Source organism: Solanum dulcamara, chromosome 7 (genome assembly GCF_947179165.1).
Source record: "Solanum dulcamara chromosome 7, daSolDulc1.2, whole genome shotgun sequence".
In the NCBI taxonomy this organism is placed as follows: domain Eukaryota; kingdom Viridiplantae; phylum Streptophyta; class Magnoliopsida; order Solanales; family Solanaceae; genus Solanum; species Solanum dulcamara.
In genome coordinates this window covers 26,413,943-26,486,031 of record NC_077243.1, presented here as the reverse complement: position 1 = coordinate 26,486,031, position 72,089 = coordinate 26,413,943, and the positions used below count along the sequence as shown (strand labels likewise).

The following is a 72,089-nucleotide window of genomic DNA, read 5'->3' as shown; positions in this document are numbered from 1 at the left end:
AATCCAACTCTGGATGCTTCATAATAGATAACAAAACCATCCGTTCCCTCAGGTAGGGATAGCACTGGAGCAGTAGTCACCTTTGTTTTCAACTCTTAAAAATTCTCCTCACAAGAATTTGACCATTAGAACTTGACCTTCTTTTGAGTTAGCTTAGTCAATGGTGAAGATATGGATGAGAACCCTTTAACAAATCTACGGTAGTAGCCGGCTAAATCCAAGAAACTTCTTATGTCAGTCGGGGTTGTAGGCCTTGGCCATTTCATAACAACTTCAATCTTCTATGAGTCAACTCAGATACTATCTCTAAAAATAATATGGCTTAAGAATGCCACAGATGCTAGCCAGAACTCACAGTTGGAAAACTTAGCATGTAACTTCTTTTCCTTGAGATTTTGGAGGACAATCTTGAGATGGTTAACATGCTCCTCTTCATTCCTCAAATAGATCAGTATGTCATTAATAAATACAATCACAAACATATCTAGATACTGCTTGAACACTCTATTCATGAGGTCCATAAATGCTGCAGGAGCGTTAGTCAAACCAAAAGACATGACTAGAAACTCATAGTGACCATACTTGGTACTAAAGGCTATCTTTAGGATGTCACACTCTATTACTTCAGCCAATGATAGCTTGATCTGAGATCTATCTTGGAGAAATAAGTGGCACCCTGAAGTTGGTCAAAAAGATCATCAATCCTCGGAAGGTAATACTTATTCTTTATAGTAACCTTGTCCAGCTGATGATAATCAATGAACATTCTCAACGATCCATCTTTCTTTCACACAAATAGGACAGGAGCGCTCTAAGGTGAGATACTTGGCCTAATAAACCCCTTATCTAAGAGATCTTTAAGTTTCTCTTTCAACTCTGTCAACTCGGTAGGAGCCATTCTATATGGAAGAGTAGAGATAGGTTGCATATCGAGAAGGACATCAATCCTAAAATCTATCTCTCTATCAGGAGGGATTCTGAGCAGATCCTCAAGAAATACTTCTTGGAAATCATTTATAATCGGAATTGACTCAAGAGTAGGGGACTCAACACTATCATCCTTGAATCTAAAGATGTGATAAATACACCCTTTAGAGATCAACTTCCTGGATCTAAGGTAGGAGATAAATTTACCCTTTGGCATGGAAAGACTACCTTTCCAGTCTAAGACAAGCTCATTTGGGAAACTGAACTTAACCCCCCAAGTCCTATAATCGACATAGGCATAAAAAGTATAAAGCCAGTCCATGCCAAGAATTATGTTAAAATCAACCATGTCTAACTCAACTAAGTCATCCATGGTATCCTTGAGATAGATTGACACGATACAATCTTTATAGACCCTCTCCGCTAAGATAGACTCACCAACAAGAGTGGACACACTGAAGGGCTCAAGTACACACTCAGGAATTCTGTCAAATTTATTTTCCACATAAGGGATCACAAATGACAAAGAGGCACCTGGATCAAGAAAAATATAATAATCAAAAGAGAATACTCGTAGCACACCGGTGACAACATCTGGCAAGTTCTCCTGATCCTAGTGATTAGCCATAGCATATAGGCAGTTTGGACCTCCGCTTATGCTTGTAGTAGCACCCTTTTAGTTACCCAGGCTTGGTGGTGCCATAGAAGAAGATTGAGTTATGTCTCCCAACATCAGGCAATCCTTCTAGAAATGAACCTCCTTACCACAGTTATAGCAACCCTTGATACCCCCTTTGCACTCTTCAAAATGAAGTCTACCATATTTTCTGTAGGGTGGCTTCTCCTTCAGTCCCTGGGCCACACTCCTTTAGGATTGGGAACCCTGAGCTCTGGAATTTTGGTGACTCTGGGATTTATGATCATACATGTGGTTAGGGGTAGGTACACTTGTTGTCGATGTAGTGTAGCTAGATGATTTTTTCTGAAAGAAGGACCTGTTGTCCTTGTCTCATCTCATTCTCATGCCCAGCTTATTTGTCTTTCTTGCTTAAGTGCTCTTTTGTATCATTCCACTTATTCTTCTTAACCTGCTGAGCATAGACTATGAGCCTGGAAATGTCCATGCCCAAAATTAGTAATGATAACTTACACTCTTTCTTCACATGTCTGCCCAAGTCGTAGACAAACTTCTTTATCTTAGACCCCATATCTGGGATCATCTATGGAACATATATGGACAGTTGGATGAACTTCAAACCATACTCCTTTATTGTTAGCCCTTTTTTTTCCAGATTCACGAACTCCTATACCTTTGCTTCCCTCAACTCTCTGGTAAAGAAGTGATCAAGGAAAGTTCTCTTGAACTCATCCCAAACTGTAGGCTCAACATTCTTACCTCTACCTTTCTCCCACTAGTTGTACCATATTTTTGCCATGTTCTTGAGCTGATAAGATACCAACTCAACCCCCTCAATCTTCATAGCATTATCTTTTTTAGAAGCTTTCACATCTCATTGATGAAATTCTGGGGTCTTTCTCAACCTTAGAACCCGTGAAGACTGACGAATTCATTCTCAAAAAATCATGAATCCTCATGGAAGAAGACAGATCTTAAGAACTAGATCTAGGAGATGGATAACTCTGGCTACGGTTTCAAGCAACTACCAACTGAGTAAGCATATCAATCGATCCTTAAAACTCTGCCTCTGAACTTGGTATAGACTGAGAGGTAGGCTCTTGGGTTACCTTAGTAGACCATGTAGGTCGGCCTCTAGTCCTCACCTATATGGTAGGGGAATCTTAATCTGTGGAACCTCAATATTGGTGGTGTTTCTCTGACTAATGGTGCATTTAGGAGGTAATATCTGTAATGCATAACAAATGAATTAGGAAAGAACTTTTAGATTTAAAATCTTTAGCACAAACTCATAGTATAAAAGAAGTGAAATAATTCCTAATGCCCTATAGCCTCCTGATTATAAGTGTAGTGCAAGACACTCTAATAAGAAAGAGTCTACTAGACACGGCTTCATAGACACCCTAGGACTCTTGAACTCTGTACTCTAATACCAAGTTTTTCACGCCCTGGGAGGGTACCCTAGATGTGGCCAGCACTAGAAGACCATTGTTGGTCCCCAAGCATACTACTTGGTCCAATCACACATCCGAACTATTAGCGGAAGGTTTAATATAACTCAAAAGACAGATAGCTCAAGTGGGCACTCAAAACATCACGAATAATGAACTAATATGCTGAAAAATACACAAGCAAGAAGTGACTCAATTTCATATACACAATAATGAAATGAAGCCTCTTTTAAAAAATCAAACTCTCAAATTAACTCATCTAACTCAACTCTGATTCTGTCTATAAAGCCTCTAACTCAATATTAGAGAGGACCCAAGACAAGTCCAAGGATACCTCAAATGACAATCAATATAATGAAAAATGAAGGAAACATATATGAAGCCCTACGAATGCAAGGAGGTCTCACCAAAAGCTGAGTTGGATCTGGTCTTCGATGATGCACCAGTTGACTACCTCTATCACCTATATCTGCATCCTAAAATATTGCAAAACAAATAGTGTAATTACGTGGAATGTATGAGTATGTAAAATGGATGAAAGGAAACTTACCAATGATACTCAACTCAAATTAACTCATAGAACTCAATTATGAAAATAGCTCAACTCAATATAGCATGAAGTAGAATAATATAATGCTTTAAATAATATACAATAAGAGATATAAATCCATATAGGAAGTATGATAATTTAATCTATGGGAGGTTCTGTAATTAATAACCATCACTTATAGGCTAGTGATGGTACAATGCTTAAGATCTGCCATTGCAGCAGCCGTCCAATACCTAGCCAGTGTAAAGGACGCTCAACTCAATGGATCCAAAATCAATCATAGTCCATCATTTTGGGACTTGAGATGCATGACCTCTACCACACGCTGGCTACGTATTTTATGGGCTCACCTCATATCGGTGCTCAATACTACTCCAAAAATATTTTATTATGCTCATATACATAAAGTACTCATTTACTCTCTTTTGGACTTAGCTCAAAACTCAACTCAAAGAATGCATTTTAAATAAAAATCTAATTTGACTTCTCAACTTAATTTCAAAATAGATGTTTTAATGAAATATTGCTCAACTCATTTATACGTAGAATGCTCATACTCAAGATTCTACTCAAGAGATTTCTCAACTCATACTCAAACTCTTTCTCAGTCAAAGACGACACTTGTTATTCCTTAAACTAAAAATAAATGCATAAAATATTTAATGCAAAACATTCACAACTCGTTCTTTAAAATTCCTTCAATGGGTAATATATAATAAAATCTCAATTAGAGTTCATGCGAAAACAAACACGAACCCACACTCTCAGCAAGACTCAATTCAAGAAACTCATTAAAGAATATCGTATTACATATACAATAACACAATGAAGTTTATGTAAGAATTCAATAAGAATGATAGATAACTCAAGAATTCGATTCATGGAACTTTGAAACTCATGTCAACAAAGAAACTGAAGATGTAAGGCACATGGATGAACTCAATCCACGTTATGGATAGCCTTATGTACCTGGAACTTGAAGAAAATTCAAAAGTTGAAGACCTCTCTTGAAGAACTCAAACCCTAGCCTTTCTCCTCTTCTCTAAATCCTCACTCTCAATTAGTCTAAGTGTTAATGAGAGTTTAGGCATTTAGGATCTTGATAAGGGACTTAATTTAGTCCTAAAACGCAAGGTTTTAGTTTGGGAAGGATGGTAAAAGACACGAATGCCCTTCATAAATATTAATACTAGCCATCTACGGATCAGTTCTACGACTCGTAGAAGACCAGTACTAGAGATGGGTTACATTCTATAAACGTTTTTATGATTCAATCCTATGACTCATAGAAAGTGTTATGGGCCATAGACCCTTTTCGTCCTAGCAATAATTTTAGACTCTAAATCTCTGAGTCTATATATCTCTTTTACAAGTCATGTCTATGACTCGTAAACTCTTTGCTGAGTCATCGACTTCACTCATAGAATTGACTTGGAGTCTCAAATTTTGGCTAAGTGCAAAGGGTCTCTACGAGTCATTTCTATGACTCGTAATTCTTTGTACAGATCGTCCTATTGACTCATAATCAAATTACTGAGACTTAAACTTTTTTCCCCACAAATTAGACTTGATCCCATGACTCATCCTTATAGGTCGTAGACCTCTCTAAAAGTCGTCGATAGACTCATAGACTCACTTCTAGTCTTGGCCAGATTTCAAAATTCAATTCCAATACTACGAATCCATAGGAGTTCCTATGACTCATAGGTTGTCTCGTACTCTTAGGCAACAATCATATTTTTCCTCTGTCTTTCTTATAGTCGGCAAACTTAATCTAGGCTAGAATAACACGGGGTGTTACATTATCAAACCACTAAAATATCTCAACTACCCCAAATTAACACCAAATTTGCCATATCTGAGCTGACTAAGTCTGCACAAGCATCCTACCCTATCAAGAGGACATCACAGGATTGGCACACCCAATCCACCACTAAGAATCCATCCATAGAAGTGGAAATACGCGTGACCATATGCCGTGAATAGGAATCCATCCACAAAAGTGGAAACATGCGTGACCATATGCTATGAATCATACTCCAAACCATGTCTCAAATGAAGTAGACGTTCACATAAGAAGGTACAAAACCCAGGGAAAATACCATAAGATACTCCTTCCATAGTACCCCTATCAAATATTTCCATGACAATAGTAAACATACTTGTTTTATCAACTCCCACATACTCTTCACAGTACTCCACTGAAGCCAACACTTTTAATTCTAAAAGAACATCATAACCACATCAGTCATTTACTTTACTCTCAAACTCTCACTAGTATCAAGGTCTTTGTTGTCTCTAAAATTTCAAACAATTGCTCTTTTTTGTTCCATTTATATATTCCATGATAGGTACGGGTCCCATCCATGCTGGTAATAAAAATTACAAATCTCATAGTACTTACACATTGAGATAAAGATATTAAAATCATGCCTAATATAACTCTACGCAACCTTTCACCTGTCGAGTTTCAACTATCATTTAAATCATTCTATAACTGATGCCAAAACTTAGAGAAATTCTTGGACACCCCAATACTTCTATATACTATGAGGATAAAACCTATGTAACGCATCACAATAGTCTGTGTAGTCCCATCAACAGAGTAGTATTAATCTAACTCGAAATCCTTAATAACTATGTAGAACAATATATCATCCCGTAGTGCATCCATAATTTACCTATCGTAATTTTAGAAGTCAACCTCACATAAAACATAGAATATTTGATACCTCACTGTTTGTCACCAATCCAAAACCAAACCTTCAGAAAAGTCATTGTTACATCCCTCATAAGTATGAGCCGAACCAATCCACATTGTATAGCCATATCTAAACTAAAAGGCAAAAATCCATATAATCTTCAACTTAAACTAAGAATCTACATACGATGTCTCATATGTTCATATTACCTAATTTGTATCCACCGCGTAATGTTTCTAGGACATTTAAATTCTTAACTCACACTCCTAACCCAATCCTAAATGGTTGAACTCACTACCACCAAACTCTTGTCCCTTTCCTTAGCTCATTTATCATCATTATTTCTTGGTTAAGAACTCACAACATGTTACTTTTTACATAAAATCTCAATTAGAGTTCATGCGAAAACAAACAAGAACCCACACTCTCAGCAAGACTCAATTCAAGAAACTCATTAAAGAATATCGTATTACATATACAATAACACAATGAAGTTTATGTAAGAATTCAATAAGAATGATAGATAACTCAAGAACTCGATTCATGGAACTTTGAAACTCATGTCAACAAAGAAACTGAAGATGTAAGGCACATGGATGAACTCAATCCACGTTATGGATAGCCTTATGTACCTGGAACTTGAAGAAAATTCAAAAGTTGAAGACCTCTCTTGAAGAACTCAAACCCTAGCCTTTCTCCTCTTCTCTAAATCCTCACTCTCAATTAGTCTAAGTGTTAATGAGAGTTTAGGCATTTAGGATCTTGATAAGGGACTTAATTTAGTCCTAAAACGCAAGGTTTTAGTTTGGGAAGGATGGTAAAATACACGAATGCCCTCCATAAATATTAATACTAGCCATCTACGGATCAGTTCTACGACTCGTAGAAGACCAGTACTAGAGATGGGTTACATTCTACAAATGTTTTTATGATTCAATCCTATGACTCATAGAAAGTGTTATGGGCCATAGACCCTTTTCGTCCTAGCAATAATTTTAGACTCTAAATCTCTGAGTCTATATATCTCTTTTACAAGTCATGTCTATGACTCGTAAACTCTTTGCTGAGTCATCGACTTCACTCATAGAATTGACTTGGAGTCTCAAATTTTGGCTAAGTGCAAAGGGTCTCTACGAGTCATTTCTATGACTCGTAATTCTTTGTACAGATCGTCCTATTGACTCATAATCAAATTACTGAGACTTAAACTTTTTTCCCCACAAATTAGACTTGATCCCATGACTCATCCTTATAGGTCGTAGACCTCTCTAAAAGTCGTCGATAGACTCATAGACTCACTTCTAGTCTTGGCCAGATTTCAAAATTCAATTCCAATACTACGAATCCATAGGAGTTCCTATGACTCATAGGTTGTCTCGTACTCTTAGGCAACAATCATATTTTTCCTCTGTCTTTCTTATAGTCGGCAAACTTAATCTAGGCTAGAATAACACGGGGTGTTACATTATCAAACCACCAAAATATCTCAACTACCCCAAATTAACACCAAATTTGCCATATCTGAGCTGACTAAGTCTGCACAAGCATCCTACCCTATCAAGAGGACATCACAGGATTGGCACACCCAATCCACCACTAAGAATCCATCCATAGAAGTGGAAATATGCGTGACCATATGCCGTGAATAGGAATCCATCCACAAAAGTGGAAACATGCGTGACCATATGCTATGAATCATACTCCAAACCATGTCTCAAATGAAGTAGACGTTCACATAAGAAGGTACAAAACCCAGGGAAAATACCACAAGATACTCCTTCCATAGTACCCCTATCAAATATTTCCATGACAATAGTAAACATACTTGTTTTATCAACTCCCACATACTCTTCACAGTACTCCACTGAAGCCAACACTTTTAATTCTAAAAGAACATCATAACCACATCAGTCATTTACTTTACTCTCAAACTCTCACTAGTATCAAGGTCTTTGTTGTCTCTAAAATTTCAAACAATTGCTCTTTTTTGTTCCATTTATATATTCCATGATAGGTACGGGTCCCATCCATGGTGGTAATAAAAATTACAAATCTCATAGTACTTACACATTGAGATAAAGATATTAAAATCATGCCTAATATAACTCTACGCAACCTTTCACCTGTCGAGTTTCAACTATCATTTAAATCATTCTATAACTGATGCCAAAACTTAGAGAAATTCTTGGACACCCCAATACTTCTATATACTATGAGGATAAAACCTATGTAACGCATCACAATAGTCTGTGTAGTCCCATCAACAGAGTAGTATTAATCTAACTCGAAATCCTTAATAACTATGTAGAACAATATATCATCCCGTAGTGCATCCATAATTTACCTACCGTAATTTGAGAAGTCTAACCTCACATAAAACATAGAATATTTGATACCTCACTGTTTGTCACCAATCCAAAACCAAACCTTCAAAAAAGTCATTGTTACATCCCTCATAAGTATGAGCCGAACCAATCCACATTGTATAGCCATATCTTAACTAAAAGGCAAAAATCCATATAATCTTCAACTTGAACTAAGAATCTACATACGATGTCTCATATGTTCATATTACCTAATTTGTATCCACCGCGTAATGTTGCTAGGACATTTAAATTCTTAACTCACACTCCTGACCCAATCCTAAATGGTTGAACTCACTACCACCAAACTCTTGTCCCTTTCCTTAACTCATTTATCATCATTATTTCTTGGTTAAGAACTCACAACATGTTACCTTTTACATTAAACCAAACTCCTCAAATGAAGACTTCATTGATCTCTTTCACAATCAAAAGTGATGAATACGAACCAGTCCTTCTAAATGTTCAACAAAATAGACGCAATCAAGTATTTCTTACCTTGCCAATTCATACCTTGACAAAACCAACTGTCACAACATATGATGTAAACCTTGATTGTTTTATTCAAACCATGTAAACCAGTCCCCTTATCAATCAGCATTAGCCCATACCTTAAAGATTTTATGCCATCACATACTTTAGCTTATCATCAAAACACTTATACGTCGATCTTACCATGTCCCTTATTAGGAATCCAAATCGTGTCTGTCATCAAAACTCTAAATCATTATAGATTTTTCACAAGACTAGAGTTGAAATGTCAATAGACTCCACTCTCTTAATGGGACTGATGAATATCGGACACTATTATAATCTATAGCAAGACAGATATAGTCACGTGTTTCCAAACCCAAATCTCCAACATCCCTAAAGTTACATCCTTGAACTTTGCAATTAGAATAAGTATTCTTGCCCTTGCCTTATTCCGAAGGCCATATTATATCTCACTAATTCCCCCATTATAAGTTGAAATTCTTTTAAATTCTACTCGAGTGGTTCCCAATACGTCATATATCTTTCCATATAACTATGCCACTCACCAAGTGGTAGAAAACGCAATCTTAGATACTAGCATATTTTCATTATCATACTAGATCCCCTTAACCAAAAGCCATCACCACATAGTTCCATCCTAATCAGAGTCCATCTCGAACTATTATTACCATTCTCAACAACCCTTGACATCATCACAAAGTTAACCTTATTATCGACGTGATACTTCAAACTCGTTATAGTCTAATTGCGTGAATTAACCACTTTCCATACATACTTTCTTGCTGATATACTCACATGCCTTCACACAAGTATACTTGATGGAACTTTCTTTATCTATAAGCTTATCATTTTAATACCTCATCTAAGATCGCCCACCATAATTTTCCTTATAACCCATGCCTAACTCACACATCCATAGTAAAACCCAGTTGGTTTCTCAAATATGAATGCAACATTGAACCTCATTGTCTAAATAGGTGAAACAAATGATAACTTCTTAAGTAGATATTACTCGCACTTGCCAACTGATGTCTTCAATCCTATATATCACTAGTACCATACTGTGAGAGTCCGACAGATACACTACTAGAATACATCATGACCATCGAAAAGATCATACCCAGATGGTCTATATCTTTCTACCCATTAAGTAGCTGTCATACATTACCAAAGCATTTTAGTCTCTAATTAAAAATTATATGCATCCTTTTCTAGGCCAGGTAGATAACAAAAGCAACACAACCCATAAACTTAACCAAGTAAACATAGGTACTGCGACATTAGATGTATTATAACCCTTCCTAATATACACCCACTATATAAAATGGTCGTCGAAAATTCTGATCTAAGTTGACATAACATCATCATCATCATACACTACACAACCCATTCTTTTATGATAAACTCCACAGTTTGTAGTCTCTATATTCATAGTTCTCACAACATAGTCATTCTCCTAGTTATACCATTCTCCTTTATCAAACCACTTCATATATCATATAATCCACACACATGCCATTTTTCGTTGTTGTATAACTGACCAGACAAGATAAGATGTTCATGGATTCTCTTAACTATTATTCTCAAAATATATTATTAAACTACAACCGTACTCACTCTTTTTGAATTGCAGAACAACCTAATTCGGACAATACATCCTTTCCATAAATCCATCACTTTCACCTCGATTCCAGATCTAACACTAAAACCATGCGATGGTATCTCAACTACACACAAGAAGAATCAAGAATGAGTCATCACTATAACTGAAAGAATGGAGTGAAATGGTGAAAATTAGATCAGACCAAGGACGTACGATAGAGAATCAAAAAGTGAAGATCTTTCTAACAATATTTATATCCTCTCGAAGATAAGTACAAATGTCTCCGTACCATTCTACTTAGACTTGGCTTATACATGTGAAAGCTATGAACCGAGGGCTCTGAAACCATTTTGTTACGACCCAAACTTGGATGTGATGGCACTTATCCATTTCTACCGGATAAGTTAGCCTAAAAAGAAAAAATTATGGAAAGGATAATACAGAAGAAATTTTAAACAAAATAAATATAGATATAAAATGAAAATCTTAGTCAACTACAATAACCTCTAAAGATAGTCTATCATATGTACTAGCCTATAAAACAATGAAAATAAGTACAAGTTTCAATGTCTTTATTTCTCAAATAAAATAAAGAATAATAAAAAGGAACAAGAGAGATTGCCGGCCTTGAACAACTACCTCTCAAGTCTACTCTAAAGTATTGGATAACAGAAGGAAAACTAAATCATTGTCCAGGCTTGGAATCTATACAAGTGTAGATAGCAAGAGCAATACCACGACCCGACCTAGGTATAGTCGTAACATGATGATCGAAATCCCAAAGGGTTCCAACCAAGCCTCTTGATATATCATAATAATACATAAGATAAAGTAAAGCAGAAATAACATAGAAAAAAGTCTCAAAATGTGAATCATAAAGAGAGTGTAAACTCGACTACATAGACTATACATAATTTGTCCAACGAAGGCCTCTACTAAATCAAGATGGGCGGGAGATAAGACATTTTCCTAGATCACCCTCAATCATGAATATAGAAAAAGTCTTTGAAAAGAAAACAACTCATAACTCGCCCTCGATAGATAAGGACTCACCAAAACTTCATCATATGGAAACTCAACTAGCGACATATGGAAGGAACGTGATCCTCAACACCTACATTATGAGACAATATAGGCAACAAACATGTGTTAGTACTTTTAAAGGTATAAGTATGTGGTCATGCCTTGAAATATAACTCATAGAATGCAATAATCAAATCATGTATACGATAAAGAGAATGAGTAAAGTCATGAGAAAACCATAATGATCAAAGCATTAGAGATAAAGTTGAAATCATAAAATAACATAAAGAGAGTATACATATGTGGGATAGAACCATAACCAACAATAATACAATGAGAGCTACAATATGGAATCTCGATGTCTCTCTATATAATGAAAAAAAGGAAATCTATTTGCCAAAGTAGACTCTACCCTGCTATACGGATGTCATGAACATGTGTTATATGTGGATCCACTAACTAAGCCATAAGGCCAAATCCTATGATGGCACGTAGTTATGAGACTAGAGACTTTATATAAGGACCCCAAAGATCGATCGTCCACCTCAAGTCTCATTTAGTGCTAAATCAAATTCCACAGAACATATAACATAGTAATCATACTTTACCATATATCATAAACTTGTGCAGCGGTTTAACATTTATATAGTAGCTCATTTTCATGTCATAATTGCAATATGAGTATATGTCTTTCAACATTACAAATCATACTTGTGTAATTCATATCATTAGGTTCCTAGGTCACCAATTAAGGATTCCAAGTCATTCTTTTTCATAACTTGTATGAAATTTGTATCTTGAACATAATTATAATTCATGATCATAAATCACACTTGAATTTAGAGTAAAACTCATACACATTGTCAATTGAGTGAAATCCATGGGAATACTTTGAAATTATTGGACTTCATACTCATAATTTATATAAATCATCATTAAAACAGCTTTATGCATGGACATTCATAATTCAAATTGAAATCATGCAATTAATGTAGAATCATTCTTATAATTATCCTTAATAATGGTTAAAAACATAATTAAAACAGCCTAACATGATTCATCCAAACTAGGGTTAGAAAGTAATGGAATTTCAAGAGATATTTGAGGAAAACCTTGGGACTTGATGGGTGAAAAGAACCCTTGGATCAATCCCCACATACGTTGGTGAAATTATCTCAGAAATTGAAGAGGAAACTTGATAAACTTGAAATCCTAGCTTGAAATTATGGGAGAAGCTTGAGAGAGATTTCATAGTCTTGCCTTATGGAGTTTTGAGAGAATTATTTAGAATAGGAGGGGAATTTAAAGAGTAGGGTAATTATATGCTTTGAAATTTTTCATAAAAGTTTCTAGGTTCATTGAAATGAACTTTGAAAAGGACAGAAATACCCTTCATTAAATCCAAAATTCAGACCTACAAGGTTGACTCTACGAGTCGTAGAGGTGCTAACGAGTCGTAGGATCAACTTGTACTGCAGGTCCTTGAAACCCAGAGAATTTGGTGTTGCTTATTCTGTTTCACGAGTCATGTCTACGACTCGTCCTTGGGTCTATGAGTTGTAAACCCCCCTCGTCCCACAGGTCTAAAAACTTGTAAATTCCTGAGTCTCTGAAGTTTTATTATGGGTCATCATTATGATTCGTCCTTGTGCCTACTCCTCGTTCTGTTGAGTCATAGGATCACTTCTGAGACTTTACTATTTCGGCCTCATAGGTTAACTTTACTACTCATTCTTACTAGTCATAAGAAGTAATACGAGTCGTGGAGTGAATCGCAGACTTGAGAACAATTAATATTTCTTGAGTTTTCCCTTTGATCTAACTTTTTGACTTTCGAGGTCTTACAATTTCTTTCTCTTGGGAACATTCATGCTCGAATAATATTCAGCAAGCATAGAAAGGACATGGAAAGAGGACTAGTAACTCAACATGAATGCAATGACACATAGTAAAGCATAAACCATGAGATTTTCAACCTTCACATAAATCATTACCTTAAAACCAACTTCATGAACATGCATGCATATGAAAAACATACGAAAATGAAACATGGGAGTTTAAAGGACTTTAACATGGACAACTTAGTACCTCAGGCTTGAGTGAAAGGAAAGAGGTACGGATAACACTTTATCATGTCCACTTTTGCTTCTTATGTTGCACTCTCTACTTGTTGATTCCTCCACAACACTTTGATGGACGTAACCTCTTTGTTCCTTAATCTCTTCATTTGACAATCTAGGATTTCCATTAGAACCTCTTGATAAGTCAAGTTCTCTTCAACATTCACATTTTCCAATGGGACAATAGAATTTGGATCACCCACAAATTTCCTTAAGATAGATCCATGAAATACCGGATGTACCATAGCCAACTCAAATGGAAAATCCAACTCATATGCCACTTTGCCAACCGCTTCAATATTCTATAAGGTCCTACGTATCTAGGACTCAATTACTATTTCTTACCAAAATGCATCATGCCCTTCATGGGTGAAACCTTTAAATAGACTTAATCATCCACATCAAACTCAAGCTATCTTCTTTTAATGTCCAAATAGGACTTTTGGCAACTTTGAGCCGTCTTCAATCCTTCTCTCATGAGCCTTATATTCTCCATTGCATCAATTACTAAATCAAGACCAATCAATGCTATCTCACCCACTTCAAACCATCCCACCGAAGATCTACATCTTCTTCTATACAAGGCATCAAAAGGAGCCACTTGGATGATAGAGGGATGACTATTATTGTAGGCAAACTAAATAATGGCAAATATTCATCCCAACTTCCTCTATAATTAATCACACATGCCCTCAACAACACCTCCAAAGTTTGAATCGTTCTTTTGGCTTTTCTATTGATTTGAGGATGAAAGGTCATACTTAGCTTAGTTTTTGTACCAAGACCTTTTTAAAATGACTTCCAAAAATGTGAAATGAATTGAGTACCTCAATCCGATATAATGGACATGGGAATACTATGAAGCTTTACCAATTCACAAATATACAACTTAGCATAGTTTTCGACACTATAGGAAGTCTTAACCGGTAGAAAATATGCCGACTTAGTGACTCGATCCACAATAGCCCAAATGGAATAATATTGCCTTCTAATACGAGGCAAAACCGTCACAAAGTCCTTATTCACATCTTCCCACTTTCAAGTACGAATTTCAATATGTTGAGCTAAACCTCCTAGTTTTTGATGCTCAACTTTCACTTGCTAATAATTTGGACACCTAGCCACCAACTCGCTATGTCTTTATTCATGCCATTCCACCAATACTCTTCTCTTAAATAATGATACATCTTGGTGGATCCTAGAAGAATCGAATACTGAGAACTATTGGCCTCATTCAATATTAATTCCCTTAGTCCACCCACGTTAGGAACACAAACAAACTTTGTAGGGAAGTACCCTATCTCCCCATTAGGAGAAAGCCTCAACTGCCGTTTTGGCAATCGATTTCTTCAATTCAACCAAAATTGGATCATGATCTTGCTTTGCCTTAACATCCTCCACAAGAGACGATTCCGAACCATTATACACCAGAATACCTCCAGCATTAGACTCAATCAAACAAATACTTAAACATGCCAATCTATGAACATCCTTAACCAACTCCTTCTTATCTTCTTCAATATGAACAACACTATCCATGGACAATCAACTAAGTGTATCAGCCACAACATTTGCCTTACCCAGATGATACAACACACTCATATCATATTTTTTAAAAAGTTCAAGTTATTTCTTTTGCCTAAGGTTCAAGTCCATTTAGCAAAACACATATTGCAAGCTTTTGTGGTCGATAAACACATCCACATGCATTCCATAAAGATAATGATGCCAAAGTTTCAAAGCAAATATAACCGCCGCAAGTTCAAGATCATGGGTTGGATAATTCCATTCGTGCACTTTGAGTTGCCTAGAGGCATATGCTATGATCTAGCCATATTATATCAAAATACAACCTGAACCGACATGTGAGGCATCACAATAAACAACAAACCCATCTGAACTTTTGGATAATATCAAAATAGGAGCCAACGTAAGAAGATCCTTCAATATTTAAAAACACTTCTCACATTCGTCTAACCATTGAAATTTCACTTTCTTTTTGGTTAACTTGATCAAAGAAGAAGCAATATATGAAAATCCTTCAACAAACATCCTATAGTATCCGGCAAGCCCAAAAAGCTTCTAATATCTGAAGGAGACAATGATCTAGGACAATTCTTTACCACCTCCATTTACTTTGGATCAACCATAATCCCATCACCGAATACCGCATGGACAAGGAATGCAACTTTCCTTAGCCAAAATTTGCACTTACTAAACTTGGCAAATAGTTGCTTATCTCTCAATATTTGCAACACAATTCTAAAGTGACCAATATGATCCTCCTCATTTCAAGAGTAAATCAAAATATCATCAATAAACAGTACGACAAACATATCCAAGTATGTCTTAAAAATATAATTCATCAAATCCATGAAGATAGAGAGAGCATTAGTCAAACCGGACGACATAACTAAAAATTCAAAATGACTGTACCTTATTGAAATGTCATTTTGGGAATGTCATACTCCCTTACCCTTAGTTGATGATAACCTGAATGGAGGGCAACCTTTGAGAAGTAACTTGCCCCTCGCAATTGGTCAAACAAATCATATATACTCTGAATTGGATATTTGTTCTTTACAGTGATCTTATTCAATTGCTAGTAATCCATACGCTTTTGGAGTGACCCATCCTTTTTCCTAACAAACAACATGGGAGATCCCCATGGTGAAATACTTGGCCTTATGAAACACTTATCCAAAAAGTCCTTCAATTGATCTTTCAACTCCTTAAGTTCCGTCGGAGCCATATGATAAGGAGGAATAGAAATAGGTTGAGTATCGGGAAAGAGATTTATGCCAAAGTCAATTTCCCTTTTGGGAGGAACACAGGGCAAGTCATCAGGAAATACATCAGGAAACTCATTAACTATAGGGACCAACTCAAGAGTAGGAGTTTCAGAATCAATATCCCTAACTCGCACTATGTGATAAATGCATCCTTTGGAAATTATTTTTCAGGACTTAAGACATGAAATGAATAAATCCTTAACCACCGAATCGTTACCCTTCCATTCAAGAATACGCTCATTAGGAAATTGAAACTTGACCCTATGGGTTCTATAATCAATATATGCGTAAGAGGTATGTAACCAACTCATACCAAAAATAATGTCAAAATTGGTCATGTCTAGCTCAATAAGATCACAAGAAATAACTTTATGCCAGACCAACATGGGATAATTTCTATAAACTCTCTTATCTAACACCGAATCACCAACTAAAGTATACCAAAACATGTTCTAACAATACTTTAGGGCACACATCAAATCTCATAGCAAGGTAATAAGTAAGAAAACACAAGTTGGAATTCAGATCAAACAACACATAAGCATCAATGTTAAAGACCCGTAATATACTCGTGACCTCATCGCGAGACTCATCAATATCTTGCCTAGCATGGAGAGTATAGAATTGGTTGTTGTATTGGACACCCTTTGGTTGAACTTCGGCACTTGTTGCACTTGGCCTTGGCCTTGAGGAAGACCTTCCCTTCCTTTGTTAGAAACACTAGGGCACTCGGATTTCATGGCCCATCTTTCCATATCCATAATAAGTACCTATTCCCATAAGGCATCTTCCCCATAATTCTTTCCACATGTAGCACACTTTGAAAAGCTGGGGCTACTAGCACTCACAGTTCTACCTTGGCTCTTAGGGTATGGTACCCTATCTTTAATGAACTTCTTTCCCAAGCCTTGGCCTTGTTGAGAACGATGACTACTACCACCGATCCTAGTATTTGAGAATCTACCTTCATACTGGGCCCTCTTAGAATCTCTCATCCTCATCTACTTGAGTTTCTCTTCTTTAATTTGTTCAGCAAAATTCATAAGCTGAGATATGTCTATTTTCTTAACAAGCATAGTAGTACGACATTATTTTGCAATCAAGTCGTACACCCCCGATATGAATTGGCTCATTCTGGCACAAGGATCAGCATCCAATAAAGGATCATACTTGTATAGCTTAGTGAACTTAAGGGCATAGTCCCTCATACCTATATTTCCTTATCTAATATTGATAAAATCTAATACCTTTACCTCCTTTAGCTCAAAAGGGAAGAAGCGATCAAGGAAAGCAAGCTTGAAGGCTTTCTAATCAATAGGGCCTTTATCCACCCTCCCCAACTTCCATTGAGTATACCAAACTTGAGAAACACTCTTAAGTTGGTAGGCTGCCAACTCCGTTTTTTCTTCCAAAGTCACCCCCATAATAATCACTATCTTATAGACCTCATCAATGAACTCTTAGGGATCCTCATCAATTTTTGAACCATGGAACTCGAGAGGATTCATCTTTGCAAAGACCCTCTCTCTAGAATCTGGAGTAGGAACATTAAGAGGAGCAACAACTCCTTGGTTAGCCACAACTTGGGCTAGCATACTGATAGCGGTTTGAAACTCCGCATTAGACACTTGCCCGTGTAGGGGACCATTGTCTTGGGGAACCGAGGAGCTTGATCTCCATTAACATTGACCCCTCTTTGCATAGGTTCTCTTCTTAGAGGCATTTCAAAAAATTACAAAGAACAATCATTAGGGAGAGCATGTCTTAGAGTATATACTCTATCGCACGACATAGATCATAAAAGAAATGAAATTTCCTAAAATACCTTATAGCCTCCTATTAATAAATATGGTGTTCTTCACAACCATGAATAAGACTCTACTTGACACGACACATTGGACTTCTTAGGACATCTTAAACATTGTGCTGTAATATCAAGTTTGTCACGACTCGACCGAGGGTCTAGTTGTAACACAGTGATTGAAATCCCGAAGGGCTCCAACCAAGCCTCTTGATATATCATAAGAATACATAAGGTAAAGTAAAGCAAAAATAACATAGGAAAGAGTCTCAAAACATGAATTATAAAAAGAGTGTAAACTCAAATACATAGACTCTACATCATTTGCCCAACGAATGCCTCTACTAAATCAAGATGGGCGGGGGCTAAGCCGTGTACCTAGATCATCCTCAATCATGAATATAACAAAATTCTTTGAAAAGGAAACAACTCATAACTCACACTTGATAGATGAGGATTCACCAAAACTTCATCGGATGGAAACTCAACTAGCTACATATGGAAGGAATGAGATCCTCAAACCCTACATTATGATACAATGTAGGCAAAAAATATGCGTTAGTACTTTTGAAGGTACTAAGTATATAGGAATACCATGCAATATAAATCATAGGATGCAATGATCAAATAACGTAACGATAAAGAGGATGAGTAAAGTAATGAGCAAACCATAATGATCAAAGCATTAGAGATATAGTTGAAATCATAAAACAAAATAAAGAGAGTATACATATGTGGGATAGAACCATAATGACAATAAGACCATGTGAGAAATAACGTGAGATCCCAATTTCTCTCCATAAAATGGAAAAAAGTGGAATCTACTTGTCAAGGTAGACTCTACCCCGCTAGGTGAGTGTCAAGAACATGTGCCACAGGTAGATCCACAAGCTAGGCTATAAAGGCAAATCCTACGGTGGCACGTAGTTATGAGGCTAGAGATTTCACATAAGGACCCCGAAGGTCGAGCCCTCACCTCAAGTCTCATTCGATGCTAAATTAAATTCCACGGAATACATCACATAGTAATCATACTTTAACATATATCATAAACTTGACTGGAGGTTTAACATTTATAGAGTAGCTTATTTTCATGTCATAATTGCAATTTGAGTAAAAGCCTTTCAACATTACAAATCACACTTGCGTAATTCATATAATTAGGTTCCTAGGTCACCAATTAAGAATCTCAAGTCACCATTCTTCATAACTTGCATGAAATTCATATATTGAACATAATTGTAATTCATGATCATAAGTCATGCTTGAATTTAGAGTGAAACTCGTAAACATAGTCAATTGAGTGAAAACCATGGGAATACTTTGAAATCATTGAACTTCATACTCATAATTCATATAAATCATCAGTACAATAGCTTCATGCATGGACATTGATATTTCAACTTGAAATCATGCAGTTAATTTAGAATCATTCTTATAATTATCATTAATAATGATTTAAAACATAATTGAAATAGCCCAACACAATTCATCAAAATTAGGGTTAGAAAGTAATGGAATTTCAAGAGATTTTTGAGGAAAACCATGGGACTCCATGGGTGAAAGGAAACCATGGATCAATCTCCACATACCTTGGTGAAATTATCTCAGAAATTAAAGAGGAACCTTGATAAACTTGAAACCCTAGCTTGAAATTGTGGGAGAAGCATAAGAGAGATTTCATAGTCTTGCCGTAGGGAATTTTGTGGGGAATGATTTAGAATAGGTGGGAAATTTGAAGAGTAGGATAATTATTAGTTTTTAACTTGGCTATAAAAGTGTCTAAATTAATTGAACTGAACTTGGAAAAAGATGGAAATACCCTTCATTAAATCCAAAATTTGGACCTACGAGGGTGACTCTACGACTCGTAGAAGTACTGATGAGTTGATATTGACTCATCCTACAGGTCCTTTAAGCCTTGAGAATTTGGGGTCTCTAGTTCTCTTTCACGAGTCGTGTTTACGACTCGTCCTTGGGTTTATAAGTCATAAACCCCTCTCGTCCCACAGGTGTGAAAACCTACAAATTTCTAAGTCTTTGAAGTTTCATTATGGGTCATCATTATGATTCGTCCTAGTGCCTACAACTCATCCTGTTGAGCCATAGGGTCACTTCTGAGACTTTACCATGTCATCCTTAGAGGTTAACTTTACAAGTCGTAGGAAGTAATACAAGTTGTAAAGTGAATCTTAGACTTGAGGATAGTCAACATTTCTTGAGTTTTCCCTTCGATCCAACTTTTTGACTTCTAGGTATTATAAGTAAGTACCAAACAACACGGTACTCAGCAAGCCAACTAACAAAATGGAGTAAATCTAATAGAAACTGGAAATACTTTCACCCCAACTGAACCTCCTCAATCCCAACTTTCACATAAATTAGCTCAATCTATACTACACAATTTATATAGCACATAGATCAATAATATCTCATCAGCATTACTGAATAAGTCACATAAGTATCAAGTAAATCAATTACAAAGACACAAGGGGGCATATACACAACTACACAATGACAGATAAAATATAATGCAATGCAATGTGATGTCACGTAAAGTGATGGATGTCTTTCCTAATGATATACATATGTTGTATGATAGACCAGAATCCATGGTGACCGCACAAGGACTATGTATCTACTGGAACCATTTCCTATTGACATCATCATCAATTGCTAAAATTATTCTCCATCAGCATCACTGGAACCATTTTCCATCGACATGAGTATCATCTGCGAAACCATTTTCCATCGGTATAAGTATCAATCACCGAAACCATTTTCCATTGGCATAGTCATTAATCAATTCTTATCATAATGTTTTAGAACTAATAAAAATAAGCATGTTCGCACAAAATAATGAGAGAATGTAGTATCCACAGTCACAATGCAATTAATATAATTGCAATTTATGTCACACTATGAATAGGATATAAACATCAATAATTACATTATTCACATCATTATAAGTCATGAAGTATCTATTTCATAACCTCTTTTTATCACAATTATTGATCAATCGGTTAGCAAGTATTTCAAAGTCAATTCCCATAATCAACAACGAGCAAATAACAATTTCATCAAGTTCAAAATTACATTTAGGCTGTTATGGCATTTCATCAAGTTCATGTCAAGTTCAGGTCAAGTGGTTCATATTTTTGTTCACAATCATATCACACATAGTCTTTCTATTAACTCTAATCTTTTATTAAGCACAATTCATATAATTATCATCCCAAATCTTATTTCCATTACTTTCCAACACACTTACGAAAGAAAGTTCAAGTAATCTAAAAGATTTAGGGGATTTTAGAAGTTCACCTGCCTTAGTCAAATCATGGTCTATCAAAAACTTGAGTCTTCCCTTTCCGGTTAGAGTTTAAAATACTACAATCTATTCAAATACTGATTTACAATCAAAAATCTAAAACTAGAGATACTAAGATCACAAAATTTATGAAAAAAACATCAAATCAACTCAAAAATCCGATTCAAAAAGTGGGGTTTAAATATAGAAAATTTTACATGAAAATGTTTTTAAAGTATTTAGAACTCATTGGCGAAAACCATTTAGAAAATGGAGTTGTACTCAACTCATAATTATCATTTTTATTAAAACCCAAGTTCTTGAATAAAGACCCCCATTTTTTGAAACTAAAATCTCTGATTTGGAGTTCAAATCAAGATATAATCATTAGGAAATAAAAATTATAGATTAAAATAAATTACCTAGAAGTTTTTCCACAAAATGTCTTTTTGAAATTTCCAAATCACAAAAGTAGTAAAAATAGCCCAATTCCCATCCTTCGATGTCTACTGATTAGGCATTAGTTTCCTCTCTTCGAACGCGTCCCTTATCTCTGCAAATGTAGAGATAAACCCTCGAACCCTCCACAAACGTGAAGGTTGTCAGACTCCACTTCTTCATGAACGTGGAGACCCTCCATGAAACACGGAGGTCACCAAGCTAACCCTCCAAAACGCGAATAGGGAGGTGTGAACTTGAAGGAGAGATGGTCTGTGATAGAAGGAAACTTCACATAGAAAATAATTCACCGAAAGTACCCTCGGGATTCCTTAGGAATTTAGTGTACACAAACCTTATATGCTACCATACTAAATTTGACATTTCAGACTCAATAGAACCATTGGAATTCAAATTTGAGATCTCCTTGACCCTGAATTTGATAAGTAGCAACGAAATTAACTTTTAGCCTCATAGTACTAAATCAAGCTCAAGACCTCTAAATATTCAGCCAAGCCCACTTCTAGGCCTAAAATCATCTCGTAAATCCAATAGAGTCGTCAAAATCCAATTTGAGGATCGAAATCTCCAAACATTGACAAAAGTCAATTATAAACTGGCAACTCAATAATTTTCCATTTAGGACCTCAAATCCATGAAATAACCCTGAACTAATTCTGCCAACTCTCCTAGAACAAAATCCACATTCTGGAGCTGATGGAATCGATAGAATTCCATTTCGAGATTCGAAATTTTGAATGAGAGAAAACCTCTTTATTTATAGCCATCTACAAGTGCGAAGATACATGTTCAGAAAGACTTGTCTTTTTAAAAAGTCATGGTATCTTTTAGAAAGAGAAATGTCTGTTCTGAAGGAATAGGTCCTTTTTTGAGCGAATTTCAAACTATTTTGTTACGTGAATTAATTTAGTTAATTCAGTTTCATGAATTTAATTAATTCAAATTAATATGTAAATTAATTAATTAATTATTAAACAACTCCAAATTAATACTGAATTAATATTTAGAAAAAGGAAATAAATTAATGAAATTAATAAATAAATTTTATCTAAAAAATTATCAATTAATCATTTGCCGAAGATGAAGCCGAGCGAATGACGACGCTGATGGAAAATGACTATTGTTAAAACATATGCATAAAAAAATTGTGATTTATAAGTAAGAATTAATTGCATCTAGATAAGACGGTTTTTCTTTGAACTCTTCATAGTCAACATATATCAGATATACTCGTCAATCGGTAAATTTGATATCTTTGAACCATCGAACTTTGTTGTATACCTAGACAATATAAGTCACACAATCAACCTTTTAACTGTTTTTGGTTCATATTTTTTTTATTTGTTTTAGCCATGAACACTTCTTGGTTCATAAGTGTGTTGAGAACTGGTCTATCGGATTCTCCTTAAAGTAGTTTACAGTTCACACTAATATAGGTGATTTCTAAATGTGTTATCCCATAGATACACCATTTGATATAAAATGTATCAAACATAGAAATCGTTAAAAAGGCTTAATATATTTATCCTTGTTACTGAATATTGTCTCATCATGAGAATGGACCATTAAAAATTATTTTGACAATGTTGAACCATCATCCATGACTTTGTTCCATGTCCTTGAACCTAGATCTTGGGATCTCCAATTTTCTAGATAGAGTTACCTCCATGATGATTTATCCTCGAAAATAGTCCCATTTACATTGATGATCTCTCAACTCCCTCTCTAGTTAGGACTTTTGTAAGTGGATCCGATATATTATCCTTTGACTTTACATAGTTAATTGTGATAATTTCACTAGAAAGGAGTTATCTAATGGTACTGTTTCTTCATCGTATATAGTTTATTGGTGATCCTAGCTCCATTATGCCATTGGATAGCATTAAGGTAAAAGATGGTCTTTCTTATGGGGAGGTTCTGGTTGAAATCTTAGACCAACAAGTTAGGAAGTTGAGGGATAAAGAAATAGCTTCAGTTAAAGTGTTATCGAGGAACCAAGAGGTTGAGGGTGCTACATGGGAAGCTGAAGACTGATGTTCCGATATCCTCATCTCTTTCCTTCCGTGCCTAGTTGATGTATTTAGTTCCTTTATGGTTCAATAAGCCCAAATCATGTGTTTCAGTTGTTCTAATAGTTCATATGTATTCATGTTCATGAAATAAGTTTTAAAGTCATGTTTTAGCTTGGGATTAAAGATTTCATATTTCATGCATTATAGAGAAGTTTTGCATTCATATTGGGCTGTTATATTCCTTTCCTATTCCATTCATGCTCGATTGAGTCCCATTCAAGGACGAATGTTCCAAATGGGTAGATATTATAAGATTCCAGAAGTTGGAATGTTGAAAATCAAGGAACAAAAGATGAATTTCTTAGAAAAACTCAATTTTGGCACCAGGTGATGACCACGAAGGCTATCACGAGCCGTATTCACCACCATAACATGTGGTGTGCCATCGTGGTGAAGGTTTAGAACTTCAACCCTATAAGGAAGGATCCACGATAGGGACCATAGGCCATAGTGAGTACCACGAGCCATGGTGCCGCCCGTGGTGACCTCTTCCCTAAGACCCTCAGAAAAAATTCCAAGGCAAGGACCACGCTCAACCACCATGAACCGTATTGCCCTTCATGGACCATAATGGGTTCCATGGTGGTCACCCCTATAGATACTCCTGTCAGGATACTCACCATGAACGTTACCACAGACCGTGGTAACCTTCATGGACCTTCATGATCTCCATGAAGAAGGACCTGAAGATTTCCTTCTTTCCCAAGGTATGCAGAATTAACCACAAATACCACCACAGGCCATGGTGAAGTTTATGGATTGTGGTGGGTCCTCTATGCATCCCTAACTTTAAGATTTAATGAGGGTTATTTTGGTCCTTTCCCTATATTTCATTAATGAATGTATACTTTTTTTGGGACTAGATTCTTACCTATTAACTACCCTAAAGTCTTCTTATCCTCTCATTCTCTCCATAATTCCCAAAATCCAATACCTTCTCTCCCAAGTTTCTCTCTAAGGTCTTCTTCTTCCTCAAGCAATTCAAGGAATTTTCTTCAAGGTCAAGCTTTCATTCTCTTCAATTTAGGGGTCATCAAGGTCAAGGTATGTAGGACTTCATTCATGGGTACCCTTCACCCATGGAATCCCAACAATTTCTTCTTCAATTATCTTATGAATTCTTTAATTAAAATCCCTAATTTCATGATTCTTATTGGGTCTTCTCAAATATGACATACTTCAATGTTATTAGTCTAATTATGCATAATTTACATCATGTTGCATGATTTTAAGATGAATTTGAATGACCCAAGATATATGCTAGTTTCAAGTATGATTTACGAGTTATGAACATGGTTTTCAAGTTATTTTCTATGAAAGCTTTATGAATGAGATTAAAGATGTTTTTTTGCAAAGAAGTTTATGAAAGATGATTCTATGAAGTTTCAAGCAAGTTAATGAAGGGAAAATTCAACCCTAAAGCTATTTTTATGAGTAAGGATATGTAATGATGGAAGGTATACACCCACATTACATGAGTTATATAATACATGAGCTAATGGTATGATTTTCAATGATGAAGTTAGATGAGCTATTCTTATGTTATTTTATAAAGATGGATTGATACTAGTTATTGTCTTTCCTATAATGTTTATAATCATGTTTCATGAGAGTTCAATTGGTATAAAGACTAAGCACCAAATGGACCTTGTGATAAGCATTCTCTCCCGTAATTAGGGTAAGAGATCCGTAATAAGATCCCACTGTCCCATAACTACATTTCTTGCGTAGGTTTATATATGCCAATATGGCAAAGCTAGTGGATCCATATAGCACAGTTGAGATGAGTTATTATTGGAGTATGCCCTGGCAAGGTAGCCTCCCCTGTCTTGATGTAGGAGTCATCAGATTCTATGTATTAGCTCGCATGGACTCATATGTCGGTTAAAGGTCCTATCCCACACCAATTTTAGTTGAGTTATAATTTGTTATGATAGTTATGAGATTTGATGCATTAAACAATGAGATCAATGTTTTAATGTTTTCATGACTCTATTCATGTTTTAAAAATATTGGTCTTGCATCCCATGATTTATATTTACTATGTCCTATATTTATTGTTCATTCATATTCTCACATACCTAGTGCATTTCATGTACTAACGCATACTCTTTACCTACATAGTATCATAATATAGGGTCCGATGATTGTGTTCATCCACCTCCCTCTCGCGAGTTTATTACTGTTGCCTTGTTGGTGAGTCCTCATGTTTCGAGGATGAGACATTTACTTGCTTATGAGTCTATGATTTTATTTATCTTGCATATTGGGTGAGCTGGGAGTTTTTCTCATGCCCCTATCTAGTATTATAGGCATGTTATATAGTGAGAGTCTATGTCGTCACTTTCTCGTTTCGAGACTTATGTTCTATTTGAGATTTTGCTTCTGTATCCTTGATCCTTGTTTTAATTATTTCATTACCTTATGTATGCTCATAAATGTTATGCTAAGATGCTAGGTTGGGGTCATTCGGGAATCTAATTATTATATTATGGCTAGGACCTAGGTCGGTTCATGACAATGTCCATAATGTAGCTATACAACCTACACACTAGTTTGCAAGCCTCTAACTGTAGTAAAACTTGTTGGGAAAAGGCTCTCCTTCCCAAAAATATATACAACAAAAGCTAACAAACCTCAGAAATCTAGCAGCTCCAAAAGAAAGGGGCTATCAAACTTGTTATAATTCACCTTTGCTATTGTAAAGGTCTATCAGCTGTCTATCGGGACCTGTAGGCATGAATGTGATTCCCCTAGACAATGGGGCATCTGTACGAATCTATGTTCCAAGTATGAAAGGAAATAAAATAAATAAACATGTATCATAATGTACTGAAAGTAATCATGGTAAAGATACCAAGAATAAGATAAGTGTACTGATCTAAGCATACCAAATATAATCAACCAACAACCTAACCAAGCCCCCCATAAGCTCGATAGGTATAAGAAATAAACAAGACCAACTGACTAGGCCCCCATAAGCCCAGAAGATGTCAATTCAGTCTATATACCACTATTGGTAGTCCCCTAGCCCTTAGACAATAACATTGACCTCTTAGGAAATAATTTATCCTCATAGGCAGTACATATCCCTCTTCATCATCAATATGACCTCATAGTCAACTCATAGACCTATTTGCAACAACGTAGCCCCATAGGCAATACATGGCTTTCTAAGGCATCAATATAGTCCCGTAGGCAAATCATAGACCTCTTAGGCAATACTATAGCTCTGTAGGCAAGGCACATAGCCCTCTTAGGCACCAATATAACCCTGTAGGCAACACATATCCTTCTTAAGAAATGGCCACATTCCTGCAGCTAACCACAGTAGCCCCTAGGGAAACAACGGCAATTTAATAGGCTGAAAGCGAGTAATCATCTATAAGCAACCTATACGAATAGCCTCTAAGCCATGACCAACTAGGTCCACTACTAACAAAATATGAATCTCGACAAGGGAGTATTACACCAACTCGTGAAACTAACAACCAATAATTTTGGCTAAAATATAACAATGATAACAACAACCTTCTTGTAGCTTCTAAGCTTTTTGTCATATGTGGAAAAAGGAAATAGCCTTAACATACTTTTTTCAATGATTTCAAGATTTCTATGTACTTTTTAATGAACCTCCCTTTCTACTACAATATGGAAGTACCACAATTAACATATCGAATATAAGACACCACGATAATCCAATAACCAAAAGTATGGATTTCCATCATAGATGGCTATTTTTGGCTTATTGAATCTAGAATTAGTAAAATGAGGGTCTTAACTTGCTCGTAACCTAGGAATAGAACTCAAACCCTAAAACACAACAAAACCCCTTCTTCTACAACCTCCCTCTCTTCTGAAGTCGTATGGACAAATAGTTTGATACATTGGAAACTAGACTCGTAGACCTTCGATTGGACAGGTTTTGGACTCCATAATTCCTTATATATTGAGAGAAAACCTCTGATACATTTGACTCATATTTCAGAGAAATCTTTTAAAAGAACTTAAGATAACTGTTGCAACCTTTTATTCTACAACCCGCTAAACTTCAATACATAAAATACGAACCTTGAACACTTAAAATGTGATATACCACATAATTCTTAATTTATTAATCACTCTTTATCTAACCACGAAGACACATGTTAATTAGACATTTCCAAAACTCGGGGTATTACATCCTCCCCCTAGAAACATTTGCCTCAAATGAAAAAAAATTGAGACACGCAGTTAATTTCTTACCTTACTACACTACTATAAATTGGGATTCCATCACCTTAGGGTATGAAACAAGTTAGGATATTTGAACCTCATGCCATCCTAAGCTTCCCACGTCACCTCTTCTCTATTTTTGTTTCTCCATAATACCTTAACTGAAGCCATATCTTTGGTCCTAATTTTTTGGACATGTAGATCTAATTGGAAACTAGAGTTTCCTCGTAGGATAACTCCTCTGTGATCTAAACACCTCAACTTGGACAAACCAACAAGGGTCGCATATGCACTTGCGTAACATCGATACATGGAAAACTAGATGAATAAATTCTAACCCTGAAGGCAATTCTAACTCATAAGCCACTTATCCTACCCTCTGAAGGATTCGGTATAGCCCAATGAATCTTGGTTTAAGATTACTATTGTTGCAAAATATCATAACACCCTTTTATAGGTGAGACCTTTAAGAATACCCAGTCATCAACATCAAACTCTAAGTCCATTCGCCTCATATCTAAGTATGACTTCTATCGACTTTGAGCTGTCAAGAACTGCTCTGAAATAAGTTTAACCTACTCCACTATCTGTTGTACTAAATTGGGTCCAATCAACCCTGACTCACCTACCTTGAACCATCCAATAGAGGGATCTACATATTCACCTATACAAAGCCTCATAAGGTGCCATCTTGATGTTACAATGATAACTATTATTGTATGGGAACTCAATAAGAGGTAAGTGATCATCCCAATTTCCCTTGAAGTCAAGCACACATACTAGTAAGATATCCTCAAGCTTCTGAATTGTGCGCTCAGCCTGGCCATCGCTTTGAGGGTGAAAGGTTCTACTAAGATTAATTTGTGTCCCTAGTCCTTTCTAGAAAGACTTCTAGAAGTTAGCGGTGAATTGTGCTCCTTTATTGGAGATAATAGATACTAGACCACCGTACATCCTAACTAATAGGCCTAGACCTCTTCTGCTTCTCTCTTTTGACCTTCTCACTCATATATTGTTGATGTAATCGGTCCTCTATGCCCTGTACAAAGGCCTGAATTCATGAGATATCTATATTAGCATTAAGTGTAGCGGTAGAACAAGCATCAATATAGTCTAAATCAAGCCTTTCCAAAAATCTATGGACCTTGTCATGCATCGTATCAACAAATTATGGTTCATATCTATCCAATGAATAAAATCTCAGCCCATACTCTCGAACACTCATGCTTCCCATCGAAGATTTAAAAACCTATCTACCTAGACATCCCTAATTTCTCGATGTAAATATTGATCTATGAAATCTTCTGTAAAGCTATCCTAAGTGGGTAAAGGTGCATCTTTTCACTTGGATCTCTCCCAACTCTCGTACTGCAAAACTGCAACATCATGCAATCAAAATGTTAATAACTCAACTAACTCAGTCGTTGAGGCATGCATGACCCTGAAGATCCTATAAAGCTTATCAATATTGAGGGTCCTCTCTGCTATCTTCCCCTATAAACTGTGGAGGATTAAAGGCAATAAATTCATGAACTCTCAAACTTTCGGGCCCTTCAGAAGGTCCGATAACATCTGGCGCAACTGGCTAATGCTATTCAGCTACTAACTGTGCTAATATTCACACTTCACTTATTAAATCCTGATAAGATAGAATAGGAGGAGCTAGAGGTGGTACCGCTGGTGGGGTCTGGGTCTTGTAGCCCTCAGAGGCTCCTCAAGTGGTGGAGAAGCTATAGGGGGATGAGAAGTTATCTCCCTCTGTGTCTCCGAATGGGCTACCTCCACCTGTGGTACCTTGCTGGTACCCTCATCTACAACTATATCTAGCCCCTGGCTAGCTGTGGTCTGTCTAGTGTCAGCCATCTTTCTAAAAACAAATATCAATTATAAGCCTGAAAATATCAACCATTAAGACACTACTCTATAGAGCGAGGTGAGAAAAAAAAGAATGACCATTCTAATATGCCCTATAGCTTCTTGCTTATCAAATATGGTGCATAACACATTTATAAACAAGACTCTACTAGATATAACTTGCAGACTCCCTAGGATACGAAGTTGCTCTGATACCAAGTTTGTCATACCCCAAACTCAAGGGGCGCAATTGGTATCTAATGCCAAAACTCATACCCAAAACCGCTTTGCTCCACCATTTGCTACTAGCGAATGTCAGCCACCCTCAATCAAGAAAATAATTAAGCATATCTCGGCTTAAAATTATGCCCTCGACCAGTAAGGACCCTGTCAACAAATCTATAAAAGAAATAGTTACTCCCGACAATTCATATAAGACAAATAGCCAACTAGAACACAAGACCTAATTATGACATTGAGGCCACCCTGATGTCTATACCAAAACTTAAAGAAGGTATATATCCACACAATACATCAGGCACCTAACAAGCCTCAACAAACCAACAAACTAGGAAAACATGGATATAACGTCTATACAACACACACAATAGTTTGCAAGCCTCTAAGAGTATCAAAACTTGGCTGGACAGGGCCCCGACCTACCCAAAAATATATACAAGAAAAGCTAGCAAAACCTCATAAATCTGTTAACTTCGAAACAAAGGGGCTATCCAACCTGCTATAACTCACCTTTGTTACTTGGGAGGTCTATTGGGCCATCTATCGAGACCTACAGGTATGAATGTAGTTCCCCCAGGCAATGGGGCATCTGTACGAATTGATGTTCCGAGTTTGAAAGGTAATAGACTAAATAAATATGTACTATGATATACTGAAAGTAATCGGGTAAGGAACTCAAGAATAAGATAAGCATACTGACTTGCTCCTGAATCTAAACATAACAAATATAATCAACTAACAAATTAACCAATCCCCTATAATATCAGCAAGTACAAGCAACAAACAAGACCACCTGACTAGGCCCCCATAAGCCTAGAAGGTGCCAATTCAGTCTATGTACCCCTACGGTAGTCCCCTAGCCCCGTAGGCAGTCACATAGCCCTCTTAGGCAATAATATATCCACGTAGGTAGCACATAGACTTCTTAGGCATCAATATAACCGCTAGTCAACTCATAGCCTTCTTGGAAACAACATAGACCTATAGGCAACATAGCCTTCTCAAGCATCAATATAGCCGCGTAGGCAACTCATAGCCCTCCTAGGCAACAACATAGCTCTGTAGGTAGCACATAGCCTACTTAAGCACTAATATAGACTCGTAGGCAACACATAGCTTTCTTAGGCAATGGTCACATTCATTCATCTAACCAAAGTACCCTAAGGGCAATAATGACAACTCAGTAGGCTAAAAGCGAGTAATTATAAATAAGCAAACTATACAAATAGCCTCTAATCCATGACCAACTAGGGCCGCTACTAACAGAATATGAATCCTGACAAGGGATTATCACACCAACTCGGCTAACCAACAACGAACAATTTTAGCTAAAATATAACAACGATAACAACAACCTTCTTGTAGCTCCTAAGATTTATGGAAACATGCTGGAAAAAGGAAATAGTATTAACATATATTTTTCAATGATTTCAAATTGCCTATGGACTTCATAACGAACATTCCTTGCTACTATAATATGGAAGTACCAAAATTAACACATCGAATATAAGACACCATGTCAATCCAATAACAAAATATATGGATTTCCATCGTAGATAGCTATTTGCGGCTTATTGAAGATAGAATTAGTGAAGGGGGTCTTACCTTGCTCTTAACCTTGGAAGAGAACTCAAACCCTCAAAAAACATAAATCCCCTACTTCCACAACATCCTCTGAGCTACACTTCACAATTCACAATGAAAACTATGTCAAAATGACGAGCTCGCGATGTAGAGTAACTCTCTCGAAGCTTGCAAGATGAGATAGCCAAGATATAAAAAGTATTTTATGAATTTGGAGGGTAATTCTCTGTATTTTGGCTGCTAGAGTGGTGGAAATGAAAATGAAATTGGAGGTAGCTTCTTTAAATAAAGGTAAACTGACCTAGGGGTCCCACTTTAGGTGCCTACTTGTGTAGTCTTACAAAAATGCGAATATCTCCCTATTCTGAAGCAGAATGGATGAACAATTTGATACGTAGGAAACTATACTCGTAGACCTTCGATTTGAGAGGTCATGGGCCCCATAAATCTTTATAGATTGGGAGAAAATCTCTGATACATTTGACCAAAATTTCAAAGAAATCTTTTCAAGGAACTTAATCATTTTTGCCAACTTTTATTCTGCAATCCCCTAAACTTCAAAACATAAAATACGAACCTTGAACACTTAAAATGTGACATACCACATAATTCCTAATTTATTAATTACTCATTATCTAACCATGAAGACACGAGTTAATTAGACATTTTTTAAAAATCTGGGTGTTAAACTCCCATTCTATTTGATAAAATAAAAATAGTATTAAACAACAAAATGACCAAATGGGATTTTTTCTTCAACTCAATGAAGTTTTTATATCTTCGAACCGAGGGAAACAAAAACTTAATTAATTTGATGAATATTTTATTTCTTCGAACTAAGTTAATCACTGGAGTAGAAAATATTTTGATCTTAGTCTCCATCCCCCAAACAAAATATAAAATGTAGCACAAATACAAATGAAAATAGGCAGATTATTTAGTATTTCAGAATACTAACAATAAAGATTCAATCTTTATACAACTTATTTCTAATTTGACGATAAAGTTTTTATATTCTTCTAATCGTAACCGAATGAACCTTGAATACTGATGAAGTTTTTATATTCTTTGAATCAGTATCAGATTCAGATAGAATAGAAAATTAGAAAGGTTTTAATCTCCAGAAACCCTAGATATAGAAAAAATACTAAATTCCTTAAGCTTGTTATCTCTTTTATCAATGTTAGCAAACTAGAAACAATAAAGATGAAAAGAAAAAGAACTATCCGGGTCCATATAACCTACTGTGTCCTTAAAAACTTTATTCCCCGCAATGTATTCGAGGTAATGGATTATTTTCTCTCAAGATAAAATAGATAAACTATTACAAAAATAGTGGTACAACAAACTTCTGTAATTTATACGAACTCAAACTGCGGCAATGAGATCACACACAGACTCGATCAATTTTGTTTGTAAGAAATGTATGCAAGAGAAGGAGAAATTTGATGCAGATTAATGAGAGAATGCCTATCTATTTATAGTCATCTACAGGTGCGAAAATACCTGTTCAGAAAGACTTGTCCATTTAGAAAAGTCATAGAGTCTTTTAGGAAGAGAAATGTCTGTTCGGAAGGAACATGCCCATTCCGAGCGAATTTCAAACTATTTTGTTGTACAAATTAATTTAGTTAATTCGGTTCCGTGAATTTAATTAATTCAAATTAATTAAAAATCAACAACTCTGAATTAATATTAAGAAAAAAGAAATTAATTAATAAGATTAATAAATAAATTTTTTCTAAAAAATTATCAATCAATCATTTACCAAATTCGAAGCTGAGCAAGCGACGATGATACGAGGGACACCGTTTTCTTAACCCTTTAATAGCTACATGAAGTGTTTTCTAATATAAGGACAATTTTTTTTCTTTCTTCTACCAATGAGGGAGAATGACTTTCATTTTCCCTTCACTTGGTTTCCCTACATTCTTCAATTCTCATTTTTTCATTTCCCAATTCACGGCTTGCTTAAACCCAACATCTTCTCATGTCATACTAGCCCAACACAAATTCAAATAAAAGTTTGATGGCAGTCTAAAATTCATCAAAGAGAGATGGTCAAATAATTAGTTTGGTACAAGTTTAACAAAATAAAGAAGAAAGTGTAATGGTGGTGGAAAATTCATCATGAGAGATGATCAAATTAGTTTGAAAAAGTAAAAGTATGAATGATTTATGAATATATATACACACACTTATTGTTGCTTATCTTAATATTTTAAATTGATTATTTCTCCAAATACAAGATATATCTCCTCCAAGAATATGGCTCTATTACAAAGTTTTACACTTTGTGTATCAAGGACGACAAAAGATAGCCTTCAATTGATAATTTTATTGCTAATCTAAAATTTATTGATATTTTATTGTATAAACTTTTGCCTTTTAAATATCCGTCTATTATATAATTATGGTTTATAATAAATTGATGTAACATAGTTTAAATTTCAAAATGGCCATACCTTGTCCGAAATATTATTTTTGGAATATCACACTCCCTTACCATTAGTTGATGATCACCAAAACTGAGATCAATCTTTGAGAAGTAACTTGCCCCTTGCAATTGGTCAAACAAATCATTTATCCTCGAAATTGGACACTTGTTATTTACGGTGATCTTATTTAATTACTGGTAATCTATACACATTCGGAGTGACCCATCATTCTTCCTAACAAACAACATGGGAGCACCCTATGGTGAAATACTTGGCCTTATGTAACCCTTATGCAACAAATCCTTCAATTGATCCTTTAGCTCTTTAAGTTCCATCGAAGCCAAACGGTAAGGAGGAATAGATATAGGTTAAGTATCGGGAAGGATATCTATGCCAAAGTCAATTTCTCTTTTGAGAGGAACACCTGACATATCATCGGGAAACATAGTGGAAAACTCCTTATCTATAGGGATCGACTCAAGAGTAGGAGTTTCGGAATAAACATCTCTAACTCGCACTATATGATAGATACATACTTGGGAAATTATTTTACGGGCCTTAAGATATGAGATGAATCGACCCTTAACCACTGAATCATTACCCTTCCTTTCAAGAATAGGCTTATTAGGAAATTAAAACTTGACCCTATGTGTCCTACAATCTATGGATGCATAAGAGGCATGTAACAAATCCATACAAAGAATAATGTCAAAATCGGTCATGTCAAGTTCAACAAGATCACAAGGGATAACTTTATGCAAGATCGACATGGGATAATTTCTATAAACTCTCTTGGCTAACACTAACTCACCAACAAGAGTATAAACTGAAAAAGGTTCTAACAACACTTCGAGGTGCACATCAAATCTCATAGCAAAGTAAGGGGTAACAAAAGAAAAGTTGGCATCCGGATCAAGTAATGCCTAAACATCAAAGTTAAAGACCCGTAACATACCCCTTACCACATTGGGAGTCTCATCCACATCTTTCCTAGCATGAAGAGCATAATATCGGTTGTTGCGTTGGAAACCCTTTTATTAAGATTGGGTACTTTGTTGCACTTTCCCTCAAGAGTAACTTGATCTTGAGGACAAACTTCTCTTTTGTTGACAACATAAGGGCAGTCTGATTGCTTATGGCCCACCTTGCCATATCTTTTACAAGCACCCGTTCCCATAAGGCATATTCCTCCATAATTCTTCCCACACTTTCCACACTTGGGAAATGAAGGGCTACTAGCATTGACACCTCCTCCTTGAACCTTAAGATATGTCACCCTATCCTTTAAAAATATCTTCCCCGAACCTTGGCCTTGTTTAGAATGGACACTACCACCACAATCGATCTTAGCATTTGAGAACCCACCTTCATATTAGGCACTCTTAGATTCTCTCATCCTTATGAGTTTAAGTTTCTCTCCTTCAATTTGTTCAAAAAAAGTCATGAGCTAAGATATATCCATTTCTATCACGATCCGACCTAGGGCTAAGTCATAACAGGATAATCGAAACCCCTAAGGGATCCAACCAGGCCTGTTGTTCTTATTATAAGTATACATAAGGAAAAGTAAAAGTGAAAACATCACATGAGAGTCTAAACCAAAAATAGTAGACAAAGGAAGTCACATGACAACATAAACTCGAAATATTTGTCCAACTAGATGCCTCAACTCATGAACATAGGCGGAGGCTAAGACATGTCTCTAACTCACTCTCAATATGAAAACATAACAAAAGTTTATGGAAAATAAAAATGATAACTCATAACTTGTCCTCGATAGATGAGGACTCACCAAAACTTTGACAAAATAAGAAAGCTCATTAGCCACGTGGGTGGATATGATCCTTAACCTAAACCCCAAAATTATGAGAGAATGCAGGCAGCAATATGCATTAGTATATTTGAATGTATTAAATATGTGGGCATGATATGCAACATAAATCATAAGATGCAATGATCAATATTATACATGATAAAAGGATAAGTAAAGTCATGAGAAATAACATGATGATCAAAGCATTTAAATGACATAGTTGAAGATCATAAAATACCATGATACTCATATACATATGTGGGATAGAAACCATAATCGACAATAAGACCATGCGAGCAATAACATGGAATCCTGATGTTTTCCTACATCGGAAAAAAAGGGAATCTACTTGTCAATATAGACTCTACCCCGCTAGACGGGTCATGTACATACGTTATATGTAGATCCACTAGCTAGGCCATGAAGGCAACTCACAACGGCATATAGTTTATGGGATATGAGGGTGCTACTAAGGCTTTGGTAGGGCACCCATGGAATACATACATAGCATAATAATCACAGTTAACATATCATAAACACGATCATAGGTTCGTAATTCATGGAGTAGCTAATTCCATATTATAAGTGCAATTTAGGTATTGTCCTTCCACATTACAAATCATACTTTTATAGTTCATGTCATTAGGCCTTAAGTCACCCCATAGGGTCGTAAGTCACCATTTTTCATAACTTGCATGAACATCATAGTGAGAAACATGCTCACAATTCATGATCATAATTCATACTTGAATTTAGAGTAAAAACTATGTATATAATCAATTTGATTGAACACCATAAGCATACCTTGAAAACATATGACTCCCTGATCAGAACGCATACATTCATCATAGAAAATAGCTTCATGCATGAGCTTTAATATGTAAACTTGAAATCATATAATTTACGTGAAAACGTACTCATAATGATCATAAATAATGATTAAACACGAAATTGAATTAGCCCAAAATAATTCATTAAAATTGAAGTTCAAAAGTAATGAGATTTCATGAGATTATGAGGATAAACCTTGGATTCCATGAGTGGGAGGGACTCATGAATCAATCCACACATACCTTGATTGAAATTAGACTTGAATTTCAAAAAAGAAGACTTGATCTTAAAGAAACCTAGTCAATTCTTGAAGAACTCTTGAGAAACCTTAGGAGAGGAGTCTAAATTTGTTTACGGAATAATGATGGAATAAAAGAGATTTTAAGAATACTTAAAATCCAATTCGTAATGAATCTTTCTATTAAAAATGTCCACATACATTATTAGGGCGAGGGGAAAACACCAAACAACCCCTCATTAAAATCCAAATTGGGCAGCCCTACGACTTGAATCTATGGGTCGTAGACATGATGACGGGTCATTGTTATGAATTGTCTTGCAAATGCTAAGAAAGGCTTGAAAGTCGTGCCTTAGTACTTTTGCTATGAGTCATATTTACGGCTCATCATCCTTATAAGATGTCATCAAAATGGTTCATTTTACAATCTGAAAAACCTGCAAGTTGGTAGTCTCTAATGTTATGCTACGAGTCCTCCTGATGGGTCATGTTTTCCTCTACGGCTCACCCTGTTGAGGGGTAGAGTAGGTTCTGAGGGTAAAAAGTTTTCAGCAATCAAGGCCTGCTCTACTACTTGTTTCTACGAGTTATTCTTTTCGTACGAGTCGTACAAAGGACATGTCAACCTAGATTGTACCTCATCAAATTTTCCAACTGTGAACCCTTGTCTACAACTTGTCTCTACGGCCTGTAAAGAGCCCTATGGGTTGTAGACCCACTCGTGGACTTAGGGTCATTCATCTTACAAGGTCTTACAATATCTCCATCTCGGGAACAAGTTGTCCTCGAATGAGATTCAAATAGCATAGGAAAGACATAGAAAAAGGACTAGCAACCTGACATGAACATAGGGACATCTTTAAAATGCATAGAATATGTAAATTTCATATTTTAACATAATACATGACTTTTGAAAAATCAATTTTCATGAGTCATGCATGCATATGATTGTCATATAGAGTTAAAACGTAGGAGTCTGCTAGATTTGATCATGAACAACTTAGTACCTTTAGGATTAAGTGGAAGGAAAGAGATATGGATAACCCTTCATCATGTCCTCTTCCGCTTCCGATGTAGCACTCTCTTTTGGTTGATTTCTCCACAACACCTTGATAGACGCAACATCTTTATTCCTTAGTCTTTTCCCTTGACGATATAAGATTTCCACTGGGACTTCCTCATAAGTCAAATTCTCTTCAACCTTCATAATTTCCAATACCACAATGGAGTTTGGATCACCCACAAATTTCCTTAACATAGACACATGAAATACCGGGTGAACCATAGCCAATTCAAATAGTAAATCTAACTCATACACCACTTTGCCGACACGCTTTAAGATTCTATAGGGTCCAACATATCTAGGAATCAACTTTCCTTTCTTACCAAATCACATTACCCCTTTTATAGGTGAAACCTTCAAATACACCCAATCATCCACGTTGAATTCAAAAGCGTTTATCCTATTGTCTAAATAAAACTTTTGATGACTTTAAGCCTTCTTCAACCTTTTTCTTATGATTCTTACTTTCTCCATAGTATCAACTACCAAATATGGACCAATCAATGCCATTTCACTAACTTTGAACCATCTCATCGGAGATCTACAGCTTCTTCCATACAAGCCTTCAAAAAGACCCATTTGGATGGTAGAGTGATGACTATTATTGTACACAAACTCAATCAATGGAAAATGCTCATCCCAAATTCCTTTAAGATCAATTACATATTTCCTTGACATATCTTTCAAAGTTTGGATCATTCTTTCGGCTTGTCCATTGGTTTGAGGATGGAAAGCGGTACTTAACTTTACTCTAGTACCAAGAGCTTTTTGAAATGACTTCCAAAAATGTGAACTGAATTGATTACCTCTATTTGATATAATCAACAACGGAAAACCATAAAGCTTCACAAGTTCATGAATGTACAACTTAGCATAATCTTTGGCACCATAAGAAGTCTTAATCGATCAAAAGTGTGCCAACTTAGTCATTCGGTCCCCAACAATCCAAATAGAATCATGATGTCTCTTAGTGCAAGGCAAACCCGTTACAAAGTCCATATTAATATCTTTCCATTTCAAAGTAGGAATCTCAATGTATTGAGCTAAGACTCCCGATTTTCGATGCTCAGCTTTAACTTGTTGGTAGTTAGGACACTTAGCCACAAACTCTGCTATGTCCTTCTTCATGCTATTCCACCAATACATTTCTCTCAAATCATGATATATCTTAGTGGATCCCATATGAATTGAATACCAAGAACTATGGGCCTCATTCAATATTAACTCTCTTAACCCATCAATATTAGTAACACATAATCGACCTTTACAACGTAATACCCAATCTCTTCCTTGGGATAAAGCCTCAATGGCCTTTTCGACAACTGAATTCTTCAATTTAACCAACACCGTATCATTGTCTTGTTTGGCCTTCACATCCGCCACAAGATATGATTCTGAGCCATTATGTACAAGAATACCTCCATCATTCAAAAAAACTAAACGTACACCTAAACATTCCAATCTATGGATCTGTTTTGTCAACTCCCTCTTTCTCTCCTCAACATATGTAACACTACCCATGGACAACCGGCTAATAGCATCGACTACAAATATTTGCCATACCCGGATGGTATAATACACTCATGTCATACTCCTTTAGAAGTTCAAGCAACTTCATTTTCCTAAGGTTAAAGTCCATTTGGCTAAACACATATTACAAACTCTTATAGTTGGTGAACACATCAACATGTACCCCATAAAGATAGTGACACCATATTTTTAAAGAAAATACCACCGCCGCAAGTTCAAGATCATAGGTTGTATAGTTTCTTTCATGTACCTTAAGTTTTCTAGAAGCATAGTGTCACGACCCAACCCCATAAGCCATGACGGGTTCCCAAAGTGGACACTCACATATACCCCTGCTAACTATAAGTAAACTTGTCCCCATTTTGAGTTATAATGTATCAACAGGCAAGATTACATATAAGCTGATGAGGCTATCATAGCATATGAGGGAAACTGTACACGCATACATATACAACCCACATACATATGTCCATAGACCTCTAAGAATAGTAACAGTAATATATAGTTGGATAGGGCCCTCGTTGTACCCCTGAACAAACAAATATACACATAGGAGGAACAATACCAAAAAGTTAGGTTCCGAAATAGAGGAGCACTTCCAACATAGCTGAGCGGAAATCCTAAGCTGACAGATCACTAAAATGAACATCTATACCTACGGTCATGAAATACAGCCCCCTGAAGAAAAGGGGGTCAGTACGATATATATACTGAGTATATAAAGCATAACATATCATAACTGAAACAACAGCTGAGATAGGGATGCATGAAACAAGTACAACAGTTAACAATTTATTATACCTGCATCTTATGAAAAGAAGGCATATATATCATATTTACATATCACTCCCGACCCGCTATGGAACTCGGTGTAACCATATCATCGTATAGGGCATCATACCATCGTATACATCATCATCTCATATATTACAAGTACATCACTATATTTTCATATGCATGCCTGTCTATCATATTTGTCCATTTAGTGAGGGACTCGGTGAAAGAGTAGTGTACATATCATACCGCAGGCCCATTATGGGACTCGGTGCCATTATCATATAGTAAAATATACCGAGAAAAATTCGACCCAATCCTGTAATAAAATATACTAAGGAACATTCAGCCTGATCCATAATTTAAAATAATGCCGAGAAACATATGGCCCAATCCATATTTTTATCATATCATCGTATATATATATCCAGCCCAGGACTCGGTGAATAAATTCATCACATATAACGACATTGTATGCTTTAACTTCATCATATACAGCATTTCATCATCGTATACTTCATACATATATATATATATACCTGGCCCAAGACTTGGTGAAGGAGTAGTAAAGCTGCGCTCGATATAATTTCCAGTCCACTGTGGGATGCGGAGAAAAAAGGATTACAGCATGCACGAGTAGAATAGTGAGAAACCATATGCAACTTAAAACATCATCCAAGACTTAATAAAACAGTCAAGTGAACTGTCACTTGAAAATCGGAGTAGTAATCGTCCTAAGTACCTTCTAAATATCGTTAGGAATCATATCAGCTGGAGTCTCAGAAATTGTAGACATGTATCTAGACAAAGCTAAATGGCTTATGGAATTAGATATGTTCTTCATCGTAGAGACCCTTAGGAATAGGAGCTTATGCAGTCAATTAGTATTCATCATATAGGAGACTCGAGGGTGATAACTCAACTACCTTCAGAGCCTTAACATTCAGAAATAAACCAGAATTATGAGTCATGCATCATATTTCGAGCTCATGAATAGAATTACCCTAAGCTTTGTATACATATCGTTCATAACTTACGTCTAAGACATGCCAAAAGAAAATAAGGATAGATTTACGTACTTATGCCAAAAACATGCCAAGAGAAAGAGGGTAGCTTCACATACCTCTTATGGATTACCCTTCACCATGTTATCCTCGTCGTCTTTTCAACTTATTTAACATGGAAGAAATAATAATATTAATAACCTTTCACTTTCAAACTTCCAACTCTACAACCAAGTATCCATAAAAATCATTTCCATATCCATTTCCCTCGACTAGTTTATTACTAGTTCTGAAGTTACCAAAAATCGGGTAACATCTACCATGTAACTTTCCCTATCCAACTACTAATATTAGCAGTCATATTACCAACAACAACCTGAATCTATATATTCAATCAAATCACTTCAACATTACTCAATACAACTCCAAATAACTAGCTCAAAACTATGATACCAAAATAGAGTTTTTAACCTTTATTTCGTAAAACCTTTAACAATACAGAATGGAGGGTCGTGTGGCTGAAAACAGAAGTACCCACATCCCTTTTAGAACACTTTCCATCCCTGCAATACTCCATCCAACCAGTTGCAACCGCAGCACCACAATCACAATACACTACTTGACTTCGACTTAACTATAACGACTTCAATTTAGTTTATTTCCAACGTCAAGCATACTTATCAATTTTTTCCACTTCCAACCTTATTTAAGACATTTAATATAACTCATAACATCATCATAAACTCCAATTTGAAAGGGAAAACCTTAACTTGCCCAAAACTCGCCAAAACTCACCTCGGAAGTTCCTTTAGCGTGACTAGAACTTTGTGGTTGTTTGTTGTCCATTTGGGGCTGCTTCAAACCATAAATTTACATAAATAACACCTCCATACCATCATGGTATACCGTATATAACTAATTCACAAAATGAAATTGGATAACTTACCTCTTTTTTCCTCCCAAAACCGTAGTTCTCTTTCTCTAGCTTCAAGTTCTCTCTTATCTTCTTCTTTCTAGAATTTTCTTTTGATAAAGATGACTTATGAGATAAGGATGGAAATAAAAAGTCATAAACATACATATATAGGCTAATTTAAGGGGTGACATATATCAAGCCCTTGTTGGGACAACACATCGCACCACCCCTCATGGGCTGCCACATGGAAGGTGGGGGCCCACCCCCTTGCTGCAGCTGCTTCTAAGTGGCACCTACAGCTGCTGCCACATGGCACTCCTTCTTGCTGCCACATGTATCTCTCTTCTTCTCCTCGTGAGTTCGTAATCTCATTTTTCTTTACGAACCTATGTAATATTTGTCATGTAAGCTTGGTATGTACTCAAGTAGTTTAAGTACGTAAGATTTTCAAGTTGATAGCTTACATAAGTAAGTTGAGTTCTACGAATCATTACTTGGCCTCCAACTTCTTCCGGATTCTTATAGCCATATTCCCAATCTTCCCTACTATGGGGTGTCACATTCTCCCTTGCTTAGAGTTGTTTGGTAGCATTATAGATTATCCGTCTCACATGGTATCTTCTAAGAAGCTTAAGAACCTTTCAAGAAACTTAAAAAGCTTAAGAAGATTAAGAACATTCCAAGGTACAAAATTACGGGGTGTAACATCCTTCCCCACTTTAGAACATTCATCCTCGAATGTTAAACAAAACCTTCTTCAAAATCTTACACAGACTATAGGGAAACTTTCTTTCTATTGCAATAACACATACTTTCATCAACTTAAGAGTTTCAGAAGTTGGAATTACCTGTAGATATAAGGAATAGGTACGGATACTTGTGTTTCATTTCCTCTTCAGCCTCCCAGGTCATTTCTTTGCGATTATCATTTTACCACAACAACTGACGGAAGCTACGTCCTTAGTCCACAATCTCCTAATCTGCCGATCCAGGATGGCGATATATTACTCTTCGTAGTATAACTACTCAGTGACCTGGATATCATCTATAGGATATACTCGGGATGGATCACCAATACACTTGTGAAACATTGATACATGGAAGACGGGGTGTACTACATCCAGATCCGCCGATAGGTCTAGCTCATAGGCAACCTTGACTATTTGGTGAAGGATCTGTTAAGGACCAATATATCTCGGGTTCAGCTTCCCCTTTTTGCCAAATCTCATTACTCCTTTCATGGGTGACACCTTCAAAACACCCAATCGCTCACTTGAAATTCCAAAGGTCGACATCGATTGTCTGCATATAACTTCTGTTGACTTTGGAAAGATAATAATTTCTCCTGAATAAGCTTTACCTCCTCCCCTTCTTGTTAAACCACGTCTGGGCCTATTAGTCATGTTTTGCCAATACCATACTAACCAATGATGACCCACACTTTCTGCCATACCAAGTCTTATACGGGCCATCTGGAGACTAGAATGATAGTTAATATCATAAGTAATCTTGACAGGTAGTAGGCAATTGTCTGAGCTACCTTTGGAGTCAACCGTATAGGTACGCAACATATCTTCTAGCATTTATCTAGTAAGCTTAGTCTTTCTATCAGTTAGAAGGTACAATGGTGTACGAAGCCCTATCTATCTTCTCAATCTCTTCGTGGGTTGATCTTCCATAGTTAGCTGTAACTCGAGCTCCTTCATCTGAGATAATAGCGATGGGAACTTTGTAAAGTCTCACCATTCTCTTGATCTATAATTTCACACCATTTCCGCTGAACAGGTAGTCCATGATTGAATTAACACGAGCTAATATTGTTAATTTGTGGATGATATTCCATATAAAATCATCCATCCCTAGAGTGCAAAATAAATCTCATATCCAAGGTCGTGTTGTTCCATCTTCAACCTCGTGTATTACTTCTTTCCTTCTTTAGATGACATCAATTGGTACCCTTACTTTTTGGGTTTTGCTTTTTGCCCATCAGGGTTGGCTACCGAGTGGTGCTGAAGTTCCCTCACACAATAATCTTCATATCCATTCTATGTTTTATCTATCATTACTAGTATAGTGTTGTAGAACTTTGGCATACCAGTGCGCCATAACACTTCTGTCACACGTTACATTGCAATTCTTGCAATAATGTGCAAAGGCACTCAACTTAGCCCAAGATTTACCTTAGCGTTGTCTCGCTAGTCTTCAGGTTCTGCCTTAAATACCATTTTGACTTCTATCCCATTATTATTGTCTTTCATCCCTTCTAACTTGCTTCAGCACGGGGTCTTCTTGAAGTTTAAACATCCATGTCCGTTATATTATAGTATCCATTATTTCCATCTTGCCCTTGCATTCTTCTCACCCATTTTCCCCTTAAGGGGAGGGGGGTACTTATACCTTTGTCCAATCTCAAAACCCATCCAACCTCTTTTTCCAATCCGCTTGGTACCATATCATGTCCATCTCTTTCTTTATCCTTTATCACTTGATTTTGTATGTACGAATTCTTGACTAAGTCACAAAGCGATGAGAAACATTCCATACATAGTGCGACATCTCATCTATTAATCTGTACTTGTGTAATGTGACCCATGGAACAACTAATCCAAGGCCACACTTCACTTATATTTATCAAAAGTTAGTTAGCACTTTTAGTCGATCCAATTTCAATTAGGAAATACTTGTATTCCGACGATAATTATCCAAGGTTCTTTTGCAGGAGTAGCTTTATCCCAACCTATATCCTTTTTTCTTGGGATGAATGTATATTGCATTATTTATTCCTTAAGTTTACCGTCTTTGTCTCTTAAGGATTCCACTATTGTCAGGGTGACGTTGTGTGCACACACCACCCATTTATACCTTATACCCCTTGCCCTTACTATGTACCCAACACCGACTTTTAATTTTCTCAACAACATACTAAGTTCGCCTCAACCAGGGCCTTACCTTATAACCATGTAGTCCTATTACACTTTTAAGTTCATATTGTACATTCCCCTTTCATTCCGTATCTGTATTCATTTAATCATATCTATCTTGGGTGCTTCCATAGATTTCTCTTATCATTTATCCCGTCTATGTCTATCTTTTATTCCACACAAGAAGGATCTTATACTACCTCTGTATTATTCGGAATGCATTACTTCCACATAATTCTTTTTCTCATTTCCAAAACGTGTTATGTCCATCCGTCTTTATTTGTATCATACCAATCACTCCCTAACACCTATTCTATCTCGTTGCACATCCTTTTACAGCTTGGTCTTTCATAGATTCATCACTTTTAGCGTTCGTATCTTCGGCTACACATATCATGACCCATGTTACACTGTCATCTTACTTTTTTCTTGCTTACTCCTTTCAGTTACTCTTTCTTTCCTTGTTCTCGCTATCATTTCTGTTATCGTATAATCTTTATTCGCAACTTTCCCTATGGAACTTGATAAGTCTTTCTTATTTGTTCCCTAGCCCGCTTTTCTATTTCACACTTACCCTTATATTCTTATTACACGGATCACATCCTATCATTAGCCACTTTCTCACTAGCCATTACTTATTTTCATAACGATCCTTGTTATATTCACATCATATCCCATTCATATTCCACCCCATAGTATAACACTTCTTAATATTTTTCACGATCCTTACTATGGGTTACTTACCCTTCTTGGTTAGTCTTATCCTTAATATCTCCCAAGCTATCCTATTAATACTTCATATCTGTCACAATTCTGTTTCCCTTGCACTCTTGTATTAATCATACTATTACTCCTTTTAATTATAGCTCATCATAGTTTATCCTTGTGTAACAATTCCATCGGTGACTTAATATATCATTCTATCCAGAACTACCAGTCTTCTCTAAATCATCTCCCTAGGGTCACAAGTCTTTTCCTACTTTGGTTTACCATATCAATATTGACCTCCTAGTTTCTATTGCCATCAATTCAGCAATTAACTTATTTCTCGAGGTCATCCATACTCGTGGTTTATCCAAATCTCATCATTATTATGGGCACGAACTTTCAAGACATACTACAGCCCAGTATCTCATTCTCTTTTTATTTCTAGAAAAATTTGGGCAGAGTTTCCTCTGTATTTCTTACTATCTCAAACCTGCATGTAGAAAATACCAACAGTGCCTAACAGGGCCAACATGTATAAAGATACATATATATATATATCATATCACATCATATCGCAGCCACACAGGGCGCCCATAATCAACAGTATGAAAATGGAGTTACCTCGTACGTCCACTAGAACTTCCCCTGTTACACTTTTCTGTCTACTCTTCCTTTCAATTTACAACTTTACATTTCAGTTCTACTTCAATACCTTACCCAACAGATATATTTTGTGCCTTTGCTTACCTACGTGCCTTATGAATTCCAATATTGTTAGTCACTTCCTTCCATTGTTGTCATCCTTCTGTTAACATCCAAAATTAATATAAGGAGTTTTCCTATGACTCGGATATATTGCACAGTCTTAGATATGAAAGAAAGGTAACATCTTAAATGTCTAGTAGCCTCCTATTTATAGATGTGGAGTGTAATACACCGATAAACAAGACTCTACTAGATACGGTCTGTGGACATTCCAAGGAAGGACCGCTCTGATACCACTTCTATCATGACCCAACCCCGTAGGCCATGACGGGTGCCCGAATTGGACACTCACATATACCCCTGCTAACTATAAGTAAACTTGTCCCTGATTAGAGTTATAATGTATCAACAGGCAAGATTACATATAAGATGACGAGGCTATCATAGCATATGAGGGCAACTGTACACGCATATATTTACAATCCACATGCATATGTCCATAGACCTTTAAGAATAGTAACAGTAATATATAGAGGGACAGGGCCCCCGCCGTACCCCTGAACAAATAAATATACACATAGGAGGACCAATACCAAAAGGTTAGGCTCTAAAATAGTGGAGCACTTCCAACATAGCTGAACGAAAATCCTAAGCTAGCGGATCTCTGAAATGAACATTTGTACCTGCGGGCATAAAACGCAGCCCCTTAAAGAAAAGGGGGTTAGTACGATATATGTATTGAGTATATAAAGAATAACATATCATAACTGAAACAACAATTGAGATAGGGATGCATGAAACAAGTATAACAGTTAACAATTTACTATACCTGCATCTTATGAAAAGAGGGCATGTATATCATCCTCACATATCACTCCCGACACGCTATGGGACTCGATGTTACCATATCATCATATACAGCATCATACCATCGTATACAATATCATCTCATACATTACAAGTACATCACAATGTTTTTATATGTATACCTATCTAACATATCCGGCCCTTTAGTGAGGGACTCGGTGAAAGAATAGTGTACATATCATACCACATCCGGCCTATTATGGGACTCGGTGCCATTATCATATAGTAAAATATATCGAGGAACGTTCGGCCTGATCCTATAATAAAATATACTGAGGAACATTCAGCCCGATCTATAATTTAAAACAATGCCGAGGAACATACGGCGCAATCCATATTTTTATCATATCATCGTATATATATACATATATATATATATATATATATACGGCCCAGGACTCGATGAATAACTTCATCACATACGGCATCATCGTATGCTTCAACTTTATCATATATGATATTTTATCATTGTATACTTCATACATACATATACATACCCGGTCCAAGACTCGGTGAAGGAGTAGTAAAGCTGCGCCCGATATAATTTTTGGCCCACCGTGGGACGTGGAGAAAGAAGGGTTACAGCATGCACGAGTAGAGTAGTGAGAAACCATATGCAACTTCAAACATCATCCAAGACTCAATGAAACATTCAAGTGATCCGTCACTTGAAGACCGGAGTAGTAATCGTTCTGATTACCTTCTAAATGTCGTTAGGAATCATATCAGCTGGAGTCTCAGGAATTGTAGACATGTATTAAGAAAAAGCTAAACGGCTTATGGAATTGGAGACTTTTGTCATCGTAGAGACCCTTAGGAATAGGAGCTTATGCAGTTAATTAGTATTCATCATATAGGAGACTCGAGGGTGATAACTCAACTACCTTAAGAACCTTAACATTCAGAAGTAAACCAGAATTATGAGTCATGCATCATATTCTGAGCTCATGAATAGAATTACCCCAAGCTTCATATACATATCATTCATAACTTACGTCTAAGACATGCCAAAAGAAAAGAAGGATAGCTCTACATACTTATGCCAAAAACATGCCAAGAGAAAGAAGGTAGCTTCACATACCTCTTATGGATTACCCTTCGCCACGTTTGCCTTGTCGTCTTTTGAACCTATTTAACATGAAATAAATACTAAGATTAATAACCTTCCACTTTTCAACTTCCAACTCTACAACCAAGTATCCATAGGAATTATTTCCTTATCCATTTCCCTCGACTAGTTTATTACTAGTTCTGAAGTTACCGGAAATTGGGCAGCATCTCCCGTGTAACTTGCCCTATACAATTGCTAATATTATCAGCCATATTACCAACAACAACCTGAAGATATATATTCAATCAAATCACTTAAACATTACTCAATACAAGTCCAAACAACTAGCTCAAAACTACGATACCAAAATAGAGTTTTTAACCTTTATTTAGTAAAACCTTTAACAATATGGAACGGAGGGTCGTGTGTCTACAAACAGAAGTACCCATACCCCTTTTTGAACACTTTCCATCCCTGAAACACTCCATCCAACCAGCTGCAACGGCAGCACCACAATCACAACAAACTACCCGACTTCGACTTAACTATAACGACTTTAATTTAGTTCATTTCCAACGTCAAGCATCCTTATGTAATTTTTCTAATTCCAACCTTATTTAAGATATGTAATATACCTCATAACATCATTATAAACTCCAATTTGAAATGGAAAACCTTACCTTGCCCGAAACTCGCCAAATTCATTAAAACTCGCCTCGGAGGTTCCTTTAGCGTGACTAGAACTTTTTACTGTAGATCACTAATTCACAGAACAAAATCAAAGAACTTACCTCTTTTTTCCTCCCAAAACCATAGTTCTCTTTCTCTAGCTTCAAGTTCTTTCTTCTCTTCTTCTTTCTAGAATTTTCTTTTGATAAAGATGACGTATGAGATAAGGATAGAAATAAAAAGTCATAAACATACATATATAGGCTACTTTAAGGAGTAACACGTGTTAACCCCTAACTGGTGACACGTGTCAACCCCTTGTTGGGCCAACATATCGCACTACCCCTCATGGGCCACCACATGGCAGGTGGTGGCCCACCCCTTTGCTGCAGCTGCTGCTATGTGGCACTCCCTCTTGCTGCCATGTGTCGCTCTCTTCTTCCCCTCATGGGTTCGTAATCTCGTCTTGCTTTATGAACCTATGTAATCCTTACCACATAAGCTTGGTATGTACTCAAGTAGTTTAAGTATGTAAGATTTTCAAGTTGATAGCTTACGTAAGTAAGTCGAGTCCTATGAATCATTACTTGGCCTCCAACTTCTTCTGGATTCTTATAACCTTATTCCCAATCTTCCCTACTATGGGGTGTCACATTCTCCCTTGCTTAGAGTTGTTTGATAGCATTATAGATTATCCGGCTCACACGGTAACTTCTAAGAAGCTTACGAACCTTTCAAGAAACTTAAAAAGCTTAAGAATGTTCCAAGGTACAAAAGTACGGGGTGTAACACATAGGCTATCACCTTATCATGTTGCATCAAAACATGACCCAAACCAACACGTGACGCATCACAATATACAACAAACTCATCCAAACCTTTGAGCAATGTCAAAATAGGTGCCGACGTAAGATGATCCTCCAATATTTGGAAACTATTTTCACATAATCCGACCATTTAAATTTTACCTTAGTTTGGGTGAATTTAGTCAAAGAAGAAGCAATAGATGAAAACCCTTCAACAAACCTTCCATAATAGCTGGCTAGACCCAAGAAACTTCTAATATCCGAAGGGGATAATGGTCTAGGCCAATTCTTAACTGCTTCTGTTTGGTTTGGATCTATTTTAATCCAATCACCAGACACCATATGGACAAGAAATGCAACTTTCCTTAGTCAAAACTCACACTTACTAAATTCGGCAAATAATTGCTTCTCTCTCAATGTTTGCAACACAATCCCCAAGTGGCTCATATGATCTTCCTCATTTCAAAAATAAATCAAGATGTCATCAATGGAAAGCACCACAAACATGTCCAAGTATGGCTTGAAAATATGATTCATCAAATCCATAAAGATAGCGGCACCAGTAGTTAAACTAAATAACATTATTACAAATTCAAAATGAACATATCTTGTCTGAAATACTGTTTTGGGAATATCACACTCCCTTGCTCTTAATTGATGATAACCGGAACGGAGATCAATCTTTAAGAAGTAACTTGCCCCTTGTGATTAATCAAACAAGTCATCTATCCTTGGGATTGAATATTTTTTCTTAATGGTGACCTTATTCAATTTTATGATAATCTATACACATTCGGAGTAACCCATCCTTCTTCCTACCAAATAACACGGGAGAACCCCATGGTGAAATACTTAGCCTTATAAAAACCCTTATCCAAAAAATCCTTCAATTTCTCTTTCCACTCCATAAGTTTTGTCGGAGCCATATGGTAAGGAGGAATAGAAATAGGTTGGGTATCGGAAAGAAGATCTACACCAAAGTCAATTTTCCTTTTGGGAGGAATATCGAGAAAATCATCGAGAAACACATCAAAAAACTCATTAACTATAGGGACCGATTCAGGAGTGGGAGTTTTGGCATCAACATCCCTAACTCGCATAATATAATAAATGCAACCTTTGGAAATCATTTTTGGGGCCTTAATACATGAGATGAATCAATCGTTAACCACATAATTTTACCCTTCCATTCAAGAATAGGCTCATCATGAAAGTGAAAGTTAACCACATGAAACCTACAATATATAGATGCATAGGCAACATGTAACCAATCCATATAAAGAATGATGTCAAAATCGGTCATGTCAAGTTCAACAAGATCACATGGAATAACTTTATGCAAGACCGACATGGGACACTTCCTATAAACTCTCTTGGCTAATACCAAATCACCAACGGGATTATAAATCAAAAAAGGTTCTAATAGCACCTCGGGGCACACATCAAATTTCATAGCAAGATAAGGAGTAAGAAAAGACAAGTAAGCACCCAGATCAAGCAATGCATAAACATCAAATTTGAAGGCCCGTAACATACCCGTGACCACATTAGGAGTCTCATCCACTTCTTGTCTATCATTAAGAGCATAGAATCAGTTATTACGTTTACCACCCTTAGGTTGAGCTTGGGTGCCTTGTTGGACTTGGCCTCCTTGAGGATGAACTTCTCCATCCTTGTTGGCAATATAAAGGCACTCGGATTGCTTATGGACCATCTTACCACACCCATAACAAGCACCCATTCCAAACAAGTATTTTCCTCCATGATGCTTTCCACACTTTGCACACTAAAGAAAAGAAGGGCTACTAGCATTCACACCTCCTCCTCCTTGAGCCTTAGGGTATGGAACCCTTTCCTTAACAAACTTCTTCCCCATACCTTTGCCTTGTTGAGAGCGGCTACTACTACTGCCTCCGATCCTAGCATTGGTCTTAGAACTCACTCTATCGCACGACGTAGATCATGAAAGAAGTGAGAATTCCTAAAATATCTAATAGCCACTTATTCATAGTAGTGGCCGCATTACAACTATGAATAAGACTCTACTTGATGCGGCATGTTGGACACCTTAGGAACTCTTAAACCTTGGGCTCAGATACTAAATTTATCATGACCCGACCTAGGGCCTAGTCGTAACACAGCTATCGAAACACCTAAGGGCTCCAACCAAGCCTTTTTTTCAAATCATTAGCATACATAAGGTAATGTAATAGCGGAAATATCACATGAGAGTCTAAACCACGAATAGTAGACAAAGGAAGTCACATGACAATATAGACTCAAAACATTTGTCCAACTAGATTCCTCTACTCATGAGTATATGCAGGGGCTAATACATGTCCCTAACTCACCCTCAACATGAAAACATAACAAAATTCTTTGGAAAACAAGAAACACAACTCATAACTTATCCTCGATAGATGAGGACTCACTAAGACTTTGACAAAATAAGAAAGCTCACTAGCCACATCGATGGATATGATCCTCAACCTCAATTCCTACATTGTGAGACAATGTAGGAAACAATATGAATTAATACATTTCAACATACTAAGTATGTCGGCATGGCATGGAACCTAAATCATAAGATGTAATGATCAATATTATACATGATAAAAGGATAAGTAAAGTCATGAGAAATACCCTGATGATCAAAGCATATAAATGACATAGGTGAAGATGATAAAATAGCATGATACTCATATACATATGTGAAATAGGAACCATAACTGACAATAAGACCATGCGAGCTATAATTGAGAATCCTGATGTTTCCCCTACACCGAAAGAAAGTGGAATCTACTTGCCAAGGTAGACTCTACCCCGCTAGGTCATGTACATATGGTATATGTGGATCCACTAGATAGGCCATGAAGGTAACCTTCTGTGGTATGTAGTTTATTGGACATCAGGCTGCTCCTAAGGCTTTTGGTAGGGCCCCAAACTCAAGTCCACTCGGTGCTAAGTCAAATACCACGAAATATATATATAGCATAGTAATCATAGTTAACATATAATAGACATGATCATAGGTTCATAATTTATGTATTAGCTCATTACATAATATAAGTGCAAGGCCGGTATTGTCCTTCCACATTACAAATCATACCTACTTAATTCATATTGTTAGGCCTTAAGTCACCCCATAGGGCCCTAAATCATCTTTTTCCATAACTTGCTTGAACATCATAGTTAAAAACATGATCATAATTCATGATCATAATTCATACTTTAATTTAGAGTACAAACTATGTACATAATATAGTTGATTGAACACTATAAGAATACCTTGAAAACATATGACTCCATGATCACAACTTATAAATTCATCATAGAAAATAGCTTCATGAATGGGATTTAATAATTAAACATGAAATCATGTCATTTACATGAAAACATAGTCGTAATGATCATAAATAATGATTAAACACGAAATTGAAACAGCCCAACATAATTCATCAAAATTGAAGTTCAAAAGTAATGAGATGTCATGAGAATTTGAGATTTAAACCTTCGACTCCATGAGTGGTAGGGACTCATGAATCAATCCACACATACCTTGATTGAAATTGGACTTGAATTTAAGAAAAGAGATTTGATCATGAACACACCCTAGTCAATGCTTGAAGAACTCTAGAGGAACCTTGGGAGAGAAGTCTAAAATTTGTTTGGGGAATAATGAGGGAATAAAAGAGCTTTTAGGAGTATTTAGAATCCAATTCGTAATGAATCTAGCCCATAAAAACATTCGCATACATTATTAGGACGTAGGGAAAAGACCAAACTACCACTCATTAAAATCAAAATCTAGCAACTCTATGACTTGAGTCTATAGGTCGTAGACATAATGATCGGTCATTGTTACGACTCATCCTATAGCTCCTAAGAAAGGCCTGAAAGTCGAGCCTCTGTACTTTTGCTACGAGTCATGTTTACGACTCATCATTCTTTCTACCATCTGTCAAAATGGTTCATCTTGCAAGTCTGAAAGACCTATAAGTTGGTAGTCTCTGATGTTTTACCATGATTCCTCTTGATGGGGCGTATTTTCCTCTTTGGCTCATCCTGTTGAGTCGTAGAATAGGTTATGAGGGTCTATGGTTTCTTGGGCTCGAGTCCTGCTCTATGACTTGTTTCTATAAGTCGTACAAAGGACTCGTCAACCTAGCTTGTGCCTTAATAAATTTTCCAACCCTGAACCCCTGTCTACGCCTTGCCTCAAGATCCTGTAAAGATCCCTACGTCTCGTAGACCCACTCACGGACTTAGTGTCAGGCATCTTACAGGGTCTTACAATTTCCTTAACAAACATGGTGGTAGGACATTCCTTTGCAACCAAGTTGGAACCCCTGATATGAATTAGATCATTCGGGTACGTGGATCGGCAACCAATAAAAGAGCATACTCGGATAGCTTGGTTAACTTTAGGGCATAATCCCTCATACCCATGTTGCCCTGCCTAAGATTGATGATGTACAATGCCTTTGCCTCCCTTAGCTCATGAGGAAAGAAACGATCAATCAAACTAAGTTTGAAGGCATCCGAATCAAGAAGACCTTCATCCACTCATTCTAACTTCCATTGAGCATACCAAACATGAGCAACACTCTTGATTTTGTAGGCCACCAACTCCGTTTTCTCTTTTGAAGTTACCCCTATAATACTCACTATCTTATAAACCTCATCAATGAACTCTTGGGGATTCTCATCAACTTTTGAACCATGGAACTTGGGAGGGTTCATCCTTGCAAAGTCCCTTACTCTAAAAGCCGGAGTAGGAGCATTAGGAGGAACCACAACCCCTTGGTTTTCCACAACTTGGGCTAGCATGGTAATAGCAGTCCAAAACTCTACATTAGTCAGTTGGTCAAGTAGGGTACCTTTGCCTTAAGGGTCGGAGGAGCTTCGTCTTCATTAGCATCAACCCCTCTTTGCATAGGTTCTCTTCTCAAAGGCATTTCTAAAAATCGTAGCAGACAATCGTTAGGGAATGGAAATATTAGAGTATACTCTATCACATGACATAGATCATGAAAGAAGTGAAGATTTCCTAAAATGCCTCATAGCCTCCTATTCAAAGACGTGGCATGCTTAACATCCATGAATAAGACTATATTTGACGTGGCATGTTGTACTCCCTAGAATACCTTAAACCTCAGGCTCTGATACCAAGTTTGTCACAACCTGACCTAAGGCTTAGTCATAACATGACAATCGAAACTCTAAAGGGCTCCAACCAAGCCTCTTGACATATCGTAAGTATACATAAGGTAAAGTAAAGTGGAAGTAACATAGGAAGAGTCTAAAACATGAATCATAAAAGATAGTGTAAGATCGGCAACTGACACGCTACATCATTTTTTCCAACAATGTCCTTACTACTTAAGACGGACGAGAGCTAAGACATGTCCCTAGCTCACCCTCAACATGAATATAACTAAAGTCTTTGAAAGGAAACAACTCTTAACTCGCCCTCAATAGATGAGGACTCACCAAAATTTCGCCGGATGGGAATTTTACTAGGATCGTATAGAAGGTATGTGATCCTCAACCCCTACATTATGAGAAAATGTAGAAAATAATATGCGTTAGTGCATTTGAATGCATTAAGTATATGGGCATTCCATGCAATATAAATCATAAGATGCAATGATCTATTAATGGACATGATAAAGAGGATAATTCAATTCAATTTTTCCTTCTACCCTTTTGTAAATTTTATTATCTTTCTTGTCATTATTGTTCTGTATATGAAATTTTAATTTTAAGATGTCAATAAGTGTCTAAATAAAATACTTAATTAATAGTTAAGATATTTAAAATACCAGTTTCGACTTTTCATTTTCTAAAACCCTTGTGAGAAGAATTTACTTCATCAGATTTTATATATTTTTTTCGTTTATTTATTTATTTTCTACTTTTTCTTATTCAAGCCCATATGTACTTGTTTCCATAGTTGTAAGGATGTTTGTCTATTTATCAAAAGTAGTCTCTTTATATTTTTGTGTAAATTCTATCCTTCATCCGTAATTGAATTATATTAAATATGTTAAGAAAGGTAAATTTTACCCTTTTCTGTGATTATTTGTAATCGAATTATATTAAATATGTTGTAATTATAGTGAGGTTTATTTTTGGAGGATTGGGCTTTCCCGCCCTTTATTTGGTCCTATAGAGCATTACTTGGAAAGAATTCCTTCCTTTTGCTCATACCAAACATATTCAAATGATATCAATTATTACAAGTTGGTTTGCTCGTAAGCACACAATCATTGGATGCATCATTCAAATTCATCACTATAATCAACACTTATATTATTCACAAAACTCAACTCAACATTACGCCTCTCTTCTCCAATCTTGCATTGCTCGAAAAGCAATTGAGCCTGGAAAACAGCTCCATGGGCATCTCTGCCTCACGGGTTTAGGCTACAACATCAATTTAGCAACAAAGCTTGTTAATCTGTATTGTGTTTGTGACAAATTGACGAATGCCCATCACCTGTTTGATAGAATTCCTAAAGGAAATATTTTTCTTTGGAATGTTTTGATTCGTGGGTATGCTTGGAATGGACCATACCAGGCTGCAATTTCTCTGTATTATCAAATGCTTGATTATGGGCATGTTCCTGATAATTTTACCTTTCCGTTCATACTTAAAGCATGCTCGGCGTTGTCTGCGATTGATGTGGGGAAGGATATACATGAACACGCGAAGAGAACAAAGTGGGATAAAGATGTTTTTGTGGGTGCTGCCCTTATTGACATGTATGCTAAATGTGGTTGTGTTGGTAGGTCGAGGGAGGTGTTTGACAATGTCCCTGAGAGGGATGTAGTTGTTTGGAATTCAATGCTTGCTGCTTACTCACAAAACGGTCACCCTGAGGATTGTTTGTCTTTATGTGGTGCAATGGCATGTGGAGGTGTTAGACCCACGGAAGCGACCTTGGTGACTGCAATTTCTGCTTCTGCTGATGTAGCAGGCCTTCGACAGGGAAGGGAGCTTCATGGGTATAGTTGGAGACAGGGTTTTGACTCTCTTGACAAAGTGAAGACAGCACTTGTGGATATGTATGCCAAGAGTGGGTCTGTGAAGGTTGCTGGGGTCTTGTTCGAAGGACTCCAGGAGAAAAGAGTTGTTTCTTGGAATGCTATGATCACCGGATATGCAATGCATGGTCATGCTAATGCAGCACTTGGCCTGTTTAATGAGATGGTTGGCAAAGCTCAGCCGGATCATATAACTTTTGTAGGTGTTTTATCAGCTTGTAATCATGGAGGTCTGTTGAGTGAAGGGAGGATGTATTTTGATTCAATGTCAAAAGATTATGGAATAGAACCGACCATTCAGCACACTACATGCATGGTTGATCTCTTAGGTCATTCTGGTCGCTTAGATGAGGCTTATGGACTTATAATGCAGATGAAAGTTATGCCGGATGCTGGTGTATGGGGTGCACTTCTAAATTCATGCAAAATCCATGGTTATGTGGAATTTGCAGAATTGGCATTAGAGAGGTTGATTGAGCTTGAGCCTGATGATGCAGGCAATTACGTGATCCTATCAAATATTTATGCCCAAGCAGGTAGATGGGAAGGTGTTGCAAAGCTCAGAGAACTAATGAACAACAGAAGTGTGAAGAAAACCACCGCGTACAGTTGGATTGAAGTTAAAAACAAAGTACATGCATTTCTCTCTGGGGATACTTCTCATCCTATGTCTGACGAGATTTATGCAGAGCTACAGAGCTTAGGAACACGAATGGTACAAGCTGGCTATGTCCCAAACATTACACCTGTTTTCCATGATGTGGAAGATGACGAGAAGAGCAGAATGGTGTGCAGCCACAGTGAAAGGCTAGCGATTGCTTTTGGACTAATTAGTACACCCCCAGGGACAAAGCTGTTGATCACCAAGAACCTCCGAGTTTGTGAGGACTGTCATGTTGCAATCAAGTTTATCTCAAAGTTAACAGAGAGAGAAATCACTATCAGAGATGTCAATCGCTATCATCATTTCAAAGATGGCATCTGTTCTTGTGGAGATTATTGGTGAAATGGGTTCAGGATTTCAGCGTCCACTAGGGAGATGAGAAACCAATTGCTCCTTGAAAAAGAATTGGCTCGTCTAACTGAGTAAAAATGTAAGTCATGATTGTTTTGTCAAAAAGCAATTACTCCTCAAATGTGACCATGTTCTTGTTCCCACTAAAGAAGCAGTTCTAATTTGTTTCAGCAAAGAGATATTGGGTTTGGCCAACATAAAGATGCAATCTTGTAAGGGCCATGTGTGGACGATTGAAGAGAACTCTGATTTGTTCCTGCAACTAATCTCTGTTGCCACTCCTCACTTCACGTCAAACATCCTCTACTCTTGCAGCACATACATAGATTCGCATTCAGAAATACATCTTTATATGAGATAGTTAATGGTCTTACCCTTGGTGTATCTCAGTGGTGAATTACATTGAGATTCTGCAGCTAGCTCGTACGTGAACATGTGTTTAATAGGTTTGCTGATTTTTTTCATGCGTAGGTACTTCTAACTGCAGCATGTGATGTATTTCTTTGTGCATAAACTCCTAAGGCTGAGTGGAAGCCAGCATTGCCATGGTCAACTGGCCAAAAGACCAATTCTACTATATTCTCATCCAAAGTATTCATCTCAAATAGTTGGTCATTACCCGAAAGCCTTTATACTTTGAATAACATCTCCAGTCTCCAAGCAAACCACTGGCCATGTTATTTTAGCATTTAGCTACTAAATCAGGTATTATTTGTTCAGCGCTATTTCTTTTCTTTTTTTCCCTTCGCATAAAGATTGATACATTTTTATACACTTTTTGCCTTGTTGAGATGCCTTAAGGAGTTGACATGATTTATGTGGACCTTACAAAGTATTTTGGTTAATTACACATTGAGATTACATGTCAAAAATCCTCCCTCTTTTTTTTTTTTTTTGGATGAAGTAAGGTATCACATTAAAAAGCATCAAGCTGATGCAGAATTACAGAATAGATAAAAGGGCTCACAGAGAGCATAAGCAAAAGTTGTTAGCTCCTTTACAATCTTCAAACTAGTACGAGAGAGCTTACAAAGCAAGAAATTGTTCATGCAAAATCCTCTCTATTTCTTGAACACCATATATGGTAGAAAATGGGTCTAAGGGGATACTAGTTAGTTGCCCTAAATTTTTATCATTTGGATTCACAATCAGGAATCTTATTAGAATGAAAAAGGAGAACAACCATAGGTATAAAGCGGCCTGGTGAAATAAGCATCCTGAAATAAACTCCTACAAATTGACTTTGTTGATGACCTCTCGTTACTAATATGCTAACAAATAGTATTCAAAAGTAACGAGATTCCAGGAACTGACTTTGTTGATGACCTCTCGTTACTAATATGCTAACAAATAGTATTCAAAAGTAACGAGATTCCAGGAACAAGGTCAAATTGTAGCAATCTGGTTTACATACATCTCAACAACAACAACAACAACAAAATAAAACAACATACAACAACAATAACAACAACAACAACAACATACCCAGTGTAGTCCCACACAGTAAAGTCTGGGGAGGGTAGAGTGTACTCCTTACCTCCACCCTTGATATTTCTGGTCACTCCTAAATGAGTCAAAAACCTTACTGCAAATAAATCCTTATTCATGGCATACCATCAAAGCCACGACGTAAGATATACGGAGGTTGCACATATGAAGAAGCATTGACGAGATGCCATGAACAAGATCTATTTAGAGTGGCTCTGAATTCTGATGGATGCTTTTAGTGTTGCTTAAGGATCTTTATATAGGCGATTTGGAAGGCCTAGCAAGAAACTACAGCTAATTTAGCATGACCGAATTGGGCATCTTATTTAAATTGAGGATTTACTAAATAATGAAATATGAAACAACAGATTTAGTTTGTTGGCATAATGCGTATGGAAATTATAAAACTCCATCCATTTTCATTTTCAGAAAATCTACTTCATAGATTGCAAAATAATTTTGCTACTAATTAACATAATCAAGTTGTTGTTTGATAAGAGTGGGAACAAAAGAAGAGGAATGGATCTTGTAGATAAAAACAATCCTTCAAAGGAAAAGGGTAAAAATGATATGTGTAAGTTTAATTAAAATTGAAACTAATAAAATCAAGAGTTAACGGTCAAAAATACTTCTAAACTATCACTTTTTCGCGAATTTCATACCTCAACTATCCATTGTTTCCTTTTCTTAGATACACTATCACTCTCTTTGTATTAAAATACACCTTAATGTTGAGTTGTTGGCGCGTCTGGTACACGCTCCATTTTAGTTAAAATACACCTTAATGTTGAGTTGTTGGCGCGTCTGGTACACGCTCCATTTTAGTTAAAAAAGAGTGCCAAGTGGCTAATTTTGTCCACCTAATATAATTAGGACGTTATTAGTGATTTTAATAAAATGAGTAAAAGTTAAGAGGGGGGGGTGGTTTAAAAAAAATCAATTTTAAGGTTCTAGAATCATACTCCCCTGTCCCAATTTATGTGGCACAGTTCGGATTTCAAGAGTCAAATAGTTTAAGTTTGACCATGAATTTCGGCAGGGAATCCTTCAAATATTTTGAAATAAATTTATATTTAGAAACTACGTAAAAAGTACTATAAGTCACAATAATTGACAATTCAAGGTATTGAAAAGATATATGAAAAAATTAGGGTCAAAGATAGACTTGTTTGAATTTCGAAATTCGAAAAGTGCCACATAATTGGGACGGAGGGAGTAATTATATGGCTAAAATTGTTCAGCTTGATATTTTTCCTCATTAACCTTCACTATTCGTAGGCGCATTAGCGCATTACAATTTCTTGTGCTCTGATTTCTGTTATTTCTGTTATTACCTATACTTTCTATACTTTGATTACTCTATTTTATCTGTGACGCTTTTGTTATTTTTTTTCTCATAACGCTTTTAATTTCGTAGCCTTATCTGATATTTTTTCATGTTTATATTGAGCCGAAGGTCTCCAGGAAACAACCGTCCTACTTTGGTAGGAGTAAGATCTGCGTACACTCTACCCTCCCCAGACCCCACATTGTGGGATTTCACTGGGTGGTTGTTGTTGTTGTAACCTTCAATTTCAACATGAACTATCATTTAGTCTTTGGTTTTGATTAAAAAATCTAGGGTTCTATAAAATTCTAGGGTTGTGTAAAATCTTAGGGTTCATTGTGGGATCTTATAAAATTCTAGGATTCATGAAAAGATAAAGAAAGAAAAAGGGGAAGAAAATCCGAGAAATGATGGAAAAGTGATAGAGAGAAGGATTTAAAGGAAAATAGCAAAAAGTTTTTTTCAAGAAAATTATTCAGCTCAATTAGTTGTTATAGATGCCACGTGGATCAATTTTTATAGGTTATTTAAGTCCCCACGTGCCTATTATCGGATGATTTCAAACATTTGGCCAACTCAGTAACGAAAGTGTGTTTTTAATACAAGGGGTGTGATAGTTTAGGTGGGAAAGGGGAACACAATGGACAGTTGAGCTATGAAACTCGCGAAAAAATAATTTCAAACATTTGACCAACTCAGTAACGAAAGTGTGTTTTTAATATAAGGGGTGTGATAGTTTAGGTGGGAAGGGGGAACAATGGATAGTTGAGATATGAAACTCGCGGAAAAGTGATAGTGAAGGTGTATTTTTGACCATTTACTCTAATATCAAAGAAAATGGAATATCTTTATCTCAAGTGGAAACACCAAAATCATGAAATTAGATTCTGGAGTGAGGTTTTTGATTAACTTAGATTGGTGAGTGGTAAGACCAGAATATAGATGTTTAACTTAATTAAGCATTGAGGGTCAGAGATGAAGTTGTAGATTAGGCTATAGCTAGGGAATGCTTTTTGGGATAAAATTCACCGGAGATCAGAGTTGTTGAAGTTGGTGTGGGGTTAATCAAACCTTTTGTAGTGATTCCATTATATTGAACAAAAGTAAAGAAAGAACGACTGTATTAATTCCCTAATTGGATGCAATGAGGGTCTTCTGAAGAAGGAATTAGAAGACTAAACTACTAACCTTCACAAGTTTCATATCAGCCTACCGAAGGATAGATTTCAAAGACTAGAGAACAAAATACGATATATGATACCAGAGATGCGCGCACGTACACACACACATAAATAGAGAGATAAGGAATCGGATAAGAACAGCAGGAGAACCAACACGAGGAAAAGAATTAAGTCGAAAGGCTTTATCTGTGTGAGAAGAGAACTGATTATTGGAGTTGATGACAGGATGGAAGCCATCAGAGGTGGAAGGAAAAGAAAATGATGAAATGGGCTCTAATGTGGAAGAAAAGTGAGAAGAAACCAAAAGCCAATTGATTCTTGATTTTGAAAAAAGGGTTGTGAGAGTTTTTATGACATCGTTGATGTCCTACAGGGAAGTGGTAAAATAGTTACAAATGGTACTTTAAATTGGATGAGGAAGCACATCTACAACGCTTCAGAAATTGTTGCACCATGAATATGCACCAGACAAGTGGTCCAAGAAGTCCATTCCAGAGGAGCTAAGCCACAGTTAGCTAGAATTTTAAAGTTTTAGATTTCTACCCTGCATGATGTGTGTGTGTAGTTGATAGTTTGATTTGGTGCAAGCTGGGACTTTCTGTCCAGTCGCATTTTGATTAACCTTGTACAGATCTCCAACTTGGGTAAATAAAAGATTCCAAGTACCTATATATATATATGTATATGTGCAACAAATAACTATCTAGTTCGGTCCTTAAGTTGCTTGCTTGTGACATATCTCAGATATATTTGTAGGCACTTATTGAGCCTACCTATCTTCGCATCAGACTAGCGGTAGAAAGATATGCTGGGGTTAATATTTACCTGTAAAGCAGTGAGCTCTCTACATAAATAAGCTAAGAAGAATCTTATCTTTATCAGGTACTATATTAGAGGAATTTGTGCCAAAGATAGTCTCCGATCAAAAGGGGTGTCCGCAAGACATGTAAAGCTCCCTATATGACTGGCTTTTTAAATCTATTCTAATTTCAGGGTAAGGTAAGGTTTTGAGGCTGATATTTCTCCTTCTTCCTTATTTACTTTGAAAGCAGAACTTTGGGAATTCAGCCAGTCTCCTTAATCCTAAATCTTTAAATATTGCTTCTCTTATAGTTTTTTTTGTTCTTGTCGCGTGTTTTTGGCAGATTTTAATCATCCAGAGGCCGTCAAAGATATCTGCAAAGCAGTTATGCCTACTTCCTAGTACTCCAAGGTTTCCATTTCATTATCTTTTGGAACGATTTCTAGCGTATGGCAACAAAAGAGAGTTGTGTTCATGTCTTCTTCCACATTCGTTCAGACCTATTTATGACCATATACCTATCCAGACTTAACATTATGTAAACATGAAATTATTTCCCAAGACATTTAAAGCACAATTTGTTCTCCTGGAATAGTTCTTAGTTGGGTTTTCGGGAGCTCTCTGAAGATTTTGACTAGGTAAAAATAGGATATAGATAAAAACAAGGAGTGTTTAAAACATATATAGCCTAACACAAAAGCATATAGAAATGCTAATGGGTCATTAAGAATAACATGTGATACAGTTATATTGTGCTAATTAACAATTTAATTAGCAAGTGGAATAAGAGGAATACTGTATTAGTTGACAAAGAAATCAACCATCTTGCTTAAATAATGTGCTAATTAACAATTTACCATCCCCTGCTTTCCACGGAGTCCCTCTTGTTTATAAGGAAGACTTTGATTTTCCGTGTTTTGACTTTTGATCCATGATCTACAAAACAATATTTCCCTTTCCGTTGTTGATGCTTTTGTCACAGTTCTGGTGGGGGCGCCCACCGCGAATGTAACAAATGGTTTTACTTCAATAGTCAAGAACATTTTCATTTAATAGGACAGAGCAACATATCTGGCCATGGCAGAGTCTTTATTCAGATCAGCCCAGCAGGTATGATTAATTTGACTTGGGACGGTGTGGTTCCGCCTGAATGTCAGCCCAACCAATCCACAATCCTCCGACTTAGTGCAGAACGTACATTGTCACATTTTTAGTTTACACCTACATAGCCAACATTTTTTTAATAAATCTTTGTACATTATTATACAGTAGTTATACACAATACTATAAAATATTTACATTATATCTAAGTGTATTTACATTTAAAAGTGTTTATCGCATCGATTTTTTTTATTTTTTTTGCAATTTTCAATTGCAATTCTTGTTCAAAACCAATATGAATCACCACCAAATGACTTCAAATTTTGTAGACAACCTCCTTAGACTATTTCCAACAAGTTTAAACAACACCAACTTCAAATTCTCACAAAAAAATAAGTCTAAAAATTCAAACCCACTTGTTTTAGGTTGTTCAACCATAGTGGGTTACCTTTCTCATTTGATTTTCACCGCCCAAATCTTACAAAATTAGTATTCTAACCTTGTTTTGGAGCTCCAGACACAACAGTAAATTGAGTTTGACAACTGACAATTAATAGGATTCACAAATTTTCAGATATGAACTCAAAAATTTCAATAATGAAGATTCCGAGATTTGTTCCTCCTAATCCGAATCGAATGCGAAAACAGGGTGATGTAGTTATTTTTAAAGTCTCCTTGAACTGTAGATTGTATGTCCTGCCCCGAGTAGCAGCGGAACCACATGGTGTCATGAGGGTGCGCGTGCACCCAATATCGTTTAATTTTATATATATATATATATATAAAAGGAATCATATATTTAATTGTATACTCTCGTAATCAAAACTCATCTGGGTGAACTAGTTAAAGCCATCACTTTATCTTGCAAAACCACAAGTTCCAGTCTAGACAAAGCGCTATTATCCTGAGTTTGCATGTGGCCCCACGCGGATGGAGGTGCTAGTTATTTATCAGATCTTTTATTTTATTGATCAACGATGAAAAAATCTTAGTGTAGACAAGCTGGTATAGGTGCACAATGATTCCTGACACAGAAAGCAATACTACTTTTAATGTAGCGTCGGAAAATCAACAGAGTTAATAATAAAAAATTCTGCTCATGACTAATAAAAACAAGGGATGTTATTTAGTTTTGATGATCAACAAACTATGGGACCTGATACACGAACCTGATCTCATGAGTAAGTCAAGTTGCAAGACAGACTAGCCAGCTGTAAAGTTGTCATTAGATGAATCCTAGAATGAGCATCTCCAACATTAATACTCAAACCTTGGACAACAAAATTTGTTGTTTTTCGACTGAAAGAATCAACAATCAAAAAGGCTTTGTTTTTGTTCTCTCAAGAAAAGACAAACTTCTACAAAGCTACATGATACCTAATAGAGTTGTTCAAAAGATGTTCTTTTTTGTAGCTTTGTTGTTGTGTTAAGTCTTATGTGTAACATTGTAAAATGAGTTCCTATTGTATAAAGGAATCTTGATTATTTCTCTTTGTATTGCATGATTGTGACTTCATTGCTAGAGTTAGCTTTGAAGTAGTTTCTAAAGTTTACGTCAACTAGAGTAAGTTGGGATAGTGGGCAATAGAGATATTACTTAGGCTCAAGTTTTGTAATAGTTTTGTTGCAAGCGAAAGGGTGGAGAGGTTACTAGTTACATTAGGTTGTAATAGTTTACTTTGATCTTGCATCTTAGTGAAGATTGGCATTAAACTCTGAGGCGGCCTTGGATCAGGTCGTGGTTTTTCCTCCCTTGAGCAAGGAGGTTTTCCACGTAAAACAAGTTTGCAATACTTTTACTTTCCTGTTTCTCTTATCGTTTATAATTTAGTCAAAGGATCAGGTCCATTGACACAGTGACGGACTTGTGCAAAGTTATCAAGGAACATATCTTTTCATCCAACGAAATACTAGATAAGAGAAAATATAGTTTTCCAACTGTTAGCTAAAGCCCACTTATAATAATTAACAACTGATTCATAAGCTCTCCAACAAATTAATATTTACTGATTGTTAAATTGAGCAATCAATTGAGTGAATAATTATAGAAGACATGAAACTCATACACAGGAGATGAAAACATATAGAAAATGTTATTGCATTGTATTCTGAGTATATTATTTGTGCACTTGCCTCAAAATGGAAGGGAAGCTAGTCTATCCGAAGACCGTTCTTGAGCAACTATAATACTCTTGTCTTCATGATATTTCTAATACTGATATTATAATGGTAATATGCTTTCATAACCTTTAAACTGTCAATACGTAAGGTAAACAACCCCCATGCGCGGCGCAGATGGTGGGTTACAGCATCTTTTTCTTTCTTTATTAAAAGCCTTATTGGTTAGACCATTTGCGACACAGAAAGCAAGACATTTTTCAATGCAGCACCAGAAATCAAATTGACTTGTACAGTATAACTAAATAGTTTCTCATGGGAGTGAATTAAAAAAGATTTTTGAGAGTGTAAATAAAAAAATAGGACACAAGTCTTGAAAATAAAGTAAAAGGTATTCTTCTTTAATTAGTGATAATGACACATATTTTAAGAACCCACAAAATTTTTTAATTTACAAAAGACTTCCTCTTTTTTTTCCGTGCCCCTCATCCACCCCTCAGCCCTAGCCTCCCCCAAACCTCCCCTCTTCCACGTCATCATCACCTCCAAACAACTAGCAGATGTTTAAACATTTGTCTAAACAACTAACAAATGTTTTCATATCTCGATCTCCAAAACAATTAGCAAATATTTGCATATTTCTCCAAACAACTAGCTGATATTTAAAATATTCTCATTGTTTTAACTAAAGAATCATAAAAAATAGTTAAACAACTTAGGGTTGTTTAAATATCTTCTGGTTGTTTGAACTAAACAACTTTTGATTGTTTAAACAATTTAGGATTGTTTAAACAACATCTCTTGGTTGCTTGAACAACTCATGTTTATATAAACAACATATCATCTCCTCTCTTCTCTTCTCTTTTCATCATTTTTTTTTATAATTTTCACAATCAAATCGTAGTGAAAGAATTGGGAAAAAGAGTAGAGAAGAGAAGAGAGGAGAGGAGAACAGAGAAAATCGAATAAAGAAGAAAGCATTGGGGAAAAGAAAAGAGAAGAGAGGAGAGGAAAGGAGAACAGAGAAAGAGGAAGAAATGCGTTTAGAAAATGGATGGAATTTTGGATTTTGTTAAAAGTTTTTGATCATTTAATTTTTATCCTAAGTTTATAAATATTTTAAATCAATCCATCTCTTTATAATTAACACTTAATTACTTAATTAAATATTTATAACAAAAGGAAAAAAATTTCCCTATCATTATTGCACTCTGAAATAACCCTTTCTCCTTACGGTTCTAATAAACAAATATTCGACGGAAAAAATGGGAATCCAAAGTCTTTATTTTTGTATAAATTTAGGGGTTACCTAATCAACCTAATACTATGTTCTTTACTCCAACTGATGGCTGCTCAAGAATCAAACTCCAATGTCATCGGTTCTTCGCAGTCATCGGAGGAAAAGGATGCTGCTCTAATAAACGAGCTCCCAAGTTCTCTCTTTTGGGATGTTATGGAGATTAAAAAATGGCAAGGCTTCTGGTTCGAGCCTGGCCTAATCAAATGTGCCATGAGATTTAATTCCTCTTTCCAAGCTGGGAACGGCGATGTTTTATTAGCATCAGCTCCAAAGACCGGTACCACTTGGCTCAAAGCCCTTTGTCTCTGCATCTTGAACCAGAACCATAACATCCCCGAAAACGAAGATCTGCTAACTAAAGACAATCCACAATTTCATGTTCAGACCATTGAATCTTCCATTTACTCCACAAAACCAACTCTTGATCTGTATGCAACATCATCTCCACGACTTTTCCACACCCATTTGCCTTTCAATCTTCTTCCGGATTCCATCAGCACTTCCAACTGCAAAATTGTTTGCGTAGCCCGAAACCCCAAGGACACATTGGTCTCTCTATGGCACTTTTTCAATTCCATTTTCAGGGCAAATCAAGAACCTTATCCCCTGGAAAAGGCGGTTGAGGAGTTCTGCACAGGGGTTCATCAATACGGGCCGTATTTCGAAAATGTATTGGGTTATTGGTTGGAAAGTCAGAAGAGGCCTGAGAAGATACTGTTTTTGAAATACGAAGAGATGATAAAGAACCCGAAAGAGCAGGTGAAGAAATTAGGATCGTTTCTTGGAATGCCATTTGAGAAGGAAGAGGATTTGGAGAAAGTTGTATGGAGATGTAGTTTGGAGAGATTGAGGAACTTGGATGTGAATAAAAATGGGTCTGTAATTTATGGAGTTCCGAATGGTAGTTATTTCAGGAAAGGAATGGTTGGTGATTGGAAGAATTGCTTGAATACTGAAATGGAAGATCAAATTAACCAAACAACACTCCTCAAGTTCAAAGACTCTGGACTGAAGTTTGAGAATTGAAATCCTTTGTTTTGTGTTTTCTCTTCATTTCTTTTTTGTTGTTCACGAATATCGGCGCGGAACGGAAAAAAAGCCTAATTCTCGAATATCATAGGTTACTTTTCTATCTTCCTCCCTAGTGATGTTCCCAAAGAAATGCTAGTTAAAGAGCAGGTCCCTGATTAATGGGTTCCTACGCTCTTGCGAGTTGTATTTGATTTCTCAATTTTGTATTTCCTATCTTTTAATTTGTTTGACATATTTTGATTTAGCTCGAAGTTTAAGACAATTTTCGCTAACTCTTTACTTGCACTTTTGCAAACCAATGTGTTACCTTATAAAATATTTTTATGATGGTAAAAATTGAAATGTAATTTAAGAATGTGTCTAATTATATTCGTGTTTGTTTTTGTAACAGAGCAAGAAACAAAGTCAAAAGCCTATTAATTTGATGAAGAAACTAATAGTCATTTTCCTTATTCAAAATTAAAGTTCATTATATTTATATTGCTATTAGGTTATTTAATTATATATTTTAATTGAATGCTTAATAAACATGACACACACTTCAACCAGTGTCATGTTGATATGTTTGTCTCATTGTTTAGTACTTTAATTCGATCGAAAAACAAAAAGCCTTTTATTTTACCAAAACAAATTTAGAGCCCGTTTGGATTGGCTTTAAGTTGAAGCTCCTTTTCAGCTTTTGGACGTGTTTACCTAATGCTAACTTTAAGCCAGAAAGTTCTTAAAGTCAGTCAAAAATGAAAAGTTAGGATTCCTAACTTTTTTTTCCTAAGTGCTTAAAGTCATTTTCTTTGACCATGAAAATTACTTTTATATCCCTTATATTTTAATTAAATTCCCAAACTACCATTTTTATTCTTTTAACCCTAAAATTCACATAATTTTCCTCATTTAAGCACTTTTATCCAAACACTCAACTGCTTATTTATAAAAATAACTTTCAGCACTTTAAAGTTCTAAAAGCACTTCATACATAAAAGTCATTTTTTTAAGCCCATCCAAACGGACTCTTATTAGTAATTGTAAGTATGTTATACATACTTTAGTCATCGACTTATTTTCTTAATCTCTCTATAGATTAACACGTGCATGGATCATATATATTCAAACCAAATGCTTTTGATAGGTTCAAACATTTCCCTTAATCTTTTCAACAAGATTGTGAAGTGCATCACTAGTAAGACGCTTCTGATAAATATAATCAAGGCCAGCATCCATGAATGATTTCTTCTCTTCTTCTTTTTCAACGATAGTCACCCCCGCAATCAAGCTACAAACATGCATATCTTGAAGTTCCTTAATTGCCTGCATAATAGAAAATATTTCTAACAGTTTTGTTAATTGAATTAGGTCAAAATTAAGATGTGCAAACAAAAAATTTGAATTACGATTTATAGAAGCCTACTTGACGACCGTTCATAACTGGGATATATAAATACATCAGAATCAAATCAAAGTATGCACCAGAGTGATGAGCAATAATCGCTTCTTGGCCAATTATTTCGCCTCGTGAATTTCCACACCAAATTTCCTTAGAAATAATTTGTGGATACTTCGAGCTATATCGTCATCATCTATCGTTTGGTTTGGATACAAATTATTATTGGAATAAGTTATACTGGGATTAGTTATTCTGAGAGTAGTTTTTATTGCCTGTTTGTTTGATCATATTTAAAGTTACATTTATTGCATAATTTCTAAGAATAAGTTGTTTGTTTACGAAAATACCCTCCATCTTATTTAACTTTTTTTTTTTTTACGTTTTCTTTGCAAGCTTTAGTTATTCATTCCTAAAAATATAATTTTCATCTTATTTAATTTAAATAGTTTTATTTATGTATTTCCATGATTGTGCCACATTTTTAAAAAAATTAACTTTCATCTTATTTAACTTAAAAATAAAACTTTCATCTTATTTAACTTTAAATAAAATTTTCATCTTATTTAATTTATAAAACTTTCCTCTTGTTTAGCTTAAAAATAAACTTCCATCTTATTTAACTTAAAAATAAAACTTTCAATTTCAGTTTTTTAAAGTAAAAGAAATTTTGCTATTAAAATTATCAACATTTTAAAGTTATCTATATTTTAATTGATATATAAAATATAATTTTTAAGTTAGTAATAAACTATTTAATTTAAAATATGTAATTTAGTAGTGGAGTGAACATTTTAAGAGAAATCAAAATATAAATAAACATAAAAATTAGATAAATAAATTCAACTTATAATATATTCATAAATATAAATTGTATTTTAAGTTTTTCCACAATGTTGGAGTTGACAGACGTTCATGACATTTTTTGTTCTGAGATTAAAAACTTCAATGCTTTACTTCGATAGTACTCAAACAAGTGAGCGTTTATATAGAGAAGTAAACAAGCAACAATGCTTTCTCATTAGTCACATTTGACCAAGTACATTAATGATAACTCCAAAAGAGGAATTAATGTTAAGAAGTTATGTAAAATATCAAAGAAGCATCTACGAAGATCCAAAAAGGGTTACTTTTCCTCCATCTCAATTGATATGACATATTCGAATTTTGAGAGTGAAATTTCTTTATTTTGACAGTAAATTTGGACATACAATCTTTATGTTTTTTGATTTATTCTTTTTCATATTTAAAATTTTAAACTGCATACGAATAAATTACGGTCAAAGATTTTCTTGTTTGATTATCAAAATTCAAACTATATCATATAAATTGGGAGGGAGGGATTATCTCATACCACGGATTTCTTTCCTTTTGGTAAAGAGGCATTTTGAAAGTGAAGTTTTTGAAATTTCAAATCCTTTATTTTAGTTATTTTCACATCAGATTATACTTTTCAGCAAATAATTTTTTGATCTATTCTTCTTAGAAATAAATCTATGTAGTAGATTTGATGTATTTATTCATGTCAAATTGCAAATGGTAAGTTGAAAAAAATTTCCCTAATATATTGGATCAAAGGGGTGATACAAGCGGGGACTGAACCCGACTAAAATAGGTGCTTACAAGAGCCTCAAAGTAGGAGCAAATAGCATACACGGGCTCGAACAGTAGAAGACGAACTCCAATGACTCCAAATGCCGTTACCAACACACTCCGATCCAAACTGTAGCACAGGACCACCTCAGACTCGTCAAGGACCCACTCCAGC

At 36.0% G+C, this 72,089-nt stretch overlaps 2 protein-coding genes across 4 annotated transcripts; both read left to right on the top strand.

Moving 5' to 3' along the window:
* The first annotated feature begins 56,661 nt into the window (after window positions 1-56,661).
* Window positions 56,662-64,620, top strand: LOC129896624 (pentatricopeptide repeat-containing protein CRR2, chloroplastic-like). 3 transcript variants are annotated; one of them, XM_055972557.1, is made up of 5 exons: window positions 56,662-58,673; window positions 58,766-58,954; window positions 59,066-59,299; window positions 63,473-63,589; window positions 63,736-64,620. In XM_055972557.1, exon 1 carries the CDS (start codon window positions 56,756-56,758, stop codon window positions 58,583-58,585), a length of 1,830 nt encoding a protein of 609 aa, XP_055828532.1. In that variant the 5' UTR covers window positions 56,662-56,755; the 3' UTR covers window positions 58,586-58,673; window positions 58,766-58,954; window positions 59,066-59,299; window positions 63,473-63,589; window positions 63,736-64,620. The 3 variants fall into 3 exon arrangements, with proteins under 3 accessions (XP_055828532.1, XP_055828533.1, XP_055828531.1); XM_055972558.1 differs by having other exon boundaries at window positions 58,766-59,299; window positions 63,473-63,584; XM_055972556.1 differs by having other exon boundaries at window positions 58,766-59,299.
* Window positions 64,621-67,956: 3,336 nt separating this feature from the next.
* On the top strand, window positions 67,957-68,937 carry LOC129894645 (cytosolic sulfotransferase 8-like). The gene has a single exon (XM_055970319.1). The coding sequence runs from the start codon at window positions 67,957-67,959 to the stop codon at window positions 68,935-68,937; it is 981 nt and encodes a 326-aa protein (XP_055826294.1).
* The last annotated feature ends 3,152 nt before the right edge of the window (window positions 68,938-72,089 follow it).

Coding starts and splice junctions, on each gene's coding strand:
- LOC129894645 (XM_055970319.1), top strand. CDS start 67,957: ATGGCTGCTCAAGAATCAAACTCCAATGTCATCGGTTCTTCGCAGTCA.
- LOC129896624 (XM_055972557.1), top strand. CDS start 56,756: ATGATATCAATTATTACAAGTTGGTTTGCTCGTAAGCACACAATCATT.